This window comes from Canis lupus, chromosome 8, assembly GCF_048164855.1.
Source record: "Canis lupus baileyi chromosome 8, mCanLup2.hap1, whole genome shotgun sequence".
NCBI lineage: Eukaryota > Metazoa > Chordata > Mammalia > Carnivora > Canidae > Canis > Canis lupus.
Genome location: NC_132845.1, coordinates 9114972 through 9187060, shown reverse-complemented (window position 1 = coordinate 9187060; position 72089 = coordinate 9114972). Strand labels below are relative to the sequence as shown.

At 38.5% G+C, this 72089-nt stretch overlaps 1 protein-coding gene across 2 annotated transcripts; it reads right to left on the bottom strand.

The window, feature by feature from the left end:
• Positions 1-25607: 25607 nt before the first annotated feature.
• PTGFR (prostaglandin F receptor) lies at positions 25608-69029 on the bottom strand. 2 transcript variants are annotated; one of them, XM_072834188.1, is made up of 3 exons: positions 68847-69029; positions 66827-67697; positions 25608-29480 (listed from the first exon to the last, which is right to left on the bottom strand). In XM_072834188.1, the coding sequence occupies exons 2-3, from the start codon at positions 67622-67624 to the stop codon at positions 29178-29180; spliced, it is 1101 nt and encodes a 366-aa protein (XP_072690289.1). In that variant the 5' UTR covers positions 67625-67697; positions 68847-69029; the 3' UTR covers positions 25608-29177. The 2 variants fall into 2 exon arrangements, with proteins under 2 accessions (XP_072690289.1, XP_072690290.1); XM_072834189.1 differs by lacking the exon at positions 68847-69029 and adding an exon at positions 68186-68435.
• Between the last annotated feature and the right edge of the window lie 3060 nt (positions 69030-72089).

The window sequence follows — 72089 nt, the reverse complement described above, 5'->3', positions numbered from 1 at the left end:
GAAAGTTACCGATCTAGTTGCTCGTTGTATGTTATTCATGATACACACACTATGTAGATGCACACGCTCTATTTATATTTTTCTTGGTGAGAAAGCAACCTCCTAGTGAGATCTCATTTTTACCCAAACATAAAAGGTTGATTCATCCATTCCCTCCATTGTTTCAACTTCCTGAAGAGTAAATCTTGGTTTCCTCCAAGGAAGACACAAACCTTTGCCATGTCTCTTCCTCACGGGAAAATATCTTTTGTTACTCAAGAGATTTATACTCCCCAAGGCCATGAGAGGGTTACCAAGAGTGTCACTGGTTGGAGCCAAAATGGAGCACACTAGTGCCACCTTCCCTAGGACATCCCATTACATGCAAACACAATGCGCTTGGCATTCTTGCAGAAAAAAAAATGAAAAGCCAGTGTGTTCAAACTTCTTCCAGTGGCATTATAATGGATTGTTTCCTGAAGAAAGCATTCTCAATTTGCTCTATGAAAGCTAGAATCTTTGTTTTTTGAGCAATAAATCCCAAATACCTAAAACAATGCCTTACCACAGAATGGGTGCATAATAAATATTTGATGAATAAATGAAAATTGACAAGGTACTCTGCTACAAAGCGTTATTTATACTCAAATTAGACTAGTTATTTGTATACAAATTAGAGAGAAATTCTTATTCAAGATTTTAATATGAATTGAAAAAATGTTTATGACTGACATATCCCTGGGTCTCTGCACTGCATTTGAATTGTTAAGGTTTGCTAATCAGTCTGGGTATGACAATTCTAAAATGCCTATTTGTTTTGAACGTGCACTAAGAATAGAGAGCCATGCTGAGCTAGCAGCACTAAAGCAATTTGCAGGAAAAGAAAACTCAGTTTCTCCAGATGAATTCAGAGGAAAGTTTCTGTAAGTGTTGAAACTCAAACTTTATACTATAGTTCTTCATGCATAATGAATCATTGAAAAGCAATTTGAAGCTGGAATGGTTTGCACAAAATGATTTATCACGAGACTCAAGTTATTATCATTTGCTCTTCTTGCAAAGGATGCCTCGATGATGTTTTAACAGCCACAAGAATACAGTTGTTGATTTGTCGACAGCTCTACAATCTCCCCAACTGCTGAACAGCGCCTTCTAACAGAACCAATACAATATGGGGGTTACAGGCACAACTTTTCCAGCCATGCTACCTCCTTACCAGCCATATAAACTTGTTCGAGGCTCCACATGCCTCACTTTATTGATCTCTAAAATGTGAATAATAGTACTCATTGTTCTTACATCTTGGGAGTCTGTACCAAAATGTCATTTTATTTTTAAATCAGGACCCAATTACAGAAAACTCTCTTTTTAAATTTTGGATTAAAACAATTCATAAAATCATCTAAATGTTTTATATGCTTGAAGTAATTTCTTCTTTACTAATGAATTGAAGCTGCTTCATTTGCTGACAGTTTGTTCATAAAAAGCTTCAGTTAATCTGATTACTAATTCTGGTAAATAACCATGAAAAAACATCTTCCTGAATCTCAGTGGTTAAGCCAAGAGAAGTTTATTCTTTGTTCATTGACCAAATACCCGGTACCAGGGGGCTGGTGGGAGAGTGTCCCTCTACTGAATGGTCATGCAGGCACTAGGCTGACGAAGCCACCACCAGCTTCAACACATGGCTCCTAAGGTTGCCCTTAGTTATGCTGCATCCTCCCAGCTCTAGAGAAAGAAAGACTTACAGGAGTATGCAAGAGGTTTTAGGAGCCAGCCCTGGAAAAGTATACATAGCTTCTAGCTACCTTTTATTTATTCCATGGGCCAAAACATAGTTTTCACTCCTAACTGCAAGTGGCTGAAAAATCTAGTCTTCCCCAATGGCCTGGATGAAATGAAATAAATTTAATGAACACGTAGTATTGCTATTATCAGAGTGTCTTTCCAGGGCCCCTGTCATCCTGCTATGATGTTATGATCTATATCATGATATGACTGTGAAGAAACCTGGCTGGGAGAAATTGCTACCATCACTTTTTAAGTGACATCTCAAAATGTAAAATGCTCATGTTACTCTCACAACAGGAAGAATAAACAGTGTTTAAAATATGGTAAGTAAAATAGTAGAGGTGGAAAACAAACACAGCAAAATTCTCCAAGTGAAAATTAAAGTTTGCAAACTACTAGAAGTAGTACAATCCATGAGCTGGTACTGCAGCATTTTTGGCTGGGAAGTTTTGTCCAACATGAAAAATACGTAAGACATTTACATGAAAATAAAATGAGTTCGGGGGTCCTGGGTGGCTGTTAAGTGTTTGCCTTTGACTTGGGTCATGATCTCAGGATCCTGTGACTGAGCCCCATGGGCTCCTTCCTCAGTGCAGAGGGAGTCTGCTTCTCCCTTGCCTCTAGGTGAGCTCTCTCTCTCTCTTTCTCTCTGTACCTCAAATAAATAAATAAAATCTTAAAAAAATAAAAAAGTAAAAATGAGCCCTACGTGTATACCATCTTTGGTTTGTTTGTTTCTCCTCTTTATCTTCAATATGTAAAAAAGCAATGAAAATAGAACTTTAAATTGCATGGGTTTTTTTTTCTGGAATAGCAATGAAAAGAAGCTAAGTGATTTAAATTTGATTTTATACATTTTGTGCAGTAAGCCTCCATGTTTAAAATTGTTAAGAATTTCAAAACACTGACAGCAGAGCATAAGCCAAGCACGGAATGCCTTCGAGGACAGCCACCTGTCTGACTGCACAGATCACATACCTATTAAGCCAGCCCTGTATACATGTCTATTTTCTTACCCATACCATAGCACACCATCTTCATTACTGTAACTTTATGGTAATTATATCAGCAAGACTTGAATTCGCATCATGTGAGTCCTTCAACTTTGATCTCATTCTTCAGAACTATTTTGGCCATTCTAATTCCCTCACCTTTCCATATTATTTTATTTTATTTTATTTTATTTTATTTTATTTTATTTTATTTTATTTTTAAAGATTTTATTTATTTATTCATGAGAGACGCAGAGAGAGAGGCAGAGACACAGGCAGAGAGAGAAACAGGCTCCATGCGGGGAGCCCAATGTGGGACTCCATCCCAGGTCTCCAAGATCACATCCTGGGCTGAAGGCAGCGCTAAACCGCTGAGCCACTTGGGCTGCCCTCTATATAATTTTAAAATCAACTTGTCAATTTCTATAAAATGGCTGGTTGGGATTTTGAGTAAGGTCTCATTGAAGCTATAGATCAAATTGGGAAGACTTGACATCTTAATAATATTGTCTCTAGTCCATGGACACATGATATTTCTCCATTAATTTAAATCTTTTTTTTATTTATTTCATTAATGTCTGTGGTTTTCTGCATACAAATCATGTTCATAATTTGTTGGCTTTCTACCTAAAGGTTGCTGGTGCAATTACCAATGTTATATTCTTTTTTATTTCAAATTGTAGTTGTTCACTGGTGGTATATAGAAATATTATTGGCTTTTGTGTATAGACTTTATATTCTGTGACCCTGCTAAATTCAGTCACTGCTTCTAAGAATTTTTTGGTAAACTCTTGGGATTTTCTATATAGACATTCATGTCACCTGAAAATAAGGATAGCTTTATTTCTTCTTTTCCAATTTTCTATTTATATGTCCAATTATACTCCAGAAGCATTTAACTCTGTAGAATTTTCCCACATTATTGAAACAAAGATTGTGTCCAATATACTGTCAATTAGAATTTTAATCCATATGATTCTGTTCTTCTTAAGGAATTTAGTGATAATATTAAAGCAGATTAAACTTAATATTTGCATCTTTGCTACCCAGTTCTTAGCTCTATTTGAACATAGCACTATTCTTCTTTATAGAATTTAAACAGTAATCAGTAAATTTTATTATGTCTTTCTTCATATCCAAATTTGTATTTAATTAAATTTTTTAAATCATAAGGCTACTTTTAATCGGACATTTAAATTGTCCATATAAATATTTATTTTGCTTTAAGAAACCAGAAAGCTTCCTAATAATCAGTCATAATTTGCTGTAGGAACCTCTAGTTGTATTTTCTTTTTTTTTTTAAGGTTTTATTTATTTATTCATGAGAGACGGAGAGAGAGAGAGAGAGAGAGAGAGAGCCAGAGACAGAAGCAGGCCCCTCACAGGGAGCCTGATGTGGGATTCGATCCCAGTTCCTAGGATCACACCCTGAGCTGAAGGCAGCTGCCCAACCACTGAGCCACCCAGGCATCCCCCTAGTTGTATTTTCTAACTGAATAATCTGGAATTTTTCCACCTCTTTTTTTGTTGTTGTTATTAATATAAGCTTACATAAACCCAGTCATCCATATCTCTAGGTGAATTATCATTTTAATGGATAAATGATAACAGAGGTGATTGATTTCTTCTAGGTTGACCTGATGACCCAATTCAATAGGTAGTTGATTATCAATTTTCCCAGACTTGACCTACCTGAGCTTATTCAGAAATGAGAGCATGTTACTTAGATTTATGTAGGAATACATTAATAAGAACTTGAGATGGAACTACTTAAATGATTTGCCTCTCTTCTCTGCAAGTCTCTTTCAGTTGAACTATTCATGTAATTGAATAGAAGTGGTTATATTGGCCTAATGATCAAGAAACTGTCTCAGTTCTCCATTTCATTTGTTTCCTCAGAAAATCATCCATATTTCATTCAGCTTCCTGGGTCCTGTATTAATTTTTTATTATCATGACTACCACTGATGTTATTTTATGATATTGAAAATCCAAATTGGGTTGGTTTGTTCAGAGCATCTCTAGAAATAAATGGTTTCAGTTAGGTAGGAGGAATGTAGACTCATTTGGGGGATCAATGTCTGCTATTGTAAGTTGTTCTCAAGTGAAAAATGTGAGCCAATGCTCTAGCTGCGTAAAATAATGTAAAACAAAGGAAGATCAAGCTGTTAAACAGTATTCAGTGCATGGTATTGCATCAATACACGAAGGAAGCCTTAAGGTATAAAGAAGTCACCCTTCTGGTTGTCATAAAATCATAAATATAGTGGATATCATAAATGCACTGGAATACCCTTTATGCCCACTCTCAGCCAATGAGGAGTTGAGAGGATGAGTTCAAGTTTCATCTATATTCTAATCAATTTCCTGGCTCAGTCATTAGTTACTCAGCAGTTTCTGGACAAGCCATTTCAAATGGTATCTGTGGCTAATATTTTGTCCAATAGCTTGCCTATTTGTAAGAGATACTCTGAATTGAGGTTGCTGTTCTTTTGCTGCCAAAAATATAAACAAAGACTATAATAAAGGGAAACAAACAAGCCAAAACATGAGGAGTAATCAAACTGAATGCTTTTTGAACCTAGCAATTAATTATGAGATTCATTTCTAATATTTGGAAAAATATTTTGCAATTTTTCATTTAAATATGGTCACTCCCTCTGATCACCTCTTTTCCCCATCTGCAATTTAATGTTAATCCTTACCTCTCATTTAGGAAAAACAAAACAAAACAAATCTCTCTTAAAAATAATAGTCACCATTTTTTTCTATCCAAGTTCAAGTCCTGTTCATGATGTCCATCTTCCAGAAATCTCGATTTCTAGCCTTATTATCTTCTGTTCCAACATCGTTAAGAGTCAGATAATCTGCGTATCTTTTGTACAATATTTATAAAAGTGGAAATTTTGTTGTCATTTGTAAGATAGGATTTACCACCACATATTTGGCTTCTGATTAAAATTATCCAGAATTAAAGAGTGATTGAGGTGGGGAGGCACCTTTATATATTTCTCTTTCTTTACTCAATGCATTTTTATTGAATGAGTGAAATCTATGTTTTCAAAAAATGTTTAACTTCTGAGGAAGCTTTAGAAATCAATCTGTCTCTCCTTCCAAAAATTGGATAACCAGTAAGTGAGCTTTGTGATTTGTCTCTCCTCCCAAAAATTGGATAACAAGTTATGAGCTTCTCATCACTTCCCTTAGTAAAAGTCCTGATGATGGAACTTGAAACCCTGCAAAACCTTAGACCTTCAGAAGATAGAAAAAATCTGTGTGAGGGAGAAAACTCCACATGGTACAAGGAGTCAACAAGAAAACAGTATGGCTTCCCTGTAGTTCCAGGTGGGAAAAATAAAGGCCATCGGGAGAGTATTCCAGGGACAGCAAGTGTAGAAGTGCTTAGCATGTTCAAGGAACAAGGAGGTGGACAAGGATAGAGTGAAATGCAAGATAAGAAATAATTTCAGCCTTTGCAGGACCTCAAGGTAAGATCTTGAGAAAAAGAGAAGCTCCAGCTGCTATCTGGGGAATAGATTAGAAAGGGATAAATGTGGAGACATGGAGAACATTTGGGTGGTCTAGCATAATAATCCAGGAAAGATTAAAGGTGACACAGTGAGTTAGGCTATGTTGGTAGATTGAGTTGAGAAATGGTCACCATATGAGTTAATATATTTTAATAAGCATTTCCTTTCGAATTAATTTTAGATTAAAAATATTTTCAAAAAAAATATTTTCAGAATAGTACAGAAAATCCCCATATGTCCTTCACCTACTTTTCCCTAATATTGACATCTTATATGACCTTGGTCTATTTGTCAAAACTATGAAGGCAGTATTGGTACATTATGACTAAACTGCAGAATTTATTTGGATTTTGCTAGTTTTTCTGCTATCTTTTTTTTTTCTGTTCCAGAATCCAATCCAGGATATTGCATTACATTTAATCTTTTCTGACCTGTAACAATTCCTTAGTCTTCCCTTATTTTTCACAACCTTAATAATTTTGAGGAGCACTGGTCAGGTATTTTGTAGAAGGTTCCAAAACTTGAGTTTATCTGATGTTTTGCTCATGATTAGACTGGGGCTATGGGATGTCAGGGTAGATGCCACAGAGGGGGAGTTGGAGTGCCCTTCACATCACATCACAGCAGTGAGTGTCAGCTAACAATATTTTTGCAACTTTCCTCTCTGAAATTATGTCAAAATAAAAAGGTAAAAGAAAATAAATGCATCAAAATTTTCTTTTAACCTTATTTTACTCATATGAACTTAAATGTGTGTTCATGCTTTACATTTCTATTCTGGATACTTACTCTGTAGTCGCTAAAATATTCTGACGTATGCATAATTGTTCACAATGCACAGCTATGTCTCTGATTATTTAATGTCCTATAGGTCTAACTTAGCTGTTTTCTTACTGGTGAGTCTAGAGCCTAGATCAACATTAAGTGCTTGACACATTTTATGAGCCTTATTCTCAGTTGTATTCAAAGGCAGCATAGATCAATGACCAAGATGGGTCAGGATAGAGTTCATTTTTGGATATAGCACTGCTGTGACCTTCTGCTACGAAGCAAATTCTCCTGGGCCAAAAGGGTCATAATGGCACATATCCAGAATACTAAGTTAATGGTTCAGTTATGTATTTGAAAGCCAATAATTCCCCAGGTCTAGTAGAACAAATGAAGCACAAAACACGGGAGTACAAAGAGAGAGAAATGAAGAGAGAGAGAAGAGAGGAATGGTTAAAAGATTCATCCCTGAGTGTCAGGAAAATAATAGTGAAAATGTGAGGGCCTTGAAAAGGTAGACCCCAAGGACAAGGCTCACTTAACTGTGAGACCAGATGGCCAGAGGCAAGAGTACCACCCTTAGAGTGGAGACACCTGAGGAGGTGCTCTCCCTTACCACCTATGTGTCTGCAGGTGCTTCACTTAGATTTCACTAGATTTTTTTTTATGTGAAAAAAAAAAAAAAGTGTCCTTGGCCTCTAAGAGCAGAGTGTAAAAGTAATAGGACCTTACAGTAGAGTGCAGATGACAAAGAAGGTGTCAGGGGGGAGGAAATCCTAACTCTTAAACCCTTCTCATTCTCAGAGTACAAAATTATAGGGTTAATGAAGGTTATAGAAAGGGAGCTTATGAAGAGATTTCGCTGGAGAACTCTGCTGTGTGTCCCGTCTCTCCGAAAGGCCACACTTTCTTCTTACTTCGAGCCTAGTGACATGGTTTTGGTTATGGTCTGAAAGTTTGTACCCCTATAAAATTCATATGTTGAAGCCCTAACCCCTGACATGAGGTTATGTATCAGGAGTTGTTCCATGGTATTAGAAGGTGGGGCCTTTGGGAGGTAATTAGGTTTAGATGAAGTTATGATGGTAGAGCCCCCATGATGGGATTAGTGCCTTTACAAGAAGACACCAGGTTCACCCTCTCTCTCTCCTTCCCTCCCTCCCTCCTTTTCCTTTCTCTCTGTCCCTCTCACTCTCCCTCCTTCCATCTTCACTTCCCCCACCACCACCGCTCATGTGAGGATACATTGAAAATGGGAACCTCTGCCAGCCAGGGAGAGGGCCCCTGCCAAGAACTGAATTTGCAGGCACCCTGATCTTGGACTTCCCAGCCTCCAGGACTGTGAGAAATAAATATGTGTTGTGTAGGCCACTGAGTCTATGGTATTTTTCTATAGAATTTTTAAGCTATGACCATTTTCAGAGTCTCCTCTGGGAACTTGATTTGTTTCTCTGGCAGTTAGGAGATATAATGGAGTGATGCCTGATGTCTTAAAATTTTAAGACAGAAGGCAAGCTGACTAAAACCTGGTAGAAAATTCTAAGGAAAAGTGGTTCATGGCAATGGCTGGGAGTTGGCAGGAACAAAAGTTGCAAAAGTGTTTACGGGGACGAGATGGAGGCCCCACGACAGTGAGCCCTTGTGAAACTGTATTTAGATTCCATCCAACTGGAGGAGGAAACCTCAGAAAAAAAGAAGCCATGCTTAAATTTCAGTTTTGAAGGGCCCCGAATTGTTTCCATCAGTGCTCAATGCAGATATTTTGAGGAACAAAAGTATATAATAACATTATTTACTTTTATTATTCTGTATTGTTGTTATCTTAGGTCAGCAAACTTTGAAGTTTGAACTGCCCTCAGTTCACAGCACATTTGTCAATTGGTCTGGACGCAGTCTCTCATCTTTGATCTCCTTTATCCCCCTAACTTTACTTGTGTTCCTCTCCACCACCTCTCACACCATACACTGCAGCACATTTACCCTTGACCCTCAAAAACTGTGCTTTTGAAATGTTGTTATCTACCAGTTTGGACTTATTTAGACCTAATTAATCCCTTTGACATTGCATGGTATCTCACGACACAAACAGTTTGTCCATCCATTCCCTACTCTATTCATTAGAATAGTTGTTTCTAAGTCTTTGTTATTTCAAAAAATGCCACAGTGAACACTCCTATGTGTGCATCTTTAGGCATATGGGAAAGAATTTCTCTGGCAATGTGCCCAGCAATAGAATTTCTGGGTCTTGATAATGTGAATCTAATCTGGTTAGTTTTGTGGAACATTTTTTAAATTTCCCCCGATTTTTAAAAAATTTGGGGGCGCCCAGGTGGTTCAGTGGTTGAGCATCTGCCTTCAGCTCAGGGCATGATTCCTGGGTCCTGGGATCGAATCCTGCCTCGGGCTCCCTGCATGGAGCCTGCTTCTCCCTCTGCCTATGTCTCTGCCTCTCTGTGTCTCTCATGAATAAATAAATAAAATCTTCAAAAAATTTTTGCTTACACACTGGCAGTTTAGAGTTCTCATTTCCCCATATTGTTGTCTCTACTCGGTATTATTAACTTTTTATTTCTGTTGTTTTAGTAGGTATAGGTAAGATTCTATCTCACCATCTCTTGCAAGGAATATACAAATGTATCTTAAAAGCATTTGAAAAATCACAATTCCCAAATGACAGACGCTGGAAATAGTAGTGCCTACTATGTACCAGGCACTCTACAGTGAACTCGTCTCATCCATCATCTCACTTAAGACTTAAAAGTCCATAAAAACAGCTATCGATTTTTATCTTTTAGGTGAAGAAACAGGCTCAAATTATTAGCTAAAAAATATGACAACACAAAATAGTGAAACAGGATTCAAACGTATTTTAATTCCAAACCTCCTGCTTTATTTACAAGAGCATGTTTTTCTCCTAAATGCCTCTAAACATAAATATATAGAAAGTAGGAAAAAGGATGCAATGCATGTGACTTTTTGCTTTGTTCACTTTTATACGTTGCAAGCTCATCTACCACAAAGAAAAAAAAAGAAGAAGAAGCAGCATTCCTTGTGAGGTTACTTTAGAACTAATCTCATGCTATTTTAGACCATGAAAAACAAACACTCTGGGCTAAATCAGTTCTCTAAAACTGAAGGTACAAACAAAAGGATAGAAGGGAAAGATAGATCATCAAGAAGTGTTCATAAGAATCTGAGGAAAAAATGGGCCGTTTTCCTGGCAGCATTAACAATCCACTCTTCAGTCGTTATTCATAAAAGGATTGGTGGATTTGGGTACCACATGTTGAGAAGAGCCCTAATTTCCATTTCCCACCCAGTTATTACTCCACTCCTGGAGGTCCAGCCAAGAAGCCCCATGGGTTTAGGGCTCTTTAGATGGATACTGGGAAAGAAGTTTCCCAGATATGCTTTTCTCCCCTATATTATAAACACCAGATTGGGAGTACATGTGTGCGTTCCTATGTTCATGATAGTAACAGGCCAGAATGTTATGGTTGTTGGGGCCTGAGAAGCTAGTTCACATTCTACTTACTAGATTAAATAATGGGGAAAAAAGAAAGCAATGTGATTAACTCTTTTAAGACCTTAGAAGGCAAACTGTAGTCAATCTCTTCTGTTCACACTGGTGAAGTTCCTGGGTGTTTTGCAATCTCTTTAATATTGAGAGGAATGACTATCTCTTTTCCTGGGTGGAGGCAAGAGAGCATACGGGTGATAAAATGAGACCTGGCATCACAGTGCAGAGGGGCCCCCGCCAGTTGGAACTTCACCCCTCCTCATTGGTGAACTGAAGACAAGAACTCTCACCTCATAGGTTCACTGTGAAGATTTAATGAGATAATAGATGTAATAATTTGCTAACAGTGCCAAAACAAAGGATTACAAACCAGAGGGTTTAAACAACAGAAATTCATTGTCTCATAGTCCTGAGTCCTAAAACTCCAGAATCAGGGTTGGTTCCTTCTGAAGGCTGTGAGGGAAGGGTCTGTTCCAGGCTCTTCTCCATAGCTTTATAGGTGGCTGTCTTCTCCCTGTGTCTTCCCATCAACCTCTTTCCATAGATGTCTCTTCCTGTCCACAGGGTGTTCTTGTTAGAAGGACCCCAGTCATGTTGGGTTAGAAGACCATCCTATTCAAATATGACCTCTTCTTAACTAATTACATCTGCAATGACCCTATCTCTAAATAAGGTTACATTTTGAGATCCTGAGATTTACACTTCACCCTATGGATTTTGAGGACATAAAATTCAACTCGTAGCAATGTATATAAAAAGTGCCCGATTCATGATTTATCACCACTAAACATCAGGTACTTAAATTTTTGTATCTATCTCTAGCCAATAGGTCCTGTAAAGTGCAGGTTATAAAAGATAGCAGCATATGGATGGAACCAATGGCTTCCTCATTACTCTCCTTTGAGGTCCTCAGACATCACTTCTTCACGCTGATAGATTCTCAGTTGGCGATTCAGAAAGTAAAAACTAGAACAGTTTGAATCAAATTGTAATATTTTATCAGTTGCACTAAAGTCACGTAATAGAAAAATACAGTGGCACTGCGCTATATATCTGTGTGCTCTGGATGTGTGTGTGTGAATTCATACATATATATGTAGTGCAAAGGTGCACCCACATTATATGGACGGGCACACTAACTAGTCTGACAGGTGCAGCGTCACTTGCCCTATGCTCAAATCCTGGCTACCTGATTATTGGCTTTTCTCAGTGTCAGATTCATCATCTGTAAACTGCTCAACCATCCCTATCTCATGGGGTTGTTGTAATATTAAATGAAATAAAATATCTAAAAGCATCAGCAAAGTTCTGGTGAAGATGAAGCCACTCATTAAATGGAACCCACACTAAAATAATTATTAATATTATTCAATGGGGGCGGCCGGGTGGCTCAGTCAGTTGAACATCTGACTCTTTGATTTCAGCTCCAGTCATGATCTCAGGGTTGTGAGATCACACCCCAAGTCAGGCTCCACACGGGCGAGAAGCCTGCTTAAGATTCTCTCTCTCCCTCTCCCCCCAAATAAATAAATAAATAAATAAATAAATAAATAAATAAAATATTATTTCAGTGGGGTCACATCATTTGCACAGTTGAGATTGTACAACCTGATATTGAACTGCCTGCTTGGTAAGAAAAAAAGGGAAAAGTATATAAATAGTGATGAAGATTGCTCTGCATATTACCATTTTTATTATGCATTTCTATATTCATTATCTATGCATATTACACCATATTGTTGCATATACAAAACCTCAAATACTGTGCTTCATAGATGATATAATACTTTATCAAGTGTTTATCAAGAATAATTCTCCCTCGTTGCCACAAGTGCTAAGTTCAAAAACGAAATAGCCCTTGACGAGCCACCCTTTCATGTTGTTATCATATCAGACTCTGCACCATCATTTGCCAAGTCTCTGAGCTTTCCCCACATTTGAGAATAAATACTTCGAGAAATAAGGAACAATCATGGACTTGGTTTACATTTTGCTCATTCCTGCTTTTCACTGGAGTCTTAAATATCACAAAACTTGGTAAAAACCCTTGGATTAACATAATGCCCAGCACTGGTAAGGCACTCTCCTGCTTCAAGTCCAATTTCTCTTCGTTAGTTTGCGCTGATGGTAATTTCATCACTCTTGCTGGGGCCCAGGCTGTCCTCCCAAAAAACAGATAGGTTGAACTCTGTAATCTGTCCAATTATAGGAATCTTTCATATACTTCAATTTGATAAATTTCTGTGTTAATTTCAGAAATAGCTCCAATTCTAGCTTTCTAGACATAGGATTCTCAACCATAATTTAAGATTTAGTGAACATTTATGTTTATGAAAGCAGCTTGAGTTTATCCCAAGTGCAACAGTATCCCTGGCCTAATCTGTTAAATAATTATTATTCTTTGGTTTTTATTTATTTTATCTATGTATAAGACTGCTGGTTTGTAAATAAAAAGCACATTTCAAATGAATTTGCTCTTTATTCTTACTTATAAGATTTTCCACATTGATTTCTAAAGTTCTCAGTATAATATTTTTCACCTAGTGAGTTCCATAATGCACTGCAATGATTAATTAATACTGAAGAGGTACACACCAAGAAGATTGGGTTCATTCTCTTATTGATTAACATACTTAATTACTCTGTAAAGCACAAGCCTGCTGGAACCCTGGTATTTTTTAAATTTCTTTAAAACATCACAAGCACAGTCAATATCTCAACAATATCAACTATGATTCCAAAAGCATATATATTACTGAAGCATTTAAGAGATGAGTGGCCAATGATTTAAAATCTTTAACAAAAGATCTTCCATAAACAGGTTTTATTTAGCCAATTCCAGGATACAAGAGAGAAAAAATTTGTTTTGTTTCCCAAAAGCATTTCATAAAGTCCATTGCTTTGCAAGCTAATGATAAAAACTGTCAGACCAAAGCAGATCTTCTTCAAATATTACTTGCAGGATAAATAAGCTGTAGGAGTAGAAGAAATAAGATGGTGAGCCACACAATTCACTTTTTTTCTTTCTTCTAGCAACATGCAGTATCTGAAAATTGAACCAAGATTAAAAAAAAAGTGTTTTAAGGAAAATGAAGAGGGAGGGTAAAAAAAAAAGATATAAAAACAGAACAAGAAGGAGGCACTTTTGAGTTTCTTCTAAAGTAGGAGGGGAGTGAAGAAAGCAGAAAGACTGGGAGGTTGGAAATAGGTAATGGGCAGACCAAGGTCATCGGGGCAAGGCCCCTCCCCTGCATTCACACCGTGCAGGTCAGATAGATCAGGCCAAAACGTGCAACCTTCTCGCTGCCGCCCAGCTTTAATCCAGGAAGCTCACAAACCTGAAATTTGTCTCATCCTTGGTTTTCACTTCACTTGATATTCCATCAACCCTCTTATTTCACAGGTTTTTCCAGTATTTTTCACAAGTGTCAGGGTTTTTTTTCCCCTGAAAACTATGAATATCTTTTAAATGGTATATTTGATTACTGTGAATTTATTTTTTGGTAAATGCGTTTGTCCATATTCTTTCTAGAAAAAGAAAAAAACCTACTGGTTTATTGATACTATTTAATCTTCTGTAAGATATCTTTGCCTAGATACTTGGTGCCTCCATATCCATACAGATACTTTGTCTTATATTTTGTGGGGTGCATGGGAACAACATGATACCTAATCACATTTCCAGGAGAATTCTGGAATCTTAACTCGGAATGTCTCATTCCCCGGAGGGCTATCTTGTGTTTTAGCGTAGACACGTAACCCCTGTAGTTTCTCCCTGGCAAATTCGCATGACTGATACCACAATGCAAAATTGCTGCTATAACCTCACAGCACTCTACTAACCCCGCGTGAATGTAGTTTAGATCTTTGTTTGAAATGTGGGTTAAGTCATGTTTTGAAATGTTCTGTTATGACTCAATAAATTCACTATTCCTTCACAACTCCTCTGTGACTCTTGTACTGTGCAACAGCAGTGTGAGGTAGTGTGGAATTATTGGTGGATGCACCACAAGTGCAAAGACAAACACCACTGTCTTTCAGTCACAAAGAAGCCTACTCTGTCCAATAGCTGATTGAGATTTCCCACCAGGTAGGGAAAACTTTTCCTCATCTTCAATAGTAACTGGACAAATGACCCACTTCGGAAACTCTCAATCCCGTGGGTTTACGCATCTATGTGATCATAGATACATCTATCATTGTATCCATTCCCACTTTCTCTTTCTGCTTCAGCCTCATGGAGAAGAGTCTATGAAAGTCAGAAATGTCAATAACCATCTCTAAGAAACAGTGCAGAACTTCCTTCAAATGCCTCGGGGGATGGAATAGGTTCCAATGAGCCATTCTACTGCTCCAAGTAACTGACAGTAGCAACATGGCCAGTGATGATCAAGATGGAGACTTTATTTTGTCTGGTTTAGATTGTTTTCACACATTTCCAACATTCCATAAAATTCAATCTGCAATATTTCCAGGGGTTCATATCCTAAAAGAGAAAAACAGGCATATAAGAGAAACCAACTAGGTAGCCAAAGGAAACATATTATTCCCAAAATACATTCCCCATTTCCTTTGTCCTACTTCCTATTTTACTGGTTAAAGACACATTGAATACGCTGTGCCTTTCCACTGGGCCCTCCTTGGTCACGACTAATTCAAAGAATCTGATTTCATGGACTGATCCTACGTTTCTCACTATTAACTAATGCTTGCATTTGCTTACTTTGCTATAGGAAGAGCACTCGAAAAATCGGGGATGGCTAAGAGTTGACCATGCATAGTACAAATTTGAGGCTGGAAAACAGTGCTCTGCAGGCCAGAAGAAATTTCTTAAATCTATGTCAAACTTCTCCTTTTCGGCGAGCTTCCATTTGACGCCTTCTCAGTTCATTAATAACTGTCGCAGACATTCAACAATGAAACCACATCCAGCATTGCTTTGGGATATGAGAGCAGAAATATCTCTATTTAGGAATGAGTAAACACTGGAAAATAAAGCAGCAATGTGTTACTTCATCTCGTTCCCCAGTGACTTTGATCCTTTCTAGTTATCATCCTTTATGGTAAATACGAATGTTTAGGAGTCAGTAAAGCATCTAATTTATTATTTCAAAGATCAAGAATACATAGTAGTGGGGTGCCTGGGTGGTGCAGTGGGTTAAGCATCCAACTTTTGCGAATCTTTTTTTTTTAAAGGACACAGTGGTACTGATGATTCTTGGAATTTTTATTATTGTACAGCTTTCTGCTCTAGAATTTTCCTTATATAATTAATATCTAAGATAACTGTACTAAGAGAAAGATCACAAACTATAGCTAAGAATAGCAAGAAACTACATCCTGCTTATCAACAATTGTGCTTTCCAAAATGGTTTTAAGGGATTCCAATAAGTGTGCCATGCAAACAGTTTTTTGCCCTGGCTAATACATTTTTAAAACCATTCAAGAAATTAAATAGGCTTTTAATCCTATTGTAGATTCTGGCACACCCTGGAAAAGATTTAGAATAAGTTTCTCCAATACACTGCACCAAGGAAAACTTTGTTTAAACAGCATCAATTAACAGTTACATGCGTTATAGTTTTGAAAGGAGCTAGTACGGGAATACGGAAATCCTGAAGGTACAAAAATACCAAAGTCAAAGAGAAAACATGAACATTGCACCTTAGCCTTTCAAGTGTACCAAAAGGGTCCCAAATGTATAGTCAAGGAGTGATTCCTGTAACTCTCTCTCCTGCTGCCTGCCCCAAGTGCTGAACTAATCTATTCTTTGTGATGTTTCTCTAGACGACCTTCTTTATCTACCCCAGTGAAAGTGATACAGATAATTTTTAAAACTGAAAAAGTTTACAAACTTCTAACATCAGCTTTGCATGACACAGGTTGGTAATTCCCAGAGAGATCTCACTGGAAAGAATGACTGTCGTAGATCTTCTCTTGTCCTGCCAACCAACACTGTTATCAGTGGAATTGTCCTAACAGTTCTTTTTAGATTTTGGTGTTGGTTTTTGTTTTGTTTTGTTTTTAACAGAATCCTCTACAGCACTTAAAATTTAATAGTATGGTTTTAAAAATCTGCAAAGTGCTTTTTCTTTACTGTAAAATAATGATAAGAATACACCTCTCATGGGGTTTCTCGAGGATTCAGAAATGTGTATCAAGTACAATGACTGGAATAGAGTATATTCAAAAATGTATTTCCCACTTCTCTGTGCTGTGCACACATATGTTCCTCCTTTCCCAGCTAGTCTTTTGCAACTGGTGCAGAAATATATGGGCATAAGAAATGTCAAATGACTGTATTGCCCCTCAATTTTTTAAAGCCAATTGTCAACTGGAAATAAATATTTCTTTTAAAAAATTACATTCAGGGCAGCCCGGGTGGCTCAATGGTTTGGCGCTGCCTTCTGCCCTGGGTGTGATCCTGGAGACCTGGGATTGAGTCCCACATCGGGCTCCCTGCATGGAGCCTGCTGCTCCCTCTGCCTGTGTCTCTGCCTCTCTCTCTCTCTCTCTGTGTGTCTCTCATGAATAAATAAATAAATAAATAAATAAATAAATAAATAAATTCTTTAAAAAAATTACATTCACCCTGATTATTCATTTATTAAATATACTTGCAATCAAGATTAAAAATGGTTAGGCATAATTCTGGGGGGGGGATTTCTTTTTTTAAGGATTTATTTCTTTATCTTAGAAAGAGGGAGAGAATATGCTTGTGCTCATGTGGGCAGGGGAAGGTGCAGAGCAAGAGGGCCACAGAGAATCCTCAAGCAGACCTCCTACTGAGCGTGAAACCGGACACAGGGCTCAATCTCATGACTTGGGCTAAAACCAAGACTCAAACACTCGACTGACTGAGCCACCCAGGCACCCCAAAACAAAAAACTTAATGAGTGGTATTAAGTAGTATTAAGGTAGATATACTAAACATAAAATTGTTTTACTATTTTTTAAATTTTTTATTTTAAGTTTTTATTTTAATTCCAGTTAGTTCACATACAGTGTTATATTCGTTTCAGGTGTACAGTATTTGTTTTGTTTCTTAAATTCCACATATGAGCGAAATCATATGCTATTTGTCTTTCTCTGATGGACTTATTTCACTTAGCACATGCTCTCTAGTTCCATGCATGTCATGTCAAATGGCAAGGTTTTATTCTTTCTATGGCTGAGTAAAATTCCTTTGCATATATACACATCTTCTTTATTCATTCATCAATCAGTGGGTATGTGGGTTGCTTCCATATCTTGGCTACTGCAGGTAGTGCTGCTATAAACATAATGGTGCATGTATCCCTCTGAATTAGTGATTACTAAATCTTCTTTGGGTAAATACCCAATAGTTAAATTCCTGGATCATAGAGTAGCTCTATTTTTTAACTTTTTGAGGAACCTCCATACTAGTTCCTCAGTGGTTACACCAGTTTGTATACTTAGCAGCAATGTAATAGGGTTCCTTTTTCTCCACATCCTTACCAACACTTGTTGCTTCTTGTGTTTTTTATTTTTGGCATTCTGACAAGTTTGAGGGATATCTCATTGTGGTTTTGATTTACATCCCCCTGATGATGAGTGATGTTGAGCATCTTTTCAAGTGTCTGTTGGCCATCTGGATGTCTTCTTTGGAGAAATGTCTGCTCATGTTCCTTTAATCACTGTTAAATAACATTAGACAAATGGAATTCTTGCTAATAATTCTAATGTCCAGGATTACAAATTAGGTAATTCATTCAACTCTAATTATACATCCACATTTAAAATTTTTTCATGGCAGCCATGTAAACTAGATTTTTAAGAGACTAGTGTTTTAAGCCTCTTTATGTGCTTTTAAGCAAATAGCTTCTTCAAGTTATAGATTGTCTTTATCTAAAATAATATAATAATATAATGGAACAATAGTACCACAATAAGGATCAAATTAGGTAATTGATAGACTCCATGAATCTAAAAATTCCACTCAAGAGAATCCGGGTTTCACAACTTGACAAAGAAGCCTACTCATGGTGAAATCCAGTTAGTCTTAAGGTATACTATAGTTATTGGCAAGTAAGTACCCCTGATAATGATGGAGATTTAGAGAAGGGAGGAGAGTAGGCTGCCCAGACTCTCAAGCAAAGATCCACTACAGACAAGACAATGAAGAGCTGCTTGTCACACTAACTAGTTTGGACCTGATTTTTTAAGGCAATAAGAAAAGGAATAATTGGAAAGCAGTAGGCAAAATAGTCATAATTATTTTTTAGGAAGAAAATTTCAAATTCAATATGAAGAGACAAAGTGGTGACCCTTTGGGAAACAAAGTGGTAAAAAAGAAAACAGCTAGGCAGCTACACATCAGGAAAAAATGATAATGCTTGACTTGGAGTGGCAATTGCAATGAAGAGCAAAATCAATAAGCTTACATGTTGGGACTCAACAGCCATGTGCCATCTCTTAATCATCAGAGCAAAGAATGACTTCTATTCCATAAAGAAAATGTGTCATTTGCAAGTGAAGGTTAAACCACAAGCTTTTGCTCAGATGGTAGTAAGAGTTACAAATTTAATAATGACACTCTTACCTACTTGCAAAACTTTCTCAGCATTAGTTGAAATGTTGAATTTCAGAGGGTGGTTAGAATCTTGTAGAGAATTACTGGTAATGCTTATGAGAGTTGAAGTATTTCCAGGAGCAATGTTGCAATGTGATGGTAGAGAATCTTCTATTCTTGAGATCTGCAGAGATTTTTCTTCTGAGGCTAGAGATACTAAAATTGTCTCCCTCTTAATCCCACTCCATGATTACTCATGAAAGTTCCTAAACACATGTATAAGTGAATGGCAGCAATGCCAGCCCATGGGCTAAGTCTTGATAATGCTTCATTAGGTCAAAATGAACTGCTGCCTCCATTCTGGATTAAATCCCAATCCACAATGGGGTCCCTTCACATGTAAAGGCAAACTGGTCCAAAATACACTTATATTTTAGTTGGATGTAAGCAGTGATGGGCTTAAACCAGTAGAGGACCAACAACCTACCTTCACAGGCCTGAAGGATGGGCTAACATGGTTAGGGAATGTAGGAAATGGAAATCAGTTGAAACCTGTTTATTGTAGCCCGAAACCACAGCCACCACACAAAGCCAGATCCTCTTCACCTCAAAACCTTGGCACATGGGGTTCTTCATAGAAGATTCCTCCCAATGATTACAAGTTGCTTATTAGTGCCATTAATAAGGGCTCGGGAAATGTGTGCCACAAATCAGAAAAAGGGTAAAATCCAAAGGGCTATAGCTAGATCTTCTGGAGAATTTGACCTCATGGGAAATGCCATTGTTTTTTAAGGCACCACTAGAAGCATCACTAAAGGACAATCTTAATATTTGCCTAACCACAATTTAGAAAGCAAATAGCTATGTAGTACTTCTAATTTTAGCTTCTTTAATTCTCAGAACATTTTGAGCTCTCTGTTTTGCATTTTCTTTTGACTATTGCTCTGAGGAAATCACTAATCTTATAAAACCATAATCGTAAGTGATGACAAATCTGACAATCATCAGGAAACTATATCCTGTTGCTGTTTTCAATTCTTCTAATAGTTGAAATTTCACAAATTGGTATACTTTCCTCTGAGATCTCAGAATGATATATTTAAATAACTACTTAAAACATTTTTATCTGCATGTATGTTTGATATTCTTTGTGAGTCTCCCAGAGACCAATGACATACTCTTCTATAAGAAGGAGAATTTTTCTGAATGGAACCATCTCTTGAAAACTTCAACCTAGGTTTTTTCTTCTGTAGCTCTCCCCATCCCCCATTCCCCGGACTTTAGAAATACCATTTCCTTGAATTTCTACAAAAGATGCTGTATTTTAATGTCTTTAGAATGAGATTTTTTTCAGCTCAAGTATTTTTACTTAGTTTGGGTCCATTTATTCTCTACTGTCATTTTAATTGTTCTGAGTATAGTCCACTATAAAAATCTACTTGTCCCAAAAGTAGAAGTATTGTGTTTTATTTGGAAACTGAAAAAGTTTCAATCGTCCCCTTTCCTCTTGAAAGCCAACAACTGACTCAAGATGTATTCCCCTGAAGTAGGAAATTATTTTAAGACCAACTGGGCTCGGGATCCCTGGGTGGCGCAGCGGTTTGGCGCCTGCCTTTGGCCCAGGGCGCGATCCTGGAGACTCCGGATCGAATCCCACGTCGGGCTCCCGGTGTATGGAGCCTGCTTCTCCCTCTGCCTATGTCTCTGACTCTCTCTCTCTCTCTCTGTGTGTGTGATGACTATCATAAATAAATAAAAATTTAAAAAAAAATAAAAAAAAGACCAACTGGGCTCAAATAAGAGTGGAAAATATAAAGATCAAAGAAGATTATAAACATTGGAAGAGGAAGGGAAGAAAACATAAAATTAATGCAAATAGCCTTGTTTTTCTTTAAAAAAAAAAAGAGGTTTTTGTTTAGTGATAAAATGTAAGCTATATTTCCAGACTACTATGGGAATTTGTCTATCTATATGACAGAAAAGTCTTCCTGACACCAATAAGAGATATATGACCAGCCTAACTATGGCCTCACTTAGGTTTGCTTTGTCTTTTTCAATGTGACTCTTACTGTCAGTCTATAGCATCCTGCATTCTTCTATCTTCTTCCTGCATAGCTCTGACATTTTTTTAGGTCCAATTTGTTTCAGGTTGGAGCAAAAACTGTCCTTAGAAAAGAAACCAAGTTGCTAGCACTAAAATAGTGCTACAGGGATGCGTGGGTGGCTCAGTGATTGAGCATCTGCCTTCGGCTCAGGGCATGATCCTGGAGTCCCGGGATCGAGTCCCACATCGGGCTCCCTGCATGGAGCCTGCTTCTCCCTCTGCCCGTGTCTCTGCTTCTCTCTCTCTGTATCTCTCATGAATAAATAAATTAAATATTTAAAAAAAATAAAAATAAAATAAAATAATGTTACAATCTCTCATTGCCGAAAAGCTTCCCTGTTCTTTGTGTGTTTCATATCAGGCCATCTGTGACTGGTTAGCATAGTTGATTAAGTCAGCGGTTCTCAAAGTGTGTCCTTCAGATCAGCAGTGCCTGGGACCTTCCCTGAGACCTTGTTAGAAATATAAATTTTCTGGCCCTTAAGACTGACTGAATCAGTCACTGGGGTGGAGCCCAGCAATCTCATTTAGCAAGTCTCATGTAAAACAAATGCATACTAACATTTGAGAGCCACTGCATAATATACCTGTAATAACAAGCTCAATCCCTGCGTGGGCCAGTTACTGTAACTTTATCTCAATATCTCAGACTACACTCTTGTTAGGGCTGTATTGTGTCCCTCCAAAATTAATATGTTCAAGTCCTAATCTCCCAGTTCCACTGAAGGCTACTGGATTTAGAGATAGGGCTTCTAAAGGACCAATTAAAGGTTAAATGAGGTCACTAGGGAGGGCCCTCGTCCAATAATCCGGTGTCCTTATAAGAAGAGGAGATTAGGTACTGACGAAAGGCCATGTGAAGACACAAGGAGAAGACAACCACCTCCAAGACAGGGAGACAGGCCTCAGGAGAAATCAACCTTACCAACATCTTCATCTCAGATTTATAGCCTCCAGAATTGTGAGGAAATACATCTCTGTTTTTTAAGCCACCCAGTCTGTGGTACTTCGTTGCAGCAGCCCTAGCACACTAACACACCTCCTAATTAACACACGTAGCCATCTGGAAACTGTTGGTCACAGCAGACGTCTGGTAAAAAGGGAAATAGCATTACATAAAATTATGTGGCCTACACATAAGATTTCTTTATTAAAAAAAGCAATTCAAAGCCCATGTCCTACTTGATCTTAGGTCTTAGGGTCATTGTTGAATCCTAAGGGTAGTATTACTTTCATTATTGTGTGGTCTAGACCTGAATTAGTAATAGAGCCCAGGTCAAAAAGCCTAGTGAAATGTACCCCAGATAACACTCCAAGAATAGAACTGAAAATATTTTTTTTCTAAAATTTCGTCATGATGTTGGGTCTATTGGTTATACATTTGGCATTAAAAAAAAAAAAAAAAAAAAGGTTCCTAACTTACATGGCACAAAAATAAATAAATAAATAAATTCCATGAAAAATACAAAATCTAAAGATAAAAAAAAATTCTAACTATAAAAAATGACATAGGGGAATATATTCATAATCTTTGAGAACAGAAAGTCTTTCTAAACATGAAACAAAACAAAGAATCCATGAAAGGTTAGTGTCGCCTAAGTAAAAAAAATATAAAACTCTAGTATGGTGAAAGATATCTTCAACGCAGAAAAAAATGGCAGCCTTGGGAGAAAAATATTTGAAACATTCATGAAAAATAAAGTCTGGTATGGACTGAATTGTGTCCCCTCTCAAAATTTATGTGTTTAAGCCCTATTCCTCAGTGTGATGATCTTTGAAGATAGGACATTTGGGAGGTAACTAGGTTTAGATGAGGTCGTGAGGGGTGGGATCTTCATGAGATTTGTGCCTTTGGGACCAGATCTCTCTTTCTCTCTCCTCTCTCCTCTCTCCTCCACACCCCCCCTCCCTGCTATCTCCCCCTACCACCACCATGTAAGGAAACTGCAAGAAGATGGCTAGGAAGAGAGCTCTCATCAGGTACCTAATTGGCTTGGACTTCTCAGCCTCCAGAACTGTGAGGAATCAATTTCTCTTGCTTATGCACCCGGTCCGTGGTATTTTGTGATAGTAGCCCAAGCTGACTAAGACAATATCCTTAATATACACAATCCTCCTGCAAGTCGGTAAGAAAAAAATTGACATTAAAAATAGATAAAGGTCAGGAACAGAAAATTTAGAGAGGAAGTGGAAATGACTAATAAAGGTATGAAAAGATGCTCAGCTTCATTAGCAATGGGAAGTACGAGTAACATAACAAAGCATGAAGTATGATTTATTTTTGCCAATCACACGGGTGACAATAAAAAGATTGCTGAAATAAACAGCAGGTAGTGTCAGAAATAGAGCCTTTTCTTAAGAAAAGAATGAGAGTACACATGTCACAATGTGGCAGTTTCTCTGGATATTGAAAATGTACAGGCCTGTAGCCCCGCAATCCCACAGAACACAAAAAAGGACAAGGATGTGCCTATTGAAACAGCCTAATTGGAAAGAGGGAAATGACTGAAAACAAAAACAATCCTCCTTCAATAGGAAAATTGTCATTTAAATTATAGTACACTTGTATTAGGTAAGAGTGTTTAGTTGCTAAAAAGAATACTCTGGGGACACCTGGGTAGCTCAGTGGTTAAGCATCTGCCTTCTGGTCGGGGCGTGATCCTGGAGACCCGGGATCGAGTCTCACATCGGGCTCCCTGCATGGAGCCTGCTTCTCCCTCTGCCTGTGTCTCTGCCTCTCTCCTCTCTCTGTCTCTCATGAATAAATAAAATTTTTTTCTTAAAAAAAAAAAAGAATACTCTGCATGTACCAACACGGGTTTTTGAAAAACAAAAGTTTTACAACACATGTATACATTGTATGTATGTCTAGTAGAATCTCATTTTTTTTTTCTCAACTAAAATGATTTAGGTGTATACTAGCATAGGATTGCCTTATTTAAGGTAGGAAAGTTAGCACTACAGCAACAGAAGGCATTTTGTTAATTTGGGGTTTTACCAATCAGATATTAAGAAAGAATTCAAATGTTACTAAATACAAAACTGTAAGAGTTTACACGCTTTTGTAAGTGGAGATGTGAAGTGTGAAGTACACTTCAAATCCAAAATACAGTTCCTTTAAATTTTAGCAATCCTGCCTCTACTTTGCTATGAATAAGGATATATAATGGTATTTTCAGGGTCCCTCGGGGGCACAGTCAGTTAAGCATCCAACTCTTGGTTTCAACTCAGGTCATGATCTCAAGGTTGTGAGATCGAGGGCTCTGTGGGCTCTGGCTGGGAGCAATCTGCTTGGGATTCTCTCCCTTTGTCCCTCTCACCTCAACCCCCCAACTCTTGTATGCACATGTTCTCGCTCTCTCTCAAATTAAAAAAAAATTTTTTTCACTACTTTATTCTATAGTGGTTTTTTATCTTCTAAAATTTTTATTGGGGCAACCAGATGACTCAGTCGGTTAAGCACCTGCCTTCAGCTCACATCATGATCTCGGGGTTCCGGGATCGAGTCCTGCATCAGGCTCCCTGCTCAGCAGAGTCTGCTTCTCCCTCTCTCTCTGCCCCATTCATGCGCTCTCTCCTGCTCACCCCCTCCCTGTCTCAAATAAGTAAAATCTTTAAAATAAAATAAAATTTCCATTTATTGCAAACCACAAATATGGCATTCATTCCACCTTATCTTTATAGATTACAAGCTACTTGGAAGAATGAATCCTAAATGCTTTCATTCCATGATTTTCTTAAATAGATGACCTTTTTAAAAAGTTCTAGTTTGAAATATGTTAGAATGACAAGAATGAAAAATGTGACCTGAGATGGAAATCATTCATGCTGTCCACCACTTATTTTCGGTTCCCCTCCAGGCCACATCATAGTATTGCACTAACTTGCTTCCTTGAAGGTAGTAGGGTGATCACTGGCTTTGGCCAGAGATGTGTGAGCAAAAGTAACAGGCGTTACCCCTAGGTGAAAGCTCCAAGAGCCAGTTCATGGTTCAATATGCTTTTTCTTCCCTGAAGCAAGGCAAACAGCAACATATAAGATGGTGGCTGCTTTGTCACCTGAGGTCTCTGAGTGATTAAAATGAACAGAGCTTCCCTTCTGAGTGGGCAGGAGCCATAGGTGAGATATAAATCTTTGAGGGTTATGGCACAAAGTTTTTTGGGGGGTCATTTGTTATCACAGACATTTCTCTGCTATCCTGACATGCCTAGGCCAGTGTGTTTTGAAAATTATCAGATTCTCATCCAAATCTATGACCCTGCCTAGGTGGACCACAAAAAAAAAGGTAATAAAAAGAATTTGAAATTCTTCCCATTGGATAGATAAAACGGAAGTTTAGGTTCAAAAGTTTCAAGCTTCATATGACCTTCCTAAAAATAGCCACTCTTGATAAACACTAGTCCAAGTTTATTATAAATCATTTGTTTGAAGTTTTAAACTAGTCAAAACACTAGAATTACATGAGTTGCACACTAATACAAGCAACAAAATATACATATTACTGTTCAATCTCATATAGTCCAGCAAGTACGAAGGACACAAAATACATTTATTCACATAACATCTACTGTTGAAATATCTCAGTAACAAGTTGAAGTCCAACATTATTTGCCACATGGTAAAATAGTCTGACACCCAAATGAAGAAGTAAGATGATGTACATTCCCATCTTTCATATCCTGACCTTAGTTTATTAATTTGGAGCAATGATGGTGATACAGGTGAAGTTAGCAGCAAGTTTCACAAAAAAGTTGTTTCTAGGTGTTTAGCAAGTGCTTTTATCTGGGCTCTAAATTCAGATTAGAGCAAAAGTAAGACCGGTTTTTCTTTTAAAGACTGAAAGTGCACAAAAAAGACCATTTATTGAATAAGACAGATATATTTCTGTGTGTGTGTGTGTGTGTGTGTACATGTTAACTTTTAGGTAATTTGCACTTCAGCAATACAAATAATTAGCAACATTCAACCCTTGGGGAAAAAATTAGACTATTTCTGTCACTTACTTAAATCCTCATTGACAAGTGGGATGCAATGGGATGCACCTACAACTAACTATGAGTCTGCATTATCTGTCTTGGTATCCATGATCATAAAAACCATATGCCATTGGCTTTTTCTGTCGTTTTTAAATTCACTAACAAAAGAAAAAAACCTGTCACTTGCCAGTCATTTGCCCCGAATAATAAAATTCCCCAGGAATAACATGATCAAATACTATGTGAAGTTGCTTAGATACTACTTTACCCAGTGAGAAGGGAATTTCAGTTGCTCTGAGGGTCTGATTATAAATTTTAAAACAGAGCTTAGAGTTTCAGAATTGGTTAACCTGCTGAACACTATTTGTACAATTTCTTTCCAGTAACTGCACAAATGTACTTTCACTTGGAATGCTCACATGAAAGTTGTTGATGGATGCTACATTCTATTATTCAACATATAATAAGATGCCAAACTACAGTGAAATGTATATAATAATAGAAACAAAGTTCTGAAGTCAAATATATGCATATTGTTGTGTTCACTTTATTTCATTTTCCTTGGACAAAAGGCCTAACACAATGTCAACACATATTCTTTCACTACATTTTTTTTTCAGTTTTTAGTGTCTACTACTCGAGTTTGACCTCATTCTAAAACCAACTTCATTACCCTACACCTGTACTCAGCTAATAAAGATAATCCTTCCAGGATATGCAGAGAGTGACTCTCTGTCATTCCCTAACACCTTACACACCCATGCACTCCCATATATGGTAATGTCACAGTAGCTCCTCAATATAGATACACGTGGCCTAGGTGACATCACAGCAATAGAGCAACCGTGATGCCATCTACTTAGAAGCCTTACGGAGAAGAGGCCTGGAACCCTGAACGAGAGTTTCTCTGCACGCCTCTCCTGGGTCACAATGCATGGAAGTGTTTGCTGTAGCATCCTATCCAGCATGAGGAGGAAGGATGAAGCTGTGGTTCCTTGTGCCTCAGCTTCCAGGACACCAACACTCTTAACTCTGGGAAATAAATGTCTGCTCAAAACCATCTATAATTTCTGGGCTTTAAGTGCTCTTGTAACACATGAGAACATTCATGTAATGTAACAGCAATCACAAATTGCAATGGCTTTTTTTTTTTAAAGTGTCTACACTGGATATTCAAATATACATACACACACACACATATATATCAAAATAACCAATATGTAATCGTCATTTTAAATAAAAATGCACAAAATTGTTGCAATTCCATGTTCATTTTGCATCAAAAATATTCTTACCTGTAATTCAATTTGGCAAGTGTTCTTTGAGCATATACTATGTGTTCCATATATGAGAATAACCAAACCTTGTGTAATTCATCATTTACTGGTCTTAAATTAAGAATATCGTGTGCCTCTGTGTGTGTGCATGTATCTTGTTTTTAAATTCACTGGAAAAAGTGGTTTCCTTTACATCTTCAATGAAGCTATTTGCTTAATTTCTTTTAGTTTATTCATAAGAATATACCAAAATTCACTGAAGTTCAACAACTTCCAGTGTAAATTCTAGTCAAAAGCAAAAATTTGTGGATATAATAATTTAAGTCTAGTTGAACCACATAGATTTCCCGGAGAATATGAACTCAGTCTCACAGAGAAGGTTAATTTTTAAATGGACCACAGGTAAGGAAGGCAAAAATTCTTTTACAGAAATACATTTCTTTACTATGAAGCAGAACTATCTACCCTATGTTCTGATAGCCCCAGGACATTTTCAATGATTACTAAAATTTAGGGGAGGGGTGAATTATACAAATAAGCAAAGAAGCCGAAAGTGTTACTGGGAAATTTGAGGAGAGATCTTTATCCCCTGATCTCTTGGGTAACCATAAGAATGATCTCCAAGCACCCAACTAATTGCCAATTTTCCCCTTGACACAGCATAGGCTTTAGAAGATGCCATCCTACAGATTTAATGAACCAGCTTTCAACAGAAATTTTTGATATGCTTATGTGTGTGTGTGTGCATGCATAGAAAGCACAAACACACTAGCTGCAGATAGTTTTTAAATATTGCATATGGATTATGTTTCTTTTGTTCTCTGATACAGAAATGACAAGTCCAAGTAGAGGTCCTTTGCCAACATTCTTTGTAACCATCCCTGGGGTTTAAGTTTAGTTTGTATTATCCATGGCAGAGCTTCATAGGAACTGCTATAATGCAAATAGCCTATACATGTGCTGAAATAGAGCCTGTGTTTCTCTAAAAATTATTTACTGCGCACTAGAATTTTCACAGGAAAAGGAGATTATTTGAAAACTGTGCAAATCTATGACTCACACAGAAAACCTTCAAACAAGAATTTACCTTCACAATAATACATGCAAGTAGTTATATTTGTCAAAATGACAAGGACAGGCTCATTTTGAAGAGGCTCGTGAGGTCAGGCAACCTGACAGCCACATCTGGTGTCATGGAGGTCATTATAACAAGCCACAGTGAATCCCATGAGACATGACCCTACATCTACTGATTGAAGCTACATAATGAGGAGTATAACAGACCAGACCCAACAGTGAGGGTGCTCCACTTCATTGAGCCTCGTTTATAAGGAACAGTTGCAGAGCAGTGACCCCCAAACAGCTATTTGACTGTGCAGGTAAGTATTAAGATGTTCTTTGACAAATAGGCCAAGTAAATGCTTTAGGCTTCATTCATTCAAAAGCGTGAATAACACAAATAAGCTCCAATTTTTTTCAGTTGGACTCCATGGCATTATCTCATCATGTTTACCTCCAGTTGACAAAAAACAAGTGAAAAGATACAGTTGTACAGTGAATTTAGCAAATCTCAACAGCCAGATCTGACAAAAGTGGCCCCACACTAACTGCTGAGGTCTGAATTTTCCAGTTTGGCTTTCTATCCCTATCCAATTAACTGAAATATTGACAAATCTTTTCTGAATTTTGTCCTAGACCTACACTGCTTTACTGTCCTATTAAACCAGGTGCTTGCTGATTTATTTTCTCTGTAACTGGAGACTCAGAAATAGCAGCAACCTTTAGAGAATTTTTAATGGAGCTAAGCTCCCACCCATGCAAGCTGATGACATGCACTCCACAGCAGCGTCTGGCAAGTTTGTAGAGATTCTTAAGGACGGCCTTCCGCAGCAGAATGTACACCCAAGGATCTAAGATTTGATTCCACGTTGCCATTCGGAGAGCAAAAAGTATTGTTTTACAGGTCTCCAGAGAATGATCTCCATTTATTCCAATGTTGGCCATTGTCACCTGCAAAACAAACAAAACAACAAAATCCATTGATACAGCTATTTTCTTGGTCCTATAGTTGTTTAACTGAACTAGCAAGGCTACATGGCATCCATTTCACTTTCCACAAAATGGTGTTATTTTCCAAAATACTGACAAAAAGAAATGAAGAGTAGCGGAAACATTGATGTAGATATCTGGATCCTTTGAGTTCAAATTGACATTAGAACTACAAAAATGATAACTTATATGGCAAGTCAAATGTGCACAAATAGAATGACCCAAGGGAGAACAAACATTGCTACTGGTAACTGATCTTTTCTTACTTCTGGGAATAGTAAGTTCAAAGCCAACACACATTTGTATGTTTCAATGAAAAAAAAAAAAACCCTAAAGTTTATTTATGTAAAATTAAAGTACAGATCAACTATAGATACGAGATTTTTTAGAATACAATTTGCACATGGAAATGTTAGTGTTCTGGAATGTTACTTTTAGACTTTTCTGCTTGGTAACTACAATACCAATTTCTTCTTATCTCATATTCCCTTCTCTGCATCCTTCACCCTAGCCTTAACTTGGCTAAAATATTTCAAAAATGTAATGGAATTTTGTAAGGGTTTTGAAGGAAATGACTCCCGTCTATACTACCATTGAGTTAACAATAACAATGTAGATTTGGTCCCCTGTATCTATTTTCTCACCATTCATGAGGTTAAAGACATCATTTTGTGGAATAAGTCCCATAAATGGCCCCAGCTATATGTTAGAACTGGTCTAATCACTGAGACCAGTTTTGACTTCCAAATCAACAGCTGCATAATAAACAAACAAGAAGGCTTTGAAAACACCTTGGCTATAATCACAAATAAGACATAAATGAATAAAAAGTGAAACTGAAAAATTAAGAATCACTGGACCATAAGAACCGTGGGACCATTATGCCACCAGCATTAAGAGAGGATGTAACGAAGCCTAAAACCCAAATGAAAAGAAAAGTTTTTCTTGTCTTCTTAATGGACCATTATCAGAAGGAAATGTCTTAATTTGGCTTTGATGATATTAGTGGTTGAAGGATAAATGTCCCTTATCAAAACCTTCATTATCTACACAACAAAGTACAAACTCCCTAGTTGGTTCCTTGATGATATATCTAAAGTCAGCTACAATCTCATCTCCCCTGCAAATACCTTATTGTCCAATTTGCTGTGAAGGCCTCACCTGTCCCAAATCCACCACGCTCTTCTGAGCTGTGGCTTATGGGACTTTATTTTGTACTCCTACTCCCCCTTCCTGTCTGATAAACTCCTATCCACCCTAGTAAAAATGGGCTCATCTCCATGAAACTTTCTCCAACTTTACCAAGATGAATTAGCAAGTTACTCCCCCTCTGTTCTTTCAGAGCCCCCCTGTCCATAGCCAGTTGTATCACTTACCACACTGTATGATAATTATGCATTCATTTCTATACCTATATGCACCTCTTCTTTTTCCCCTTTTTTTCCCCTAGTACCCAGTTCAAAAACCGACACCTAGGATGTACTCAGTAAGAGTTGGAATTAAATTGTATGGTTTTCTATTCACTGAAGCTATCTCTAGAAGCACAGGAACTAGTCATCAGAGAAACAACTGATCATCCATTATAATGGTCTAATATTTTGAGGCTTAAAATATCTCTGAAAGCTTTAATCCATCCATTAGTAAAGGATTCCAAAGTGGTTTCTTGTCACTCAAAAGAACAGGATCTTACAAATTCCTTGGGAAATGGTTCTTTGCCTCAGAGTTCATTTCCTATGAGAATCAAACTGTAGCCCTAAACATTCTGTAGCTAAATAAGGCCAACCAAGTATCAACACACACAAAAAAATATCCTAATCCTCACCCAATAGTACCTGGGTCAGGTATAGACTCTTATGTCACTGTTCCCCACGTTAGCCATTAGGATAGAATAAGAAAACCTATATGGGCCCAGTTTCTCTTAGAAGAAAGCAGAGCTGGGGCACCTGGGTGACTCAGTTGGTTAAGCATCTGCCTTTGGCTCAGGTCATGATCCCAGAGTCCTGGGATAGAGCCCCACCTTGGGCTCTCTGCTCAGTGGGGAGCCTGCTTTTCCCTCTCCCTCTGACTGCCACTTCCCCTGCTTGTTTTCTCTTTCTCTGTCAATTAAATAAAATCTTGAAAGAAGAAAGAAAGAAGAAAGAAAGAAAGAAAGAAAGAAAGAAAGAAAGAAAGAAAGAAAGAAAGAAAGAAAGAAAGAAAGAGAAAGAGAGAAAGAGAGAGAGAGAGAGAGAGGGAGGGAGGGAGGGAGGAAGGAAGGGAGGGAAAGGAGGGAGAAGAAAGCAGAGCCAAGACCCAATGGGCAATTGGATTGAGATATTTTCATTTTATAGTTTTCTTTACTCATCAAATATATATTGATTATTTGCTATGTGCTCAGCAATGTGCTAAACACTGAGGCTACAAAGGCAAACAAAGGAGACATGTGCCTGTCTTCATGGTATTTACAATCTTCTTGCTGGGGTTTGGGGGGAGGAGGGTTGGTGATTGTTTCAAGTATGAATGAATAAGTATTTCTCTTGCCTTGTGAGTATTGAATGAATGTATTTCCTATTAATGACTATATATGTTTCTAGGAATCTCAGAGCCCAGTCTAGAACCTGCTCTGTATAGTTGGGAACAAAGATGCTTCGTGTAATTGGCTGGAACAGCTGGGCCTGGTTTAGAGACATGAAAATTAAAAACACCTGAGTTACATGGCATGCACTTCTCCGATACTTCTTTCTCCCTGAAAACAGCGGTGTGGTCACCAACTGTGCTACATACTCTACTAGGAGAAGTACATTAATATACTTTTTAGTATATTACTGATTATGGTATAGTCTCGAAAATTCAGGACAATCTAAGTATCCAACAAAAGATAAATTATGGTAATTTCGTGTAATGGAAAAATATGTAAACATTAATGTTTGTGATTCACTGTTAACTTTTTAAAAAGCAAGTTACTAAACTGTATCAACTAAGTGATCCTAGTCTTATAAAAAAAAGGAAAACCAAACCCAAATACATTATTTTGTGCACGTGTAGAAAAAAGACTAAGGTCTGTATCAGTATTTCAATTGGTTATCTCTAGACAGTAGAATTACAGAGGATTTTGATTTTCACCTTTGGTTAATCTCTAACTTACTAATTTTTGGATAGATCATGCACTGCTTTTGTAATCTGTGCATTTTTCCAGTTTGTTGAAATATACTTTCGTACTCGAGAATCAGAACTAATTTGGATTATTTATGCATGCCTGTGTGTATGTGAATGAGGTGCCACAGAATTGCCTGAACATTTCTGACACTTTTTAAGGGAATAAAATATAACCACTTATCCCAGAATATCAAATATAACAAAATTTAAGATAAATAAAATGCATATATATCCTGTCAAATGTGATCACTTCTTTAGGAAAAACTACAGAAGATGTAAAATAAAGATGACCAGAAGATATACTTCAAAGACCAAATAGAGGTTGTACTAAGTTACAATAAAAGCAAAGTATTCCTAACTGAATGAGGACATTCTTAACCGCACAATTAAGAGAACATCCTTATTACAAAATGCAGATCCATCATAGAACTTGACCACTCTGAAAACACAGGTGAGCACTAGCCCAGAAGAACTGGTCATTCGGACAGTTAGGGGATCTCGAATCATGAGAAAGGCGGAAAGTCTCCTGTAAACCAGAACATGCCACCTAGGAGTGAGAAACACAGCCACGAACACTAACATCAAAAACTAGAACTGAGTATTTTCCCGTGCTTGGAAGCCTCTTTTTATATATAGGCCAAATAATCCTCCTAACAACCCTGTGACATATGTATTGTTATCTGCATCTTCCAGATAAGGAAAGTATGGTTCCACTAGATAAGGGACCAGTCCATGGGAAGCGTCAGAGCCTGTCCAGGGCCTGTCCCTTTAATTACTACACTTAGATTGCCTACGGGCCCTGCAGTGTACTTGCTCAATACTCTTACCAAACGTCACCCAGAAAGAGTAGAGAAAGCTTCCTAAGGAGTGGGAGACACTATGGGAGGGACTTGCCTAGAGGAACAGGGAACTCACAGCCGCCACACCTAGGGAAGGACACCTCAGAATTGATTTCTGCATTAAAGAAAGGGCATTTCCTTGGCCCTGTTCCTGCCACTTCCCCAGCCACCCTGAGCCAGTGCTGGCATAGAAGGAGAAAAAAATGCAGAACTGAGACCCTGTTCCCATCGTAAAAAGGCCCGAAGAAGCCTTTTTCCCTTTCTCCCTTAAGATTAACACAGAAACACACACCTTGCCCCCAAGATGACAAGACAGCGGCAACTAAATGAGATTTAGGATTGAGGTCTCCTAGTCCAAAAGACCCAGGGAATTCTGTTCGAGTTTCTCAGTCTAAAGCTACAGATGATCGTAAGTAAACAATTATGTTCATGTGATCACGACCACTAAGGTACAAGTTCATACTTCAGAAAGTAAAGCAGGAATGTGACTGAAGGGATTCAGAGTACGCAAGGGGAGACAAAATAGGTGTCACTTACTATAAACACACAGAACTCTATATCACTTCCTATGAGAAGTGACAAAATCTTATGATTCCTATGTGAGTCATAAAATCTTAGAAAAAGCAGGGAAGTTTTCCTTCATCCAGTCCAGTTCAGAAATTCCTTGCAGGTGTCTTTAAGTATCGGATGGAAAAGACTCAGCACTACTCATGGGAGAATTTCTTCGATTTAAGCTGTGTGCTTTGTTGGGGCCCCTAGATGGCTCGGTCGGTTCAGCGTCCAACCCTTGATTTCAGCTCCGGTCATGATCTCAGAATCATGAGATCAAGCCCCATGTCAGGCTCCGCACTGAGCGTGGAGCCTGCTTAAGATATTCTCTCTCTCTCTCTCTCTCTCTCTCTCCCCTCTCCAGCTGCTTCCCCCTCACACCTGCACACACACACCCTCTCTCTAAAAGAATTCAAAAAAAAATAAACTGTGTGGGTTGTTGAACGTTCTCCTATCATCAGGAACTGAAAACTCTAGTTTTGGTCTCCAGAGCATCACGGAAGAAGTGTTGGCAGCTTTTCATATGCTTGAAAACTAACACTGGCTTGTATCTATTTCTCCATGTCTTCTACTGCTCCTCACCCAACATGACTTGCAAATGCCTGGCTGTCCGCCTCTCATCCACTAGTTTCTCCATCTTCCTTTAAAAAAAAATGCACTGGTGAGAAATAAAACATACACTCTCTATACAGTCCAACAGGGACAGAGCTCAGTGAAACAATCATTTCTTAAAAGGCAGACAAACCACTCCTATCTGAGCCTCCAGGACAATGCCACCTAGTTTCTCCTTTGATTGGATCCTAGCTCCCAGAACGTCACGGGAGGTAAGCTCCTTACTTATTAAATGTAATCCTAAGTGACTATGTGGAGCGTGACAACCTTCACATTTCCCTGCTTGTTTCCAAATTATTCAGACTTATGTATGGATGTATCAATATTTAGATATAAACATGCATAGTTACAGTCACAGATGTGTGACTTTGTCTTAATGGATCTGCTTTGTGGTATAAATATCCAATTCTGGAGCCTCAGATGTCAAACCCAGGGTAGGACCCCTGTACCTTCTCTTTGACCCACTCCCATGATGTGTCTCAGACGCCCTGTCCTCTCTCATTTGCTGTCATAGCACTTAAAAACAAGCCCATTCTATTATGGGCTCCTAACTGGTCCTCCAGACACAATTTACTTATTCATTTATCTTATTTCCACGTGTTCACTGTATTTTCAAACACTTCATAAATGCCACAATATGTCACTTTCCCTGTCCTTCCCTCAATGGGAAGGACCTGTCCAAATCCTCCACCCTTCCTATCCCGTCTTCTCCAGAAAGCCTTTCCTAAGCTCGCTACAGCTCCTTACCTCCCATCACACTTGCCACCATCCCACTAGCACTGATAGACACAGTATCAGCACCTTGTGCAAAATATATTATAATTAGAAAATGCAGCATCATAGTCCTTCAATTGTACTGTAAGTGCCTCACATCTTTAACCTTCTCAAATCTTTCTCCTCTACTTTTGACAGGGTAAGTGGGAAAAGACTCCTGCAGTCGAGATGAAAGACAAGAAGGAACAGGTAGCTTCAAGCACAGAATTTTGGAGGGTTGAGCAGAAAGGCCAGGCAGCCCCAGATCCAAGAAGTCAAGGATTTGAGGTGAAAAACAGGAGAAGCATATGAAAGCTTATATGGACTCGTGTTTCAAAGAATGCCTCAGCCTCTGAGACCATTCATCTCCAGCCTGCCCGGAGTGGCTCTGTACTTATTAAAGGAACCTGGTACAGTTAAAGTTAGTTTGAAATTTTTAAAATTTTTAAGGTGATAAATCAAACATTTACTTGGTTTAGGAAAGGATCCCCAGTCTCTGGTTAAAATTGAAAATCGTTGTGGAGGGTAAAGAACAGAGGCACAGATGCAGAGATTCCAACCCAGTCATATCCCAGAAGGGTTTGGGGGCCTGGAAAGGGTGGCGAGGGTCGGGGTAGAAGGGGTACATTTTAAATCTACAAGAGGGACGCCTGGGGGGCTCAGTGGTTGAGCGTCTGCCTTTGGCCCAGGGCGTGATCCCAGGGTCCTCGGATCGAGTCCCACATCGGGCTCCCTGCGAGGAGCCTGCTTCTCCCCCTGCCTCTGTCTCTGCCTCTCTTTGTGTTTCTCATGAATAAATAAATAAAATATTTTTAAAAAACTACAACAGAGACTTGTCTGTTTTAAGGTCTCAATCTGGGCTAAAGGGCTTTTGCCATCCCTGCACCTCTTGCATAATAAGTTGTTAGACTCAAAGGCTATTAAACCAAAGTCACTGATCAGTTAGTGAATTTGATTTAACTTTAGAAAAGCTTTGGCCTACCACTGACTCTTCCTGTCACTACGTGACAGCTCCAGCCACAGGGGAGATGCAGAAAGACCACACCGGTCCACTGGGGTGACTTAGGCACCCCAGGAATAATGGAATTTCTTTGCCCTAATGTGTCTTCAGGAAAGGAGAGAAAGGGAAGGGAAAAGTCTCGTTGGCATTTAATACTTTAACTATTTCATCTTCACCAAACTCCCAGCTATAGTTACAATTTTTCTGGTGCTGCAGATAAGAAAACAAAACCACAGAGACATTAAGTTGCCAGAGTTCACACTGCTGGTAAGTGGCAGAGGCAGGATTTAAACCCATCTACCTGGCTTCAAAACTCACAATCTAATTTTACTAAACGATTCCCAGTAATGAGACCAATAATTGTATATTTATGATCAAGATGATAAACAGAAAATAATAAGCATGTATGAGTACTTTACTATGTTCTGGACACTTTTATTTTTTCTTAAGATTTTATTTATTTATTTGACAGAAAGAGAGAGAGAGCACAGGCAAAGGGAGCAGCAGAGGGAGAGGGAGATGCAGGCTCCCTGCTGAGCAGTGGGCCTGACGGACCAGGGCTCCATCCCAGGACCCTGAGATGATCTGAGCCAAAGTCAAACACTTAACCAACTGAGCCACCCAGGTGCCCCCAGACACTGTTTTAAAATTTTACATCTATTATCATATCGAATCCTGTTAACTCCTTGAGGAAAGCAGTATTACCCCAATGTCAAGATGAAGTAGCTGAAGCAAGATGAACTTGCCCAAGGTCACGGAATTAAAAGAAATGCGGTCAGGATGTGAAGAGCTAGAGATGCTGAGTGAGGATGTATTGCCTTCTTGGCATTAGTAGATCTCATTTTTAACTCACTAGGTTTCTATTTCTTTCTGCCCATATCTGGTGTTCCTTCTAGCTGATTCTAGCACTTTTTAGCCCAGTGTTCCTATCAAGTCACTTTCACTAGTATCTTTGTTAAAATCAAGGTTGTATGCTATTAAATATGTTGCTCCAAATCTCTCGCGCCCGTACCAACAGACGTAAGTGACACGTAGGTCAGTTGCGGGAGGACCACACGGCTGAGGTGTCCTTCAAAGCACGCTTGTCAGAAAAGATGCCAGAGCAAAGAAAACTATCTATTTGGAAGGGAAAAAAAATTTTTATATATATTAACTAATGGATATAAAGTGATGCAGACAGTAAGACAAAACCCAGCATCCTTTCTCTTTTTTCTTCCTATCCACCCCACGATGAATGGCATAATTTTCATTTTAGGATCCTCTTTCATCCTTTTTGACTGGTCTTCAGATGTCCTTTTGGATCTCACTTTTTTTTTTAATCCACATTTTATAACTGTTATCCTTATTCCATCATTTCTGTTCTTTGGAGCCGATGAAAATAAAAAATGAGCAGGCAAAATTTGTAGGTCTTATAAGAAAACATGTGTATGAGACTATATGTGTTGGTTTATATGCCTTGCCTTGTTATAAAAGTAATTTAAGGCATTTTACTTTGAACTATGCTTTTAAGAGCACTGTAAACTCTAGTTCTAACTAGCAGTGATTAGTTAAACCAACAAAACATGGTTTATGCCTTAGACATTGGCAATGACAGACATGGAAGACATTTTCATCCTAACCAAGAACTTTTTAACTAACATGTCATAACTAAAGTAATTATTAGCAACTCTTCTATGAGTTAGAGAGAAAAGACCTAGTTAGAAATTAGTCTCCGTCTGGGAGCCACACTGTTTCAGAAACAAAAGACTACTTTGACTGTTGGCAACGCTGTTTTCAATGGCAAAAACAGACCGTAGAAGAAGGTGTTTCAGGAAAACATCTGCTCTGAAATACACTGTTTTTCCAAGAAGAAATTTAATTTCCAACTGGCAAAGTTAGTTTACTATTACAGAAGTTCAGAAAGAATTTCTGAAGCATTCTCTGAGCTCTAGGACAGTAATCCATTAGAGAGAATTTTTAATGAAATGAGTGTCCCTTTAAAAATAAAAAACTATCCATGATCTATTCTCCAACTGTCTCAGCAGCAGATACCATAACTCCATCAACCACATCAAGAAAAACACTTTATCTTGTGGACTCCTTTATCCTCAGCGCCACGCCCGATACTTGGTACACAACAGGCACTCGATAAATGCCAAATGAAGAAATAAGTGAATAAGAAGAAATTTTAGCGTCCATGGAGGCCACAAACCATGACTATTATTTTACACTGTGCTGGGCAGAGTGGGTGCCTAACTATTAATTGGCATACAACTTTCTCTATAATGCACAAAACGATTTTACTCCAACGGCCACCACACTGTCATCATCAATGGATAAGCTTTCACCAAGCTCATGATACCATTATGTTCAACATCCAATAGAAGACAGATTCAATGGGCTGTGGGATCTTAAGGGGGGGGTGAGGAGATCTTTTTAAATTCATTTTATTTTACTGATTTACTTATTTTTGGTAAGAGACCAAAAGTTATATAAAGACCAATGACTTATGTAAAGTGCTAAACTTGGGCCTTGGAAGTTTAGCACAAACATGTCAGCAATGTATTGTTTGGGATGCGATTATGATATTTTTAAATTCCATTAATTGTTATTTCCCTGAGACTTCAAAAAAGTCAATCATGAGCCACTGTATCAGCATAATAATTTAAAAATAATAATAATAAATTGCGCTAAATTCTTCTCAGTTACAGGTAAGACTGAGAGACCAGCAATCATTGTCCAAAAATTAATTTTACTAAGGATGCCTGGGTGGCTCAGGTGGTTGATCTGCCTTTGGCTCAGGTCATGATCCCAGGGTCCTGGGATCCAGTCCCATATTGGGCTCCCCGCAGGGAGCCTGCTTTTCCCTCTGTCTGTGTCTCTGCCTCTCTCTGTGTATCTCTCATGAATAAACAAAAATCTTTTTTAAAAAATCAATGTTACCAAAATATGAAAAATTACCACCTTTATGTCATTTAAATTTCTAAATACAGATTCCAATTGCTTTAAAAAAATCACAAAAATCCAACTTTTAAATAAAAAGATTTTTACAATCCAGAATATAGAGTTATTAGGTTGAGCTGATGTTCTTTCTGGAAAAAAGTACTAATTGCCAGATTTATTTTACCTAAAAAATTCATAGTTTAGCTAATATGAACTCCATCTGCTACCATTGTAGTTGAAACCTAGGGCTTATAGTAAAGTATAAGAAAACTTTTGGGAATGTGTCAAAGATGTCACCTAGAAAGGACACATCAACCATGCTATCATTTACCCTTCACAAGGGTTCATGGTCGGTCTTGCAAGATCTGGCTTTTTCTAAAGCAGATTGAGTTCTCCATTATCTTACGGATAAGTCATGGTTATTTCCATAATGAACACAAGTTCATGCCATCTTTTTTAATGAGTTACTGTAACCCAGCCACGAAATGTCCCTGGATTCCCTATCAACCCCATACTTCTGTCTCACCGAAGGTACCTCACTCCCATTCCTCTCATAGATCACGATGTCTGTCATGGGTACCTCCTTGCCATGCTACCGACTAGATACTGCTCACTGCCTCACTTGTAGCTTACTAAACAGTGATATGTGGTGATCCCATTGTTTCTCTTTGTCCAATTTTGCGGCCCTTGTTCTTGTCCTTTCACCTTGATGTTCAGGACCCTGGATATCCACAGCAAATTGGGTGTTAGGGTTATATAAGTTATACACGTCACCTGACACCGCACATTTCAATCATTCTTGCTGACAAGTGACCCCCGACAAAGTAAAAGGCAAAAGTATCAGCACATGCCCAGCACAATTCAACCACCTTGTGTAAGACTCTCTCTAGAAATGAATCATGCATGTAGAGGAGGAGGTTCAGGCATGCTCCTCCCTCCTGGGATCTCAGAAGAGTGTTGGATTTGACGCTACATTAACCCTATATTTCAGCAGCCTCTCAAAAAAAGGTATCAGTTGTCTTCAATTTTCTGTCACTGAACGGGATATCGCTTCAAAATAAAGGTCTAGCAATAATTTTTTTCGTTCCAACAGATAATTTAAATTGTGTATAGCTCTTGTAGTATAGAGCAGGACCCGGGAGCGGGGGTATATTTGTTTATTTTAGCTTTTTAAAGGCACATCTGCATCTGGTATAACCAAGACTCAGTAACAGGGTGCCTGGGTGGCTCAATCAGTCAAGAGTTGGACTCCTGAGTATCAGCTCAGGTCATGACCTCTGGGTTGTGAGATCAAGCCCCACATTGGGCTCCGTACTACCTCCCCACCTCTCTCTCTCTCTCTCTCTTTTCTCTCTCTGGAAAAAAAAATAGTACATGCAATAACACACCAATGTCAACTACAGTTCTCCTTGGTGTAATCATTATGTGACAAATTATTACATAAGCATATCACCAATTCCAGAAGACTGCTTCCACTTTATAACTATTGATTGGAAAAAAAAAAAATAACTATTGATTGGAACAGTTTCTAAGATTTCAAAGCAACAAGCAAAATGCTGTTATACAACTTTTAGTATTGTGGAATAATAAAGAATTTGGCTGGCCATTGTCCTTCATTCTTGGGAGGGAGCCTCTAAACCCTTGGAATTTCCTAAATGATGGGTGTGCCTTTATTATTCATGGTGGGCCCCTGGAATCATGGGTGTTTATTCTCATGAGGTGATTCCTGCTGAAGCCCTAGATAGTTTTGGGATTGGGGCAGGCCATGGTGGAAAGACCACTCATGTAATTATGAATGGTCCGTAACTTACAACAGTTCAACTTAGGATTTTTCAACTTTACAATAGTACAAAAGCTGTACACGTTCAGCAGAAACCATATGTCATATTTTGAATTTTAATCTTTTCCCAGACTAGCCATATGTAGTATGATCCTCTCTTGTGATGCTGGGCAGTGAGTGGCAGCAAGCCAAAGCTCCCAGTCAGCCACTCAATCATCAAGGTAAATAAATAATACACTTAACTCTTCAGTACCTATACAACTGTTCTGTTTTTCACTTTCAGTATAATATCCAATAAACTACCTGAGACAGGGAACAACCTTATTATAAAATAGGCTATGTGTTAGATAATTTTGCAACTGTAGGCTAATGTGAGTGTTCAAACATGTTTAAGGTAGGTTAGGCCAAGCTATGATGATCAGTAGTTTAGATGTATTGAAAGCATTTTGACTTACAATATTTTCAACTTACAACGGGTTTATCGGGACATAATCCTGTCATAAGTCGAGGAAGATCTGTGATGGGTTGGGCTTTGAGCTATGAAATATTAGCCTGACCTGGAGATTGACATAGTCAATGATTCAATCAATCATGCATAGGTCATGAAATCCAATAAAAGCTCTGGACACTCAAAGCTCAGGTGAGCTTTCCTGCTTACAGCTACAGATTGATGTACTAGGAGGGTGAAAACATCCTGAAGACATGGAAGCTTGGTGTTGGGGGTCCTCCCAGATCTCACGCCATGGTAGCCTGAGAGTATCTTTTACAATAAAGCTGTCATCATGAGTATAGTATATTCCTGAGTTCTGTGAGTCATTCTAAAGAATTAACAAATCTGAAGAAGTAGGAACTCCTGATTTTGTAGCCAATTGGTCAGAAAAGCAAAGGGCCTGGAAATCCTCAGGCTTTCAGCTAGTGTCTGAAATGAGGGCAGTCTTGAGGGAGACTGTGCCCCTAATCTGTGAAATCTGAAATAACTCGAGGCAGTTAGCATCAGAATTGCATTGCAGGTACCTTGTTACATCTTTGAGTATGTCAGAGTGACAAAGATGAAGTAAGGCTGGAAGTATTGCAATAGCCTGGATGGCTTCAGTTTAGGCATCCTGATACTGATCTTGCATGTTGGAGCTGGAAACCATTTTCATACCATTAACAAGCAGTTGGGAGGATATACATGAACTTTTCAATTAAGCTGTGATGGTTATCCTAGGTATAACGAGCAGTTAAAAAAAAATTCTCAGCATTTTGTTCAAAGTGTAGAATTTTGAATCGAGTTATACCCACAATCCCCCTCTGACTGACATTTAAGACAATTTATTTCATTATAGAAAAGACCAAAGGTTGGGACTGGAAAGGACCTTAAAAATCATGTGACCTAATTTGTCCATTTCACAGGGAGGAAAGGGGCCAGGAAGATCAGTGATTTGCCCAGTGATTAGCTACTTAATGTCTAAGCTGGAACAAGAGAAATGCTGTAATATCTAAAATCACACTGCAATTCTCATGCTCCTTGTGGTAAGACACTGTTCAGGAACTAAGGCAGATACATTCTAGTCCAGTTGTCTTGCCACTGAGAGAGACAGCAAAAACGGGTGTGCAGGATATGATCAAATGTCTTGTCTTCTACTGATCATTAATGTAGCACTTTTAATGTCTTCTTTACATTTCTGCTGACAAAACATAACCAATGGGGTAGCCTATGCAGATATTCAGCATTCTAGAAGCATTTATAAAGCATCTATTATAAATCAGTACTAGGCATTTAGAGATGTCAAGATGAATGATTAGGCCCATCTTTTCTAATGAGTGGACCTCCATCCTTCATAAAAACAGAAATGCAACTGTGTAAGTCCTGCAATCAAGGCCACAAGGGAGCACCGTGAAAAAAGCTGTGAATATTGTGGAAGGGACTTTTCTGCCAAACTAAAGGATTTGGCTCTTATTCTGCAGACATGTCAAGTTATTAGACGACTTTAAGCAAAGAAAGAAAAACTGAACCTCCCAACTGCATACGTGGGACATGATTTTGCCAATCTGCTTGACACTCTCAACAGGAAGGCTTGCTTCTTTTGCTGCTTTCCTCTCTCCGTGGCTCAGCACCCACAGTGACTTTTCCAAAGCTATGAAGAACGTACACCTCTAACTTTGTATTCTTCAGCCTCTATTACAGAAGTCTTGTGATAAAGAATGCAAAATTGATCCTTGTCTGAACAATGAAAACTCAGTTCTGTAATTCCTGGCTCAAGTGATGAAGGAATGTGAAGCACATAGAATCAGGCACCCACAGCTGAGATGTAAGAACGTTTAAGGACAGCCCCTCAGATGCCCAGCGCCTTGAGTGGCCAAGGCACTGTCCAAAGGGAGAAGCAAGTAAGAGACTCTGGCTGTAGGAGTACGTCCAACATGAAGCTCTCCAATTCTATAAGGAATCGCAGAGGGGATGCTGCTGCTTGTGCACACTTTTGCTTCTCAGGATTCCAGGGCCTCAAAGAGGTACAGTCCATCAAAACTCACAAATGTAAACTAATTAGACAAAAACAATATACCCATCTAGAAAATACAATAAATCTTTGTTGAGAGGACTGCCAGTTGAGAATATCAGTTTTATTATCAGACAAAGCCAGACTGTGGGCCATCCTATAAAATAATGCAAGAACTCTTCAAAAGTACCAAGGTCATACAAGACAAGGAAAGACCAAGGAGACGTGACAATGAATGCTGTCATGACAATATAATGGTGGATCTTAAATTGGACAGTAGAACAGAAAAAAGATGTAAGTAGAAAATCCGGTGATCCAAATAAAGTCTTTACTTAAGTTAATTACACTGTATTAATGCGATTTCTTAGTTTTGACAATTGTACTATGATAAGGCAAAGTATTAATATTAGAGGAAACTGACTAGAGCATATACGAGAACTCTGTAATAATTCTGCAAACTCTTCAGTACATCCAAAATTATTTTTTAAAAATGTTAAAGCTAAAAATTAAAAAATTAAAAAATTAAAAATAAAATTTAAGAAATGTTAAAGCTTACATGTATTTTCTAAAGAAATAGAGATTTTTTGGAGTCAGAGTCCTGGGTTTAAAACATGGTTCTAAAAAAAAAAAATAAAAAAAATAAAACATGGTTCTATTACTTTCTGGCAATGTGACCTTGAGCAAATTCCTTAATCTCTCTGTGCCTTAGCTTCCTCATCAGTAAAATGGGAATTTAAAACAATTGTAGAAGTGAAAAAGATTAAGTAAAATAATGTGTTTAAACCCTCAGTATTGTGTCAAGTACATAATAAGTTCCTAAAAAATTATATCTAGTATTTGCTTATGAACAGTACCATAATTATTATAGTTGTCATTGCTATAGTGGTTATTATTAGGATTTTCTGGTTCTGGAGTCACTTCAGGAAAAGCCCAATGCTACAGATAGTACGCATTTATCCTTTTCTTCATTTTGTTAGAGCCAGATGGAGTAACCCTGCTCCAGTATGTTCTGGGTCAAACTAAATCAACCAGATTTGGGTGTGTGCAGTTGCTGAATGTGGTGTGAGTGGGGTGGGAGTTGAAAGGGACACGTACAGAGATGGAAAAGTTCTTACTAGCCTTGAATAAGTACCCACATCAAGTTATATGATTCTCTACTAATGAGCAGCTGATTATATACCAGCAGCAAAAAGGCATCACCAACATTAAGCAACCCATACACTGCTTAATATGCTGTCGGTTACAACTACGTTTCTGTGTGCCGGAAGTGTTGCTGAGAATTTCTCTTCAGAAATCTGGCACTGATACTTTTGCTGCATTGTAGGCCACTTTTAGATACCCTAGCTTTACAGTTCTCAAGAGTTAGGAGTGCATCAGGACAGTACGCGAACTAATGAATTACCATGAATGAAATAAATGGAACAAATGAATGAAAGCCGTCTGGATCTCTTTTTAAAACAATGGCATGCAAAAAAAAATAAATAAATAAATAAATAGATAGATAGATAGATAGATAGATAGATAAATAAATAAATAAAAATAAAAAATAAAACAATGGCATGCAGACAGTCCCCAATTTACAAACTTTTGAAATAGCACTCATTTGTAAGTTATCCTTTAGAGTACAGAATATAGCTCACCATAATAATATAGTCTACTTACTGAGTAAGCAAATTTAAAATAGTGTGCCACAATTTTTTAGCACAAAAAAAATTAAAATTCTGCTGCAATATTAGTAATCCATACCAAAAAAAATTGTTTTCTATATTGCACTTTATGTCACATCTGAATGCTATATAGAGTTCCAACTTCTGGAATCCCTATTTCTTTGTTAGTCCAAAGGTACTTATACTTGTCTTTCACATTCTCCTCTTCCCCAAAACCAATTCTCCAACTCAGACTTCTTCTAATAGTGACCATCTCCCCCCCGCCCCCCCCCCCCGTGAGCTTTGAATTGAACTATTTCTCCTCCTTCCACTGCTATAAGGGACTTACCATTTGGACTCACTCTCCCACAATATTATTCCATAATTTAAAAAATAAGTGAAACTCTTGGGAGGGAAAGAGAAGGAAATGTACAGCCTAGTTCAATCTTTTTGCAAGGCAATGTAGCAAAAATATCTCACAAGCCTTCATAAGGTAGCTCCCCTTTAAAGTACTGATTTCATGTCCATGAAACTGTTCTAATCAAGTAAATAGAAATAGTCTGCAAAACCCACAGGATTTTCATCTCAGTGTTGCTTATAAAACAGAAAAAACAGAAGCAAATCCCAACAAAATTGGTTCTAGTATACGTACACAATGGAGTAGCTTGTGGCCATTAAAATGACGTTGCCTAAGAATGCTTACAGATAAGATAAAATATTTATGCTATAGTTTAGAAAATAAAGATTGCAAAATAATAGCATTTCAGTTTGATGAATATAATAATTATCACAATAGCTACAACTGATTGCATTATTACTGTGTACCTTCTGAGATAGGTACTACCAATATTCCCATTTCCAATGATTAAAAAAAAAGAGACAAAAGAAAATTGATTAACTTATCCAAGGTCAAATCGTTAGTAAGGGTAATCTGGCTCCCAAAGTCATACTCTTAATACAGTCTCTCTAATATGTAACGTGTGTGTTTTGAGAAAAGCATGGGAGTATAAGCAAAAATGTAACAGTACTTAACAGAGACTGGGTATGCACTTAGGTCAAAAAAAAAAAAAAATTCTAAAATGGCCTCTTAAAAATGGCCCAGTCCCTGGGGGCAATGCTCCTAATCCCTGGAACCTGTTATTATGAGTCGTAACTCCCATGATTATGTTACATGACACAGATGACACAGTGAGGTTATCCAAGTGGGCCTAATATAATCACATGAGCTCCTTTAATAGCAGAGAACTTTCTCCAGCTCATAGCACGAGAAGCCAGAGAGCAGCTGCCAACTGCCAGCCAGCCAGGAAAAGGGGACCTTGGATCTGCAGCTGCTGGGTTCTGCCAACAACCTGAGTGAACTTTGAAGTGGATTCTTCTCCCAAACTTGCAGGTAAGAGCCCAACCTTGCTTGTCCTTTGCTTTCAGTTCCCTGAGCAGAGAACCCAGCTGAACCCACCTAGACTTCTGACCTACACAACTATGACATTTTGAAGTGGGTGCTGTTTCAAGCTGCTCGGTTTATTGGAATTTGTTATGTAGTAAGAGAAAGCCAAAACAGTACTTATGAAGGACTTAAAATTAGGAAAATAGTAAAATTCATAGTCAGAAATCTACAACAGCCATTACACCTATATTTCCATTATACTTAATGGAGAAAATATAGATACATTTTAAGATCTGGAACAGGACACGGATACCCATCATGACTACCACTGCTTAACATTATATGGCAATTCCTGGCTAATGCTTTGAGGAAAAAATGAGGTATATAAGAATTACAAGAAAAGAGATACACTTCTGTTAAGCTAGAAATGATGAGAATTAGTTAATGATTGAAACCAAAGAGTTGAGCAAGTTGCTGAATATATGAACCTGGATAAATCAGACACTTCCCTAATTAACACAACCAACTATAGAACATAATTAAAAATACCATTCAAAACAGCATAGAAATGATAAAGGGTCTAGGAATTAAAAATAAACAAGACCTTAAGAGGGGCTTACATTTTTAATTGTGTCTTTTTCTATATTTTTCAAATTTAATATAACAAGTATATATTACTTTGCTAATAAAAATAGACAATAACAATGGTGATATTCAAAATGCTTAGAACATTGGCACCACTCAATCAAAATGGCACAGACAATAAATAAGCAGTTCAGCCTTGTACCTTGTAATTGTTAATTAAGTGATTATTATATTTCCCTCTCTGAATTGCCTGGGAAGACAAACTTCAGGCCTCTACCTTCTCTGAGGTTTTTCTCTCAATTATTTCTCCTATAGTCAGGAAAGAGGGAACAGAGCAGAATTATATGAAGGAGGCAGGGTGGTTTACTGGAAAGATTGCAGGCAGCAAAAACCCAGCTGGCCTGGAAAGGAGAAGGACGTGTCTGTAAGCCTGGAGAATGGAAAAGCAAAACAGGGAATTAGCTCACGTGGTCTGCATCTAACCATCCTTTCCTGCCTGAGGAGACAGAACAAAAAAAAGTGCAGTAGTTTTTGTAGATTCCATCTCTCTGCATGAACTCAGTTGTTCCAAGAATGAGAATGTGAGGGACCTTGCCATTACCTGCCTTCAAGTTATGAAATGACAAAGTTAAAGTCAAGGTTATGAAATGACGAGATCAAAGATCCCTCATGGAATTTGATTTGCAGATCCCAGGGGTAATCAAAAGATAATGATTAATGCACAACATACTTAATAAGGACCTTTACAAAATCCACCAGAGCACGATATATATTCAATATAAAAAACAGCTTAAGAGGTCAAATTATTGTCACATTGTAAACATAATCAAGGTAAGCAATGGAGACACCCTCTGTATACCTTAACCATGATCAAGCCCACACTGAAGGCAAATCGTCACAAATTGCACAATGATATATTCACATCACCAAGAAAGGTCTAAGCGATCCTATGAGCAGGTCTGAAAATAACCACCAAAAATACCAAGACTGTTCTTAGGAGACTATCAGTAAAAACTCATGAAATTTCTTCCTTGCATACTATAAAACTGTGGCTCAAATTCCACTTCCTTCTTTTCAGTATTAATTCTGTTATTTTTTTCCATCAAATTACCAAGTTCTGTGGTATTATTTGCAATACCAGAAAGCCAAGCCTTTCCTCCATGGTTGTACTCTTAAGAGATTTTGCAGATAATACCACAAAAAAATGGCCTCACTTAAAAAAACAAAACAAACAAAAAAACCCGACTTTTCTCAGAAGTAAATGAGAGGTAATAAAAGCATGTAATCAACAAGAGGTTAGGCTTTGCATTCAGGTAAGTGATTTGATAAAGAAAACGGGATTAACTAGCCTTCAGATTTCCCTGGTTGGATTAACCAGGGAAAGATAGAAGGGCCAAGACTCCTCCAGTCCTGAAGGTAAAGGTCCAAAATCCCAGAAGGTAAAACAGTGTCTGGTTGGCATCTTAGAGGAGCACTGACCTTATTAAACACATTCATATTAAGAAGCAGATCATGAAAAGAAAAGAGGAGGTATAAACCTAAAATGGCATTTACTACAAGTCTATGGAAAAGAAATCAGTAAGGAAAAAGATGAGGTCATTTCACCCAAGGAAGAAAAGAAACCAGAAAGTTTATAAGTCAACAATTAAATCAAAAGACAAAAAATTACATTCCTAGGAGAGCACTCAGTCTCACAACTGGGGGGTAAGAGCCTATTTCACTAAACCCAAGGACCACCAGAGACCACAATGAACCTGAACTCAAGGGAGCTTCAGTCAAGAATTCACTACCCTTCCTCTCTTGGTGGAAACTAAACACAGATGACACTTCTCAGCAAAGCTGTGCCTTGGAAGGCCATGGGCACTTGCTCACACTAGTTCTTTTGCAATAGAGCTGGTTCTGCTCATGCCTCCCCAAGTAAACTACGAATTCCTTTGAAGTGAAGATCCCATTTTAGTCATGTTTATATATGCGTGTAGCACATGCGCAAATGCCGAGGCTAAGCACTCAATAAATGGTTTTCAAATTGCCACTGGGTTTTATTATGGTACCAAATGGAATAATGGTCATAACAGTAATAATAACCATCACACAGAACCTTTTATGGGATGCTTACCAGGTATCATGGGAAGACTTATGTTGCTTGATTAAATCAGTGATGATGTAGTCAGTATCATTATTCATATTTTACAGAAGTTAAAATTAAGGCTCACAAAGATTCTTAGTAATTTTCCAAAGGACATGTGGCCAGTCTGTCCAAACTCAGATAGTGAGAAATGTCTGCATACTACAATAGGCTATAGGAGCTCACCTAATTAGAAGTAGAGATTCAAGGGTAGGCTAAGGAGATTCAGTAGAGTTGTGGAGTCAACACCAAAGAAGATGCTCATTGATAAAGACAACATAAATTGAGATATCTTTGCATATAATAGGTGCCTGCTAAATATCTGGTTGGTGAATGCACCACTGGGGTTGAAAACTCTACCAGTTTTCCAAGTTAGGGAATCCTACCAAGGTCCTAATTATGCCATTCAACTGGGAACAAATACTGATCCTTTCTTTCCAATAACACAAGGTAGAGAATAGTTAAGCACCCTGACTCAGAAAAGCGCTGCCTCTTAAGTCAGAATTTGCTGAGGTTTGTTAGGTCGGGGCCAGCTGTCTTTCTCTGCCCAGAGAGATTCACTTCTGCGGGGTACTCAAGGTTTAAACTATTTTAGGACCCTATAGAAAAGCTCCGCAAAATAAAATTATATACCCTGTCCGTATCTGACACAGTTTAAATATTGGAAGCTGTGGTATTAAAATCAATAGAAAAAAAAAAGGCTTTTATTCCAAAGTCAAACCTTAAATAAATCCCAGACAAGGGCTATATAAACTCCTGGTCCATGATCCAGCTGGCATGTAATACACACTTTCCTATAAGTGCATGTACATATGTACCCTTCATATCATAATCCTATATGCAGGGATGACTGAACATTTCTCTTTTGTATTAAAATAATTATTAGGGCATTTCAAAGCTGATTTCTCGAGAGTCAAGAAGCAGAAAGCCATTTGTAACCAAAACACGAAATTACCTAATTTTGTGTGCATGTGTATGTAATGCTATGCAAAACCAGAGCCAAAAAGTTAATGATAATTAAAAAGAATTAAAAGAGGGACAAATAACTTCATCTCCCAAGCAAAACGCAGATGGATAATTGCATATTCTCAGCCAAACTAATGCCCATCAAAGCGCCCTTCACTCAGCCAACAGAGAAGATACACTGAAATTATTAATCAAATAGAATAGATAAGGTGTAATTAAATGTTTCCTTTATAATTATACTCCAAGCCTAAAGGAGAATCACTTTGAAAGTGTTTCCTTTGTTACTCACAAGCTAATTTTTATTTAATAGTGATTTATTATTTGCATTACTTCCCAATATAAATTCTAGAAAAATACTTAATTCATTACTCATGCATCAAATGTAATTTCAAACAAACATCCTTCTGCTATAGTTCTTCTCCACGGCAATCCCTTCTTTTATCTGGCAGCCCAAGAGATCTTTTTAAACCATGTATCAGATCATGTCTTTCCCTCATTAAGAAACTCTCCAAAGGTTTCTAAATGGATTTCAACCCCAAGCCACCATGACCCGTAAGACAATCTGGCCCCACTTCCCTCTCCAACCTCAAATCCTACCACTTTCACCAGCACTCCCTTGCTCCAGGTAATGGCCTTTGTTTTGTCCCTCATTATAACAGCTCAACCCCACCACTGGGTTTTTGTGCTGGCTGTTCCCTCACCTGACCACTCTGCCCACATATCTCCCCATGGCTGCCTCCTTTTTGTCACCCAAGGCTAACCTCATAATGAGGCCTTCCTTGACCATCCAATCTAAGAGTCCTAGCCCCACCCTCAGTGACAGGACTCACCACTTGAAATCATCCCATTAATTTCTTTACTTATTATCTCCCTCTCTGTCTCTCCAAGGAGCCCCTAGGCCTTCGCAACCACCACTGTAAAGGAATGTAACATTCATAAGAGAGGGAATATTGCCTGTCTTGTCCAGCATCATAGCCTAGCACCCAGAACAGTGTCTGACACTTGGAAGGCACTAAGAAAAATATATACTGAATAAATCAACGAGCATTTCTAAACATGTTATATTTATAGATTAGGAACTATGGCATCCACCAACTACAAACATGCCTGGGTATGGCTGCAAAGAGTAGTGTCCTGATACCCAAACCATCAGATTTTGCAAGACATTTGGAATAAACAGGCTGTTCAGTGAAAGACGAACATATTTTCAACATAAAAGTTTGTTTTGTTGTAATCCTCATGGCACCCTCTGGTTTTAATCAAAGCCTCACTGGTCCCTCAAACATTCAGCAAAGACCTCTCTCCTGGAAGAGGCTTTAACCTTTCAATGACAGAAGAGAAGAAAAAGAACACTTCTCAAAGAGTAAAAAGGTTCTGCCAAAATCCAGGTTATTTTTAATACTCAATAGCAACTTAAGGGCAGCCCCGGTGTCTTAGAGGTTTAGCGCCGCCTTCAGCCCAGGGCATGATCCTGGAGACACAGGATCGAGTCCCACATAGGGCTCCCTGCATGGAGCCTGCTTCTCCCTCTGGCTGTGTCTCTGCCTCTGTCTCTCTGTCTGTCTCTAATCAATAAATTTTTAAAAATCTTAAAAAAATAGCAACTTAAAAAGCTGCCATATTTGTTTCAGCTTGTAATTTTAAATTTACACAGATAAATTAGAACCCCTCTATGCTGGAGACAGGGGGAGGTAGGAGACTAAGGAGACTGTCAATGCTCTAGAAGGGAGAAGAGAAGAAAAAAAAAATTGTTTTTGAAGGCAGCCTTTTTAGCAAATTTGTTCAAAGATTTACTTTCAATCAGGCTTGTGTCAGAACAATAATAAGAGTACAAAAACAATCCTCCTTTAATCATGCTCATCTTTCTCCACAAATCCCAATCAGCCCATTGTCTTTGAACTGTCTTCCTATGAGAGCTCTTTCTCATGAATCTTAACTTAAATCTGAAGACACTTTAATTTTAACTAAAATTTCAGTTACAATGCATGACCAAGAAGTTGTGTAACTGCTCTTGATGCTAAATGCAAGTACAGCAAGCCCTCTATGATTGCATCCTTTGGGCAAACCCACTGCACATGCAGAGTCATGTCTGAGAAAAAATACAACCGAAAGGATAATAAGGATTCAATGGGTTAATATTGAATGCTGAGAGCATAGAGAATGCTGAGAGCATTATGTCTGGCATGTGGTAGGAGTTATAGATGAAATTTTCAAGTTAATTAATCCTTACACTACAAAACAAAATTTCTAAGCAAGAATGAACTTTACATTTAAAATGATCATCACTATTAGTTTTATAGCTGTATTTCAAAAACTTACTTTTTTTCAAAAAATTACACTTAAAAAATAAAATCCTTATGTGACATTCATATGTATTTAATAACCATAGCTATAAAGATGTTGTTTCATCACTAATTTCATTTATGATTAAAGAATTCTAAAGATGAGCTGCATTTTCCTTGAACCCTTCCAAGAAGTATACCAGACATTATAAGAAACAGAGCAGAAACATATGACATTGACTCTGTCACTAAAGAGCTCCCTATCTATTTAAGAGATTAGACAATCACAAAACAAACAGTGTGAATTTTATTATTATATAGAATTAGATATTATATTTTATCCATAGAGAGATAAATGGACTAGAATAATCAGAACAGGTTTTATGGAGAAAATTATTACAAATGTAAACAAAATAAAGGATTTCAGAATTATAATTCCTCTAATAAAAAGAAATCTGACTTGAATCAGCATAATGTACTATAGTAACATATTCTTACAGAGATGATTTTTAGCCACCAGGCATATACACATTGACTACACTTCAGGCTAAACTATATAACTTTGGCATTTTATTTATGAAACAGCCTTTCTTCAAGCAAGTTTGAAATGAAAAATATTCAGGTTACTCAATCAGCATTCATATGTGAGAATTCTGACTCTGATTATAAACATTATTTAATGAAAGTATTTACCTATTATGAAAGCCACAGCACATTCACCCCTCCTTCCCCTCTTCAGGCTGGGTGGGTCACTGAGGAGGAATGCCTAAAGCTGTGTTTCTCCCTCCACCCACCACAAAGAGTAGCCTTCAGTAGACAGGGAAAATGAAGTTAATTCCAAAATAGAGATCTCCATTTTTCAAGCTAAAACATTGTTTAGTATTTCGGCCTGACTTGAGATGGGAGTAGAGGAGGAGGATAACAGAAATTCCTCAGGACTCTTTGGGTTCTATTATTTTGCTCAGTACCTGAATATACAGGGCATCACTCAAAAATCATGGTGATGCGTGATTTTTAATTGATTGCTTGACTGTCTCTTTATATTGTTTAGCAGGTAAATAATCTCTGGGTGAGCTTAACTGATTTGAACTTGCGATTTTAGCAACCATATAAACAAACCAAGAAATTCAAGAGAAGGATAGCACTAACACTGTGGCTACATCTTAATGTCAATTCACACGCAAGGTAGGTATTAGAGACAAGGGCGCCAATAGCCATTCATCTTTACAGCCAAGTATACATGGCGTGCTAAATCGACCATGTGGAAATCCACATCGATCTAAAACTATCTAAATAAGCAGAATGGCTTTGTATTACTGCCATTTAGCTTATACAGATAAACTTAAAGCATGCAATTAGTAGAAGGTCAATAGCACACAGAGGAAATTATTCCTAGACAGACTGCCGGATTTGCCACCATCCAGGAGAGCATTTAGCAAACTGACTTCAGCACCCATATCCATAGACCAGCCTGCTATATAAACTTTGAGGGATGAACTAAAAAAACCAAAGATCTCATTTAGAACTGCTAGGTATGTATTTTCTCTCTTTTTTTCCCCAGCAATTCTTTATATTCCTTTGAAATAAGAAAGAGTCTGCCTTAGCTGTCTTTGGACTTTCGGTAGAGAAAAGAATCACCACACAACCTACAATTGTTTCAAAACCACCTCATGCTATCAAAGTTTATAAAAACTCTGGGATTTTTAAAAATTCTTGGATACATTAGGTAGATTTTTTTATTCAGAAATAATGTACAAGAGAAATATTGGAATTGTCAGTTGCAAAAATATGTAGTTATAGAAGCACATAAAGATTAAACTACATCAAAAACGAATTCTCCATGCACTACGTAATGATAAAGAATGTCTGTTGCTACTTTTGTGTTGCAATTTGGAAATAAGCTTTCACGGTAGGAAATGAGGAGTAAGAAGGCATTCACAAAGTTCTTTCTTTCTAGATGCAGTTCTAGTCCAGCTTTTCTCCAAAAAGTGCATTTGTAATGTCAACAGACCCAAAGAACATGCTAGGTTGGAGGAATAGTCTCAGGACTATCTTCCTAGTACACAGGTCTTGGGCAGTTCTAAACCAGACCTCAGGCAGAGCTGGATGAAGGATAGGCCAGTTATAGGTGCTGATGTCCAGGGTCGTCAAGAGCAAATTCCTGGGACTAATCAGAATCAACTTGCTTTCTAAACTGCAAATTTAACTGCGTTCTTCCAATCATTGACTTCCTTCTTATTTAACTTCATATTCCTAAATCAGCAAAACTAAAGCATCTATCAGAATATAGGGAATGGAAAATAAGAAGAACCACCTTATTTTCTTTTCAATGTCAGAATTCTGGAGCCCAACCAGGAGGTATAGGGACATAAGAGACAGGGGGAAAAAATTCTTGTTCTGTTTGAATGCTATGATGATGCTATAACGTATTCATAAGAATGGCACTAGGACAGCCCGGGTGGCTCAGTGGTTCAGCGTTGCCTTCAGCCCAGGGTGTGATCCTGGAGACCCGAGATCGAGTCCCATGTTGGGCTCCCTGCATGGAGCCTGCTTCTCCCTCTGCCTATGTCTCTGCCTCTCTCTATGTCTCTCATGAATAAATAAAATCTTAAAAAAAAAAAAAAAAGAATGGCACTAAAAGTTTCTTAGACTGTATCAATAATAGTAAATGCATAACAAAATCCAGAATATTCAAAGTTATTATTATTATAATAACAATTGCCTAAGAAAATAGGATCTTCAAGTAATAATCCTGATTTAATATCTATTTATTGAACTTTATCACTTAAAAAAATATAGATTCTTTTCAAATGTCCATGACATATTTATAAAATCTGATAATAAGAAATTAACTAATTTGAAAACAGTAAGATTTACAAGTTAATATAAGAAATTTTTAAACTCTTAAACCTTCTGAAAAGCCAAATTTAAAAACAAAAATAAATATTATGTAAAATATTAGTAAAATAAACACATATAAATGTATAATGTACAAAAACAAATTAATAGATAAGAATATCTTCAGTTATAAAAAATTCTTGGTACAAAAATTTGCTACTAAATTCATACTCTCAATGAAATTGATTAAATTATGCCAAAAGATACCAATGTTGTCTTCATGACAAAGTAGAAAACTCAAACCAAAAAAAAATCAGAAAAAAACCCTGAGGCACATGCAGCCCAGTGTTTATAGCAGTGTTATCCGCAATAGCCAAAAGATGGAAAGAGCCCAAATGTCCATCAACTGATGAATGGATAAAGAAGATGTGATGTGCATATATATATACATATGTATATATATAATTTTATATATAAATATATATAATTTTATATATATACATAATTTATACATGTAGTAGAATATTACTCAGCCATCAAAAAGAATGAAATCTTGCCATTTGCAATAACGTGGACGGAACTGATGCTAACTTTCGCTTAGCATAATAGTAAGCGAAATAAGTCAGAGAAACACAAACACCAAAACACCATATGATTTCACTCATGTGGATTTGATGTAATGAGCACTGGGTATTGTATGCAACTGATGAATCACTAAATTCTACCCCTGAAACTAATACTACAATATGTAAACTAACCCAGATTTAAATAAAATCTTGAAAGAAAGAAAAAAGGGGAAAAAAAACCCTCAAACTCTATCAAAAAACACTGAAATGATACCAAGTCATCACACAACAGCTGACATCAAAGTTACTTAAATTACTCCAGTACGTAGAGACAGAATTTCCCTATTGTTTTTTAAACTAGTATAATTCTAATATTAAAAACAGGATACAATAAAAGAAGGAAATTATAGATCCATGTAACTTTTTTTAAACACTAAAATATGCACGAAATAGTTTCCCCAAAAATACAAAAACGTTCAACATCATTAGTCAGAAAGGAAATACAAATCAAAACTATAACGAGCTGCCTACCACTGGATATCCACTGAAACAGCCATAATAAAAAACAAACAAACAAAAAAAGAATGTTTCCAAAAAAAAATAAGTTTTGGCAAAAATGTAGAGATATTGGAACCCTCATACACTGCTGGATATAATGGTGTAGCCATCTTGGAAAACAGTTTGGTGTTACCACAAAAAGCTAGACATAATAATACCATTTGACCCAGCAAATTTCACTCCTAGTTATGTACCCAAAAGAATTGAAAACAAGTGTTGAAACAAAGCCTTGTATACAACTCTTCAAGGCAGCACAAGTCACAATAGCCAAAGGTGGAAACAACCCAAATGTCCATCAACTAATGAATGGATAAACAAAATGTGGTGTATCCATAGAAATGAATATTATTCGGTCACAAAAAAAAGAATGATGTACTGATACATGCCACTACATGCATTGACCTTGAAAACATTACGTTAAGTGAAAGAAGCCAAACACAAAAAGTCACATATTTTAAGATCCCATGTATATGAAATATCCAACACAGGCAAATCCATAAAGACAGACTAGTGGCTGCCAGGGGCTTCAGGGAGTGGGAAACAGGGAATGGGGGAATGATTGCTTCATGGGTACAGGGCTTCTCTTGAGGTTGATGAAAATGTTCTAGACAAGAACGTGGTGATGGTTACACAACATTCTGAATGTAAGAAACTGTCATGGAATTGTACCCTTTAAAATGGTTAAAATAGTGAATTTTATGTTATGTGAATTTCATCACAGTAAAAGTAAATTATTATTCAAGAAATGATTTCAATTATGGGAGATCATGGTCATGAAAGGGAACATTCTATATTGTAACTGATAAATTGAACGCACGTGTAAATAAAATGTAAAGATGGTTAATTGTACATAAAGCAAAGACAGACCAGTAGGGTGAAATAAAGGGTCCAGAAAGAGCCGAACACATTTAACAATTTCATACAAAATAAAGGTAGAATTTTAAAGAGTTAGACAAAAATCATTCAGCTATCTTGGGACAGCTAGCTCACCATTCAAAAGAAAATTCATATTATTAATTTGCAAACTAAACAAAATAAACCATAAATGTATTAAAAGTATGAATACAAAGAATGAAAAAGCAGAAGTGCTAGAAAAAAAAGATGAATATCAGTATCATCTCAGCCTGAGAAAATTATTTCTTAACCTGAAAGCAGTAACCACAAAGAAAATTACTGATTCATTCGCTACTTTTATAAATTAAAATACTAAATTAAAAGGCTAACAGTAAACATGGAAAAACAACTACTTTCATAACAACTGATTTTATCATTTTTATATATTAGCATTATCTGTTCTTCATTATCCAAAGAGTTCTTGAAAATCATTTACAGAAACCTACATATTCACACAAAAGATAATGCCCAATTACACAAGAAAAAGAAAGTTTATCCTGTTAGTCAAAGAAATTAAACCATTATATTTTCCCCAACAGATGAGTAAAAGTATGTGCTCGGAATCCTAATAGCTGTAATCTCTAGAGAGAGGGATTTGGAAGATCTTTTTCTGAATTTTAATTTGTAGTGTACTGCATCTTTTTTTACAATAAAGTCTTCTTTGCCTTTTTTAAAGTAGCTTGAGAGGATATGATAGACAAAATGTAATACTCCTCAATAAGGAAAAGACACCCGTGGACATAGAAAGAGCCTTTCCTCCCCAGGGCAGTTCCTGGGACCCGGGCACCTCTGCTCACTTGCCAGTCCCACCCCCAGCTTCCCGGTCCTCCACTTCCTTCCTTCCTTGTCCCTGCTCCTCTTCCCGACTCCTGCATTCTGTCTCCCAGCCGGGCCTGGGTGCTAATGCACCTTTGGGCCCACGTTCCTCCACTATTTACTAAAGCAATGAATCCAGCAATTAACCCTTTGCCCTGCTCCCAGACAAGGCCAGGAAAATGCAAAGTTAATTTTATCCCACATTAAAAGTGGAAAGAGGGGCACCCTGGGTAGCTCAGTGGTTGAGGTCTGCCTGCAGCTCAGGGGGTGATCCTGGAGATCAAGGATCAAGTCCTGTATTGGGCTCCCCACAGGGAGCCTGCTTCTCCCTCTGCCTGTGTCTCTGCCTCTCTCTGTGTCTCTGCTGAATAAATAAATAAAAGTTTTTTTTAAAAAGTGGAAAGGGGGGGCACCTGGGTGTCTCAGTCAGTTAAGCATCCACTTTTGATTTAGACTCAGGTTATGATCTCAGGGTTGTGGGATGGAGCCCTGCGCATGAAGCCTGCTTAAGATTCTCTCTCTCCCCCTCTCCCTCTGTCCTTCTCCCTTTCTCTGTTTCAAAATGAAAATTTTAAAAATTTAAATTTAAAAGAAAACTGGAAAGAGAAGGAAAAGTATGAGTTATTGAAGAACAGAGTGCAAAAACCACGGATCAAATGAAGAAGTTAGAAAGATGATTCCTAGAGTATGTGCCTCAGAAATATTTTCCCAGGCCAAGTCTGTCCCTGCTTCAGGTCCACCGAGAGAGAGACACCCAACGTTCTGCTCAGCAGAAGTCTGCCAAATGAGCAAATCAATGAGTAAATTAACAAGTGCATTAAAGCATAAGTAGATTTTTTTTATTTTCTTCATTTCTAGTATTAAATTTCCTAGTAATTGTTTTTTTTTTTTCTATTTTCAGTTGTTTCCAACACTTTATTAATGCAAATTCTTGCAAAGACCTGGTGATTTTTTGTAATGCTTCATTTCACCTACATGTATTCCTATTTTCTATCTTGAGTCACTTTTCTTATCATTGGATAGTAGAAAAGACTGATTTGAATCATTAAATTATTACTATCTGATTTAATTTTCCTGCTACTCATGTGTCATTACTTGAAAATTCTTCTAGCTTTTAATATTAATTTATTACAACCTGCTGTGTCCTGACATTATCAAAGTCTGTCCCAAACACTAAAGTTCTTACTTGTACATTTTTATACCTCTAGGAATTATATACATTATTATTTCTTCTCTCCTTGGTTTTTACAATTTACATCACTTCAGTTAGGATCACATTTACTTCCAGTACTTTTTCCTCCTAAATGATGTACTATAGAAATTTTTCACTTCTATGTTATCAAAAATAATCTCATCTACATATATTCGCAACAGAATACCTGTTATTCTGCTATAACAGGAAATATAATCAAATATCTTCATATTTCAATGTCCTACACATGCCCTCTCTTCTCATCTTCTATGAGTATCGCTGCCTACAGCAAAGATACTGTGAACGGTTAAATCATAGATATTGTTACTGTAGTAACTAAAATACTGCCTGGCACAACAGGTAGGATGCTCAATAAATATCTGTCAAACGTATAAACAAATAATTACTTGTGGGCCACCAAATCACAAGGGACAGCCACATACTGTAGCATTCATCGTTCATTTAACAACTAATTAAAAAGTGCCTTCAATTGTCTCATTGACAAAGTTATTGTCTGGCAGCAGTAGTGTTTAATAGTAACAGCAACAATAACAATAACAGTATAATAACTGAAGCATACGACACTATGTTAATTTACATTTATTAATTTATTTAGTCCCCACAACAACCCAAGGAAGCATTTCAATACCTATCTCCCATAGGAGGAAACAGGCACAGAGTGGTTAAGGTCACATAGCCAGGAAGTGGAAGAAACAGGACTTTTCTTAACTCTCAGCAGGATAACTTTATTTCTACGAAGCTGCAAGCTCTTTTTCCTCTTACTCCCTGGAACTACTCACAGCACAAGCATAGTGCCTTTTACGTAACAGTCTCGATAATCTGGGGCTAATTTTAACTCGATCCCAATAATTTATAAATTAATACCTTACAAGTTATTATAATTACAAATTATTAGAGTATTTGAATTCAAAAAATACGCGAAAGATCAGGAGGCAACATCTTTACTTCCAGTGAGACAGTGAAGTAAGGAAAGGTAACGCGAAACTTCAGGTGGGAATGTCCAAGAAAAGTTTTCTGAAGCTGTGCGCTCCCTCTGCTCCTTTCCACTACAACCAAACCTCCTTAATAGAGGAAAACATGGAAAACGCCTGACCTAAACACAGATAATTTTTTTTTCTAATTGAGATGGTGGGTGGCAGTAAAAGCAATAGACTTTTGGAGGATTTTTGGATTTCAGACTTAATCCGGGCCAGCCACCGTAGGAGGAGAGATAGGAGAGGTAGGGAGGTGATATCATTTTTTCTGATAGTACTTCTATGTAGTATTATTATAATGAGGTCACAGACATACAAAGTTGGCTTAGAGTAGCCCCATGTCACAGCCAAGAGGTGGTAGGGATGGGACCCTATCCCTCCTGCCTGTACTTGCATAACCACAGTATCTTAAGAGACGGCTTGATTTGAAACTGTGCACAAAAAAGCTAAAATAAATCCTTTTATGCAATCCAATTGTCTCTGTCTCTTTCACCATCACACCACAGCCACCCCATTTTGGCATTCCACCATCTGAATTTTTTTTAAGGATTCATTAGCTAAGGAGGAGTGAGAAAAACAACCTCCCTGTCTGGATGAAGCCACAACTGCATCGACTCCTCTGTGGCATTACCATCCTTACACTCAGGACAGAAGATAGACAGAATGACTAATTTACACAAGCCCCGAAAAAGCAATATTTGCAACCATCAACAGACAGTTTTTCTCCTATTGGGTGAAGTCTTCTGTAAATAGAGAAAAATGCCATTGATATACCAGGTAAAATTCGGTGTGGCTATAAATGCTTTCCGAAGCAGATATAAATGGAAGGTATTTTGTGAACCTCCTGTAAGGAAAAGACTAAACAACGTTAAAACTGGCAACCTAGAGAGATTCTGGGCACATTAACATCTTGAATTGTTCTTTAAATGTTTTTGGAGCTTAATAAAAACCCCAAGACACATTAAGCCAGAAGATTTTTATATCCAAGAGGGTATAAATCTAATCCACATGTTTCTGATTCATTTACTCTTGAATCACTCAAGCAAATGTTTTTAAGTGCCCTCCCAATGTCTATGGTATCTCTGGGCATTTTTATAACTCTTTCTCCTTAAAAACAGGAAATCATGTTTGGCCAAGAGTAAATTAACTTAAAATACCAAAAGTATTCCACACCACTGTACACATCTAAAGCAACAGATTTTTACGAAAATTCTCAACTTAGCAATGTCTTTTTTAGTTGATTGACCTCTGCTGGACCAATCTTATACACTTTCATGAAGTGAGAAAATAAACTCGAAGGAACTCAACTCCAAAGGCCTATGCATAGCTCAATATATTAGTCAAGTCGCACTGTAAACCTATCTGCAACATACTTTATATTTTGATAATGCAGGAACAACTGGACTTCTGAAAGACTGCCCTAAGCTGGACTCTGCAAGAAAAGAGACTTGGAGACAGACATCTACGTGCAGGGAGTGTTCTGGGGGAGTGTGAGGTGGTGAGGGAAGCAGGACTTGGCAAAGGGAGGAGCAGGGCTGAGTGCAGTTGCAAGGCCTCAGCAAGCTCGGAAGCATGGACGACCCTTCAGAAATGTTCCAAACGAGGCAATGGGGCAAGGGCTTTGTATCTCCACAGCCACCCATCACCACACACCCAGTGACCAAAGAAAGGCAGCAAGCACCATGGTCAAAGCAGCTTCCTTTGGCTGAGGGTAATTCCCCTGAGAGCAAAGCTCACCCATCATTTGCCATAAGCCCTCTGAGACCTGGTTCATTATGATGCCAATACCTTTAGTAATTCAGTCAAACTTCAATCAGCTACCCAACTGTTTTTATTTATCGCTGACAAACATCTTAGTGACTAAATGTTTAACTACACTGGCTAGAAGCACTAGCATAAGAGTGAAAAATCTTTAAGAAATCAAGTGCAAACTTTATATACGCAGGAGAACACTTTTCTGGGGTAAACTTACCTACCTAAGAAATCTATTTACTTTTCATATACTTGCTCCTCTTTTCCCAAATCAAAATAATCCTTTATCCCTGAAGGGAAAGTAAACAAATGTCTGTCCTTCTGGTAAAAGATTGCTGAAGTTTAATAGTGTCTACAGTTGCTGACTTAGGGAACAGATTAAAAATTACCATTTGGGTTTCAGTAATTGCTTAATTAACTCTTACCTACAAAACTGAGAATCCACATTCTGGTCAATCATTTGCAATCTTTGGGCATTCATACTACCTAAGTTACAGTCAACCAGTCGAAAAGTATTTATTGCTCTGCCAAACTGATGAAATAAGAATAGCAATAATAATAAGTTCCTTTCAGGCTTACGTATTCTAGAAACGGAACATTAAAAAGAATCGTTACTTATATGAAGACAAAAATGATATTAAGAAAATGTTACTTGAAAGGCTGGTAAATAGGTTATTTTTTCCTCTCACCCTAGAAACATCAAAAGAATGTCTTTGAGATTTATTTATTAAGGAACAGTGATTCACCTAGGATACAGGGAAGACAATTTTATAATTGTCATTTGACTCTTAAAGATTTTTGTACTAATTTGTTGCTAAATGAAATTGTCAACTAAAAAGTGCCCATTGTAGTTTCCCTTATTTTTCAGTTAGGACTATAATTAAATGAACTTATATGTGTTCACCATGTTTAAAACTATAAAAATCCAGATACTGTAAAAGTTTAAGTTTTAACATTTTAATGAGCTATAGCTTAAACTAGTAGATTTGTACTACTCTTCAAAATCTTAATTCCTGAAAACATACATTCCCTCCTTTGGAAAAATAACACATTAAATCTTAAAAATTAAAAAAAATTAAAAATCCACCACAGGGGATTTTTAGAGCAATGAAATTATTCTGTATGATACTGCAATGATGGACACATGTCAAATATACATTTATCAAAGCTCATACAACATACAACGCTATGGTAAAACATGACAGACCTTAGTCAATAAGAATGATTTGGTATTGGGTCATGAATTGTGACAAGTGATAAGGGTTAATGAAGGCGTCGGAGGGAACATGAGAGGGCATAACGTGAACTCCGTGCTTGCCGCTCATTTCCCTGTAAACCTAAAACTAATCAAGAAAAAAGAGTCTATTAAAAAGACAGATGAAAACTCAAACAACATGATCATCTTCCCTTTTGTATTGGTTTTGTATTGGTTCAATCATTGAAATTCATAAAATATTCCCTTTGTCATCAGCTACAAATTTAAATAATTTCAGAAATTATGCCATGATTGATAAGTTTTGATACAATAAATCCCACCAAGCACAACCACTATCATCTGCATTATTCACCTGCTACCTTTCGTGTGTGTGCACCTGTAACTGTGTTCCAGTTTGAGGCTTGAAAATGACAGTGATAACATGTCAAAAGTGTGCACAGATGTTCATCCAAGTTACAAATCCAACAATTCATACTCATCAATCATAGAAAGAAAATACATAATGTAAAGTAGGGCACTGGGAGAAGCTGTCAGCGTTATAGTACAACTATGGGGATCCAGAAGCTTGATTTCAGAGGCTAAAATCAAGTTTAAAATAGTTTAAAAACTAAGAAGTTTTTAAAATATAAGGTGGAGAGTGATGGCTCAGTCATTAACATCTATGCAATTTTTCCTAAGCATTTAATGGGGAAAAGAGACATGTTTCAAATGAGATGCTAGTGCTTGATGTTATTCAGCATTCCCAAACCTGAGTTTCTTTACAGGGGTTCCATTTAGAGCTGTCTGACGGCCTTAACCTAATGTCAAAGGCACATGTGTCTGGACCACAAAAGCCGTAAATCCTTTAGTCAGAATTTGCTATGAAGACCCAAGCGTCCACAAGAGAAACCAGGAATGCAAAGAATGCTTCCAATAAAATATCACCCGTCAAGAAGTATCTGTGGTGTATCAACTGAGCATCGAACACAGAAATAATTCTCACACTAAAAAGCATTTTAGAAGGATTGATACACTGGTGTAATAGGTGTGTTGATAATTCATAAATAGAACATAGAACTCAGAAAATGTTTCACAAAAACAAAATTATGTCTCCAACAGAAATATGTTCAAAATATGGATTAAACTGTAATATCTACTTTAACAGAGAAGGAAACCAAAAACTCAGGAAGAGAAAAACATAAATTCAAAATATCCATGATGAGCATGGAATCTTGCTACCTTCCACAGTCTCACAGCAGTTAACCTATCACTCCTATTTCTCAATCAAAAGCTAGAATGAAGCAGAATTTTAAAGGTGACTGAGAACAAGCGTAAACCAAAGAAAGCACCAGTGATTACCTCAGTTGTCCAGACCACTTGTCTCTCCTCTCACTATTCCATTGATTTCAGGCTCTCTCCAGGCCTACTGTCTCCATTTTTCTCACCTTCTTCATCTTCTCTTTCTAACCCCCAGTTGATTTCTGGGCTACTCACGGTCACTTTTTATTTTGAAAAGCTAGATTATTTCAATGTTTAAGGGGGAAAAAAAGGATCGTTCAAAGGGAATTGCCTCTGTTGAGTGGCATAAATTAAACTCTTCAAGAATGAATGCTGAAGTGACTCCTAAGTATTGATAGAATTGTTCTCTGCTACTCAGATTCAAATAACCAGACAATGAACACAGATCAGATCTCTGCTTGGTTACACCTAAGGCCTCCTAAAATGACAGGCAGGCCTCAAAATGTTGACTTGCCATTGACAGACCCAACCTGGCTTCCCTGTGGTTGGGTTCCTAGGACCAATTCCAGAATATCAGGAAGAAATATTTAAATGATTTAACAATTCCAGAAGCTAAATTCAAATTGTGAGAACATAATATGAATAAAGAAAATATTCAAAAAGTAGAAACCCTTTTGGAGAATAAAATCAGCTGTCACAGGATTTGTCTGCAACAGCGGCTCTCACAACTTCCTTATGCATCAGGATCATCAGGATTGTTTATTAAAACTCCACTGGTGAAAAAAAAAAAAAAACTCCACTGGTGGGGCACCTGGGTGGCTCAGTCTGTTAAGCATCTGCCTCCAGCTCAGGTCGTGATCCTAGGATCCTGGGATCGAGCCCCACATCAGGCTCCCTGCTTAGCGGGAAGCGTGCTTCTCCTTCTCCCTCTGCTGTGCCCCCTGCTTATACTTTCCCACTCTCTTTTTCTCAAATAAATAAATAAAATCTTTAAAATAAGTAAATATATAAATAAATAAAACTCCACTGGCAACAGTTTTTGGACAGTGGCTCTGCTGGAGGGTCTAGGAAAACTGCATCAGTCGCAAGCACCTTCATACTACCAGGCAAGGTATGATCACAACCTCTGGGTTCCATCTACCTCTGTCTCCCCACTTTGCCTCACCTTTACCTGTGGATCCCCTGTATTACTATGTCTATCCCATTTCTTCACTGGTACAGAAGAAGGAATGAAAATAATCTTTACTGCCACCACTAGTTGTGTATAGAGGATTCTTTCTCTCTTTCATGGCATGTTGTCACTCTTTCCATCATAAAGTAAAATGATGAAGGGAGTTAAGGCCATACTTAAAAAAATCATAAATATTTTGTCTTCTACCTAGAAGATAATATAAATGACTTATGTTTGTTGTTAATTCCTTAACCTTAGCTTTCATTTCCCAATAAAAATAACATGCTGTCAAACAGAGCTACTGGCTACGTCAAAAAAAAAAATTTTTTTTTTAAAGAAATGGGATGAAAAAGGAAGGTTTTCCTACCAATCATACCTCTCCTTGAAGTATTGGCATTGTTCTTGGGTTGGTGAACTAGTGACTTCTTCACCTAACCTATCCATAGAATTCACCTCAACTATCCAACTATCTCAACTCATCACCTCCCTTTGCAAGCCAAGACCCAGCATTGTGCGTTTAGAAAAACCCAGTAGCTAATATGCCTTTTCACATAGACTTTCTACCAAGACTTAGTTGAGCCCATTCCAATACTATATTTATAGTTGGTCGGGTTTTTTTTTCACATTTTAGAAACTAATTCTATTGAGCATATTAAAACTATGTTGCTCTATTAAAATCACCTTATCCTCTTCTGCAAGCAGGTTATGCTATAGTTAGAATTGTTAAGCAAGACATTTCTTTCAAACCTATCTTCCCAGTCTTTGATGTGTTCTGTTTTGTAGAAACACCAGGTCCTCTTTCATTTCACAAGTAGGAGTGTTGGAAAATCATACCATGGGTACCATAGACAGCTTAATCCTGAGCCAGAGCCGGGTGCCGAAGTAAGTCCTGAGTAGGAATAAACTCCAGTATTTAAAAGATTGAATAGTGTTGCCCATCAAGACCAACAACTTTGAAAAAGACAACAAACCTTGTATTACACATGGAAAAAAATGGAAGAAAGCAGAAATTGTCAAAATGTTAGGCTCTTACCAGAAATGGACTCCAGCAAATGCAGGAGACACACATTATAGCCAGGAGCTGGATGACCATTTCAAAATGATGAGACCTGCCTTGTCTGTGCTGCTGACTTTTAAATTTGACTCTTAAAAGTGTGATTCCTGTGATGGCATTGCACAAGAATGAAACGCCAAGGGCTAAGAGCCCCAGAAAAGAAAAGAGCAGAAGGTAAAACCTATCTTCCCAGTCTTTGATGTGTTCTGTTTTGTAGAAACACCAGGTCCTCGATGCTTGAATTTTATAGTTTCGATGCCCAAGGATGGGTAGCAAAGCTATGAAAATGGCAAACAAGCACACTCCACTCAACATCATTTTCACATGTTTGGATGTAATTTTCGTAGAATGAAATATTGGTTTGGTGACTCCGATACAGCGCTCAATGGCCATCACACTGCCTAGAAAAAGTGGGCACAGACCGGAGAACACCATGCAGATACCAAAGATACTGCAAAGGATGTTCGACTGGTCAAAGCGGATCCAGTCTTTATCGGAAGCGTACACAAAGACTGCTATAGCTCCATTGATGAGGTGGCCAAAGAAGTCTGTGATTACCAGGGCACTGGCCAAAAGCAGAAACGATGCCTTGGACTTCTGTCTAAATCTCTGATAAGCCTTCATGAGAATAGCAATGGCAAGGCTGTTTGACAAGATTCCCACTGTCATGAAGATTACTGAAAAAAATACCGAAAGCCGGTTTTCCGTCTGGCAAGTTGTATTTGAAAGGAGCCCAGCTGCAGGAGACACTGGCTGTTTGGAACTGTTCATAGACATTGTTGTGGAGATCAAAAGCTGGCCTCTCAAGTCATCTCCCTCTCAGCACAGTGCAGGCTTGCAGTCCGGACATCTGCAGCACAAAGACAGAGGAATCGTGAGCCCTGGATAACTGCTCATCTGACACTTAAGACTGATGTGCCCCAGCACCCGGTGGGGGGAATCGGAGGTATCTGGCCTATCACAGGCGAGGTTGCATCACACCAGGGCAGCACACGTCTGCCTGCGGCTCCACATTTCATTTTCAAGGTAAAGAAGCTGCCCAAAGTCTCTCTCTCTCTCACACACACACACACACACACCTGCTTTGGGGTAACTCTGCGGCCCCTCTGCAAACGGGGGCCTCCCAAATCGCCTCCCTACATTTCACAGACACCTTGAAACTTCTAAAGTTTATGGGGTCACCAACGAGATCAGAGGGAAACCCTAAAAAGTTTTTCAATGCGCGCAATAGTCTCTTCAAGTAACGAGGTGACCTTCTGCGGTTTCTGCGTTTGCCTTTGGAGGGCTTGTCCCCCCCCGCCCCCCCCCCCCCCGCCCAGTCCTCTTTGAGGGAACTACCTGTTGGGCAGGCAGGCCAGGTACCCTCCTCCCTCCTCCGGGCTTCGGGAGGGGACAGGGGGGAGCAGCAGACGAACCCTGCTGGCTTCCCCGCCGCTCGGAGCCGTCAGCTGTAGCTCAGCTCACGGCCGACCCCAGGCCTGGGGGCCCGCGGAGGCCAGGGCTGCGTCTCGGAGGCCCCTGTGGTCCGGCGGCCACCTGCGCAGAAGCCCCGGGCGGGGACGGGGACGGGGACGGGGACGGGGACGGGGACGCGGCGGGGGCGGGGGCTCGCCGGGACTCGGGCCGCCGCGGCGGGGCGCCCAAGCGGCCCCGGTGTGCGTCCCCGCTCGCCTCTCCGCCTTGCCGCCGCCCCCTCCTCCGAGCAGCCCGCCGGGGAGCCCCGGGCCCCGGGCCCCGGGCCCCGTCCCGGCCGCGCTCCGCCGCGACACCCCTCCCGGCCCGACTGCACGCCGCGGGCCCGCGTCCCCCCCCCCGCCCCTGGGGCGCCCCCCGCCGGCCCCACTCCCGCCCCGGGGGCCCCGCGGGGCGTCTGCCCGGGACGTGGGGCCACGCTCGGCCTCAGCTGCGCCCCGGGGCGGCCGCCGGAGGGTCCCCCCCCCCCCTCCCCGGGCGGAGCATCCCGAGGCCGGCGTGCGGAGGCAGCCGCCGGGCCCGTTACCTGCGCATCCGCGGCCGCCGCCAGGGCCCGGGCGGGGAAGGGCGGCCCGCTCCGAGGGCCATCGCGCGCCCGGCCCCCTCCAGTCCCGCCGTCCCGCCGTCCGTCCGTCCGTCCGTCCGTCCGCGCTCCCCTCCGCCGGCGCCGACGCTGGAGGCTGCGGGCGCGCGCGGCTCCTCGGTCGCTCGGCCCCGGCGGCGCTGCAGCGGGCGCGGGCGGCAGGGCGCGGGGACCTCCGCCCCCTCCGCGTCCCCCTCCCCGTCCGGGTCCCCGTCCCCCTCCCCTCCCCGCCCCCTCTCTCCTCCCCGCCCCCTCCCCCCCACCCCCCCCGCGCCCGCAGCCGCCCGGCCGCTCGCCGAGAAGCTGCGTCTCCCACCCCGGGGAGCTCAGGGCGCCGAGTGGGACTCGGGACGGTGCAGGCGCCCGGCACCCCGCAGCGCACCCTCGGTCCGTCCCTGATCCGGCCCGCAAAGGAGAGAGGGGCGCCCGGGGCGGGGGTGGGGCTGGGCGTGACCCCGGGGTCCTGGGATCGAGTCCCGCTTCCGCATCCCCGCAGGGGCCTGCCTCTCCCTCTGCCTGTGGCTCTGCCTCGCTCTCTCATGAATAAATCCAAAGAAAGAAAGAGAGGAAGAGAGAGGGAGAGAAGGAAGGAAGGAAGGAAGGAAGGAAGGAAGGAAGGAAGGAAGGAAGGAAGGAAGGAAGGAGAAAGAAAAGAAAAAAGAAAAGAAAAGAAAAGAAAGAAGGAAGGAAGGAAGGAAGGAAGGAAGGAAGGAAGGAAGGAAGGAAGGAAGGAAGGAAGGAGAAAAAAGAGAAAGAGAGAAAGAAAAGAAAGAGAGAGAAAGAAAAGAAAGAGAGAAAAAAAGAAAGAAAAAGGAGGAAGGAAGGAAGAGAAAGAAAGAAAGAAAGAAAGAAAGAAAGAAAGAAAGAAAAAGAAAAGAGAGAGGAAGGAAGGAAGGAAGGAAAAAAGAAAGAAAGAAGAAAGAAAGAAAGAAAGAAAGAGAGAAAGGAAGGAAGAAAGAAAGGAGAGAAAGAAAAAAGAAAGAAAAGAAAAGAGAAAGAGAGAGAAAGAAAGAAAGAGAAAGAAAAGAAAGAGAAAGAAAAAAAGAAGGAAACAGAAAGAAAAGAAAGAAAGAAAGAGAAAGAAAGAAAGAGGAAGGAAGAAAGAGGAAGGAAGAAAGAAAGAAAGAAAGAAAGAAAGAAAGAAAAGAAAAGAAAAAGAAAAGAAAAGAAAAAAGAAAAAAAGAAAGAAAAGAAAAGAAAGAAAAGAAAAAGAAAAGAAAAAAAAAGAAAAGGGTTAAGAAATCAGGCAGACAGAGCCGGTGTGTTTGAGGAAAGGGCTCAGCGGGGCCCATACCCCCAGGGAGTCCAAAACAAGTATTCAAGCCACGTGTTGTAAAGGAAAACAGTCACTGCCTCGGGGTTCACTATCAGAGGCCTGGACTCTAACTTTCTAAGGAATGTGAAAAGGGAAAGGGATGAGAAGTATTCTTGAAGGACACCTGCAGATAAGGTATTAGCAACATTTTAATGATTTCTAAAAGCCCAATGTCGACAGTATTTCTAATAATACATTTACCCAGAGAGTTGTGAATCTAAATTTTGTGGAAATCATGTTATTATCAAGTGAAGAAATGCCCACTATGTCATTAGGAATTATGATTTGGGTCATTTTAATACTGTAACTGCTTTTTTTGCTAATATTGTTTTGATCCATACCTCCTGTGTCTCATTTTTCCAGCTAAATACTTGGGGGAAATCTATTGGTGACCTGTGCTCTCTTTATTTTAGTACAATGTTGCCACCACCTAGGTGAAAAACCAGTGCCACCTGGAAATAAACCCTCCTTACTCTGTTCGAAAGTCAGAAGGGGCCTCTAAATTCCTGGAAAATTGAAAAGGATCGTAAAATGCTAAAGTGAGATAAAATAAATTAGCTATTAACTATAGGAAAGAATGCACAGTTTTCCCCACAGTAGTAGATATTGAGGGTTTTTTTTTTTAATGATATGATCATAACTTGTAAAATAAACTGTTGCTCAGGTATGGTCAGGGAATTGAACAATTTGATTAAACAAATATTCTGGTTAGTAAAAGAATATAATATCCAGATGGCCAGTATCCAAAGAATAACTCTGTGGTAAACTACACAGAAAACGTGAATGCCAAGGGAACTATTATTTCCCTCAATGATTAAGAACACTTACACAATTACATTGCAATTGCCTATTTATTTATGTCTCTCCCCCTGAAATGAATTCCTGCAGAGGTCTTATCCATCTCTCCAGCCTCACCTAGGACTGTGCCTGGTCACTTGTCAAATGTTGCTTGAATTCATCAACGTTACCATCAGCGGTACCAATATTAGAGTCGGAGATCTTGAAATCTGTCACTGGAGCACCTCACTAACATCAGCTGCTCTAGCTACTGGGAAAAACAAACAAAGCAATCTCAATAATGTAACGTCAAGTCATAATATGCATTTTGTAACGTATTCATAACAATAGCAATTTATTTTTCAAAGTACTACATAAATCCCATTTTTTTTTAAAAAATCATCTAAAAAATAAAAATTAAATTAAATTTAAAAATCATCTAACTTTGCATGTATTCTTGGAGTTTCTCTTTTAGAATCCACTCCTTATGGAGACGCGTTTCACTTGAAGATCACTAGAAGATTCTAAAGCACTGACATCTCTTCTCCTCCCGAGAGGGAGAATATGTTACTATTAGCAGAGCCAGTTACCAACTGCTTTGGAAGATTAGACAGCTCACTATTCTTGAAAGAAAAAATTATACACACCTGTGTGTTTGGTGTGCGTGAGTGTGGCCTTAGGGGACCCGAATCTGATCCTCTAATCAAAGTTCCCAAAGGCAGCCTTCAACTGCTTATATAAGGACAAAGAGCTGGTGATTCAGTAGCTAAGGGAAACAGATCAAAACTAATAATAATAATAATAATAATAATAATAATAATAATAATAGGGGATGGTTGATAAACTCTTCTGAAATGTGGCAGTTGCTACTGTTACTTCTCTTGAGAAGTGGACACTCTTATAAAACTATCCATTGATATATTCATTCCACCAATTTTTTGAGCACCAATTTTGTATCAGGCGCTGCCTCTTGGTGGCGCCCATACGGCTGTGTGGACAAAGCATACAAAGCCCCTCCTCTGGCAGGACTTCTAGGTTAAGGGAAGGCACTGACATTTGGGACACATGGGGCTGGAAACCTGGGAGGGATTTTA

Bases quoted from the DNA above. Each gene is read 5' to 3' on its own strand.
- PTGFR (XM_072834188.1), bottom strand. From the start codon at position 67,624: ATGTCTATGAACAGTTCCAAACAGCCAGTGTCTCCTGCAGCTGGGCTC. The intron at 29,481-66,826 runs GTAAGAGCCTAA...TTTGTTTTGCAG, and splicing joins TTTGCTGGAGTCCATTTCTG to GTGACAATGGCCAACATTGG.